The 72,089-nt window shown below is 39.3% G+C and overlaps 1 protein-coding gene across 5 annotated transcripts; it reads left to right on the top strand.

The window, feature by feature from the left end:
* The first annotated feature begins 38,607 nt into the window (after positions 1 to 38,607).
* On the top strand, positions 38,608 to 62,933 carry LOC120103661 (BEL1-like homeodomain protein 7). 5 transcript variants are annotated; one of them, XM_039132029.1, is made up of 6 exons: positions 38,609 to 39,233; positions 40,039 to 40,128; positions 40,572 to 41,694; positions 60,854 to 61,230; positions 61,319 to 61,379; positions 61,910 to 62,933. In XM_039132029.1, exons 3-6 carry the CDS (start codon positions 40,756 to 40,758, stop codon positions 62,546 to 62,548), a joined length of 2,016 nt encoding a protein of 671 aa, XP_038987957.1. In that variant the 5' UTR covers positions 38,609 to 39,233; positions 40,039 to 40,128; positions 40,572 to 40,755; the 3' UTR covers positions 62,549 to 62,933. The 5 variants fall into 5 exon arrangements, with proteins under 5 accessions (XP_038987961.1, XP_038987957.1, XP_038987958.1 ...); XM_039132030.1 differs by lacking the exon at positions 38,609 to 39,233 and adding an exon at positions 39,421 to 39,601; XM_039132032.1 differs by lacking the exon at positions 38,609 to 39,233 and adding an exon at positions 39,621 to 39,839.
* Positions 62,934 to 72,089: the final 9,156 nt, after the last annotated feature.

Here is a 72,089-nt window from a genome sequence, read left to right as displayed (position 1 = left end):
AGCATTTCTTTTAGACAGTCCAAAAGAAATGTTACTACAGATCGCAAGAAGTAAGAAGAGCTTAGCTACAAAATGAAAAAAAAAAATCAATAAACAATAAATTTCTTCAAACCAAGTCTTCAACAAGATGTCCTCAAAATAGAGCACCAAAAGCGACAAACAAAATTGATGGAAGGCAAGTTCAAGATTCTCTCATAATCCCTATTGATGGTATTCTCAAATCATACTCAATAATTCTAAAAATATAAATACCTATTATGATTTCTGAATAATTTAAGTTTTCTTTTCAGTTCTTTTTTAGACAAAAAAGCTTGGAATTGATATATTGATTAATTTTATTTAGGATTTCATAATTGGCTCCTATGTGGTTACATCCGAGCAGTTGTTCGACTAAACTCTATTAAATCTAGGTCAAGATTTGGTCAAAGGATGAAAGTTCGCAATCCTCTTTTATACAACATCTATCCATCATGCTTGCACGTTGGCTGTAAAGAATTCAATATGTTAAAGCCCTATATTAATCAATCTTTGAATCATCATTACCAACTATTCTTCAATACCCAAAAGCCCAAATTGGCCCTCCACAAGATCGAATCGAAACCACCACAGAAGCTATATAAATCACCATAAAACATCCAATAATTCTCTCTCCAAAGGCTTCTAAAGACCAAACTTAAATTCACAAAGGAAACATTCTCAAATTATAAGAAAGCCAAAGAAGGAACAAGATAATCAAGGATAATTCTTGAAAGTAAATAAGAAAGAGGAAAACCTAATCCAAATTAGTATTGTAAAATGAATGTACCTATGTGATACTCCCTGAAGAGAGAGAAAGCATAACAAAGGAAGCATATTAAAGATGCCGGGCTAGCATATGCTGATGATGGGCTTATCATGATTGCAATTACTTTGGATGATTGTGATACTAAAGACACCCTACATCAATATCATTGTCTTACCCAACAAACTACCAATAAACTCAAAATCTTATATTATTTTGCCTAAGTGGTATCCTTCTAGACCAAAGCGTATGATGTGCAAATATTGATTTTCAAGAACCAACTCTTGCTATCCTCCAATAAAAATTTTGGATCTAGAAATCTTAAGAATGACAATGCCCCCACTATGGATTGTATCTCTATTAAGCTTTCTAACTAGAAATGCAAGTACTTTTCTTTAGCTAGTAGAATAGCCTTGGTTATCTCTGTGTAAAATTCTATTTCTCTTTGGTTACCCACTACTAGATTCAAGATGAAATGGCTTAAATTATTCGTAGATTTATTTGGAAAAAATTGGGTGCAACTAGGACAGTCTTGTTAAAATTAAAGAGGTGGGAGGACTCTCCTTTCAGAATCTAGAATGAACTAAAGCAACTATAGTGGGTAAGCAAGTCATAAATCTATTTCAAAATCGTTAATCTTGGGTGTGACACCTGGTCCTTTAGGCCTGACCTAATGGCTGAACCATGCCTGGTCCGTTGATAGATGGGCCAAACCTAATCAAGAGGGCTGAAATGAGCTCCATGCAGGCTCTGTAGAAATGAGCTCCCAATGGGCATCTTCATGCTTAGTGGACTCCGAGGAGGGGATGGAATCCTAGAACAGTGTAGTCCGTTCTTCATGGTTAGTGGACTCCTAGAAGACTATTGCAGCCCGTTCTTGTTCTCAATGGAAATGAGAGCATGTTACCTTGGATTTTATGATTGGCTTGCCTAAAAATCCCTCGGGGTAATGATACTATATGGGTGATTGTTGATCGGTTGATTAAATTAGCGCGCTTCTTACCGTTTAGAGTTTGTTTCTCATTGGAGAAATTGGTAGGCCTGTATATAGAGCAGATCATGAGGTTGTATGGGGTTCTAGTTATCATTTTATTAGATAGAGAAAGTAGGTTTGTATCACAGTTTTGGAAGAGCCTTTATAAAATCTTTGAAACCAAAGTGAACTATAGTATAGACGTCCACCCCAAACTAATGGACAGTTGGAATAGACCATCCAAATTTTAGAAGACATGTTGAGGACCTACATATTGTATTTTGGTGGTGTATAGGATTTGCCTAATAGACTTTGCCTGCGATAATAGGCAAGCATTCAGATGGCACCTTCTAAGATGTTGTATGGCAGAAAGTGTAGGACGCCTATTTGTTGGGATGATGTAGGTTCGAGGAGATTACTTGGTTAAGAGATAAAGCAATAGATTGTGAAAAAAGTGCAAGTAAATAGAGAATGGCTTCACATAACTTCAAGTAGGCAAAAGAGTTATACAGATGATGGGAGAAACAAGCTGGATTTTCATTTTGGGGATCATATTCTTTTTCTTTTTTGAAGGTATCTCCCACTAAAGATGTAATGAGGTTTGACATTCGTGGCAAATTGAGTCATAGGTATGTTGGTCCATTTAAAATCTTAGACAAGGTAGGAGAGGTCACGTATCAACTAGATCAACCATTGGCTTAATCTAGTGTGCACAATGTATCCCATGTGTCGATGTTGTAGAAACATATTCTGAACCTAGTCACATGGTGGAATATGAGCCATTGCATCTTCATAAAGATTTAACTTGTGAGGAGCTTCTGGTATGGATTGTAGATAAGAAAGATCAAGTTTTAAGATGTCGAACCACTCTTTATGTGAAAGTTCAATAAAGCAATCATTCAGAAAGAGAGGATACTTGAGAGCTCGAAGATGAGATGAAAGCCAATTATCCTCAGCTCTTTGAAAATTTAGGCATGTTGATTTCAAGAAAAAAATTATTTAGGTAGGGTAGGGGAGCGGGGGGAATGTGAGAGCCGGCCCTTTGGGCCCAACCTAATGCCTGAACTAGGCCTGATCCATTGACTATCCTAGCTTTGAGATAAGCCAAACCTGATTGAGCAGGCTGGCATGAGCTCCATGCGAGCTCTATAAAAATAGACTCTCGATGGGAGTCTTCATGCTTGGTGGACTCCAAGGAGGAGATGGAGTCCTAGGGCTTGCCACACGGGTGGAACCCTAAGGCTCGCTAGACGGGTGAAACCCTAGGACCACCAAATGACCAAAACCCTAGGGCTCCTCTATATAAAGAGCCCTTCCCCCTTCTAGGCACCCCCCGTCGTTGAATCTTCCCTAACCACCATCAAATTCCATGATGAAATCTCTTGGTCCCCATTCATATTCATTACCGACCAGGCCTTGATTTCTCACTGAAGTTGAGGTAAGGGACCTAACTCCTTTTTCATCTTCTTCTACTCCCTTGGACACCTTCACCAGCCAAATTATCACTAATGAATTATCAGTTGTAACTGTATTGCTCCTGTTTTGAATATTCTCTTTTCTACTTCTATTTTATTCCACCTGCTCCACCATTATTTGAGGCTGAGGTTTTCATCAAAGCTCCATACAAGCTATTCCCCATGATTAGAGATAGACCTCATTGCCTGCTGATGATTCGGGTTGCTCTATTTTTCCCTATTGTAAGCCGACCTAGCATCAATCCTTTTTCTCTCCACCACTAGCCATGTTAATCATTGTCGTTATTGTAGACATCGTTAGAGATCGAACCTCGGAAAGATGCCATCACTGCTACCACCAATTGTCGAGCTGCCTCCATCTAGATCAACCCCAAGCCCTCCCTTGTTTCCCACATTTTTCTCTCTTCCTTCTTGTTTTTCTCTCTACTTTCTCTCTTTCTCTCTCTACATTTTTAGTGGACCCAGTGAAGGGTCTGAAACTCTTACTTTGTAGATTTTAAGTTGACCCCAGTAGAGGGTCCTAGACCGGTATTGCTACGACTGCCTATCGTGCTGACCTCCACCTTAGTTCCCATCAGCCATCCATGGATTTATCATTAACAACCCCTCATATGTCACTCTTGTCTTGATTATATACCCGATTGCTTAATTTGGCTAGTTCATACCAAGATTTCCACAACTTAGGTTGGCAGACACTGTTATATAGCTATCTATCCTTTTTCTCTCTTTCATGAATTGTTCCACCATTAATTATAACTAATAATATTTTTTTGATTATTGATTCGGTTCTATAAGGGTGCAATCAACTAGACAAGAATACGTTGAGCAGGAGGATTTACGCTCTGATCTCTAAATCAAGGTAAAAATTCCTAATTTCTTTATTTAATTAGTCACGTATTGGTAGGATTAAGAAGTTAAGTGTAAAAGTAATTTGAACGTCAAAATTTTGACTTAGGAACTTAGCAATATTTGGTTAAATTATTAGTCAACGACAAGTTGCTTCATATCGATTTTTAAATTGGACATGTTAGCATTGTAGCTAGATTGGTTGTGGTCAAGGTAAGAATCGTTGGATGTAATCACCTATATGTATACTTATTTATGCATTACATGGTTTTGGTTGCATGGCCCGATTTTTATTGATATGTAATTGTTAGTACGATTATTTTTGTTTTCTTTATTGGATGCATGTATCAAATATTAATGGCTTTTTTGGATGATTGGAATATGATTTTGGCTACTTGAAATTCTGAAAGGAATATAATGTTATATTATATTTACTTGGAATGAATAAGAATAAATAAATTGATGGTTAAACAAGAGGTGTTTGGACTAGCCACGTTAAATTATGAATAGCCTTATCATAGCCAGAAATGTGGCGTTGTGAATAGCTTCATCATGGGCAAGAATGTGGCATTGTGGATAGCCTGCAACAGGTAGGAATGTAGTATTGTGGATAGTTCTGCCATGGGTAGGAATGTGGTAATTGAGCTTGCTGGTCACAGCCTAGAGCATGGCCGTGGTAAGCCCAAAACTAAAAGATAATTATTGAAGGATCCATATCTAGTTAATGAGAAATAAATAATAGGATATATGAAATCACTATTGAATAAAAAAAAATTTACTTGATGATATTGGTGATATATCACTTTTAAATCAAATGGATAATTGATCTATGTTCATACATTTATTTATTGGTTTATTTGAGCTATACAAGATGCTCAATATGAGATTTGATGATTTATGTTTTCACTCTAATATTGTTTATTTGCTATTTTTAAATTGTATTATTATATTGGTATGGATGTGTGAATTTATTTACTGAGGTATAAAGTTGACACCACCTCTTTTCTTTTTTTTTCAGAGTTACAGGATGTTTAGTACTTGACTATGATTTGGGATCTTAGAGAGAGGAAGAATAGTTAGAACACTGCTAATACCGGTCTAGTAATGAAAAGTTATAATTGAACAACTCTTGTACTTGTGAGTGATGGATTATTTTACCTTATTATAAATGAGATATTGTTCAGTTATATTAAGGTTGTAACAAATTTATAGGCATGACATATTCTCTAGGGCTTTACCTTAAGAAGTGTGTGTCCGTGTCACATGGTGACCAGGGTGATGGGTTTGATGTGTGACATTGAGGTAATATGAATTAGAGAAGTTCATATTGTTGTTGGAAAGCTATTACACAATGTGTCGACAAGACTCAATCAGGGCTAAACAATACCATAAGAAATGGACAATTAGCTTTGATCCTTGATCATCTATGTCTCTTTGATGTTCCTATTAGGTATAAGCCTACCATTATCGGTCCTAAGATGAATGAAATTTTTGTGGAAGACCTTATTATTATATAATAAATCATAGAAAGGATTATGGACATAGTTATTTATTATAGAAATATGAGCTTAGCTATTTGTTGGCATTGATCTCCTACTTTTCAAGGTAAAGGGCAAGTTGGATTCATCTACAATCATGTGGCTCTCAAGAACATGCTTCTAAATGGTAGAGACAGAACTTGCTTGCTACGAGTCGACTCGAACACACTATTGGTGATTGATATACCTTCACGAGCGAACTCCAGTAGATTACGAGTTGACCCTAGAATAGTCTCAAAAGACAAACAAAAAGTCAAAGAATTTATCGCATTCGCTAGTCAACCCATGGAAATCACGAGCTAACTCTAGTTAAATAAGAGTCGACCCCAAAAAATAATGAGTCAACCTCTAAATGACCACAATAGAAAAATAGAGAGCAACAAAACTTGTTCCGTTGATGAGTCGACCCCTGAAACAACGAGTCCAGCCCTGAAAGCAACAATCAACCCCTGAGTCGACTCCACAATGTACATAAGAAAAACAAAGCATAGTAGAAATAGAAGCAAGCTCGAGTTGACCTCTGAAGATCACAAGATGACTCCTGAAAATCACGAGTCGACCTCTGGAGATATTGAGTTGACCCCACTGCACTTGACAATAGTAATGAGTAGTTTTTCTAAGTCAGAACGGCTATTTTTCATCTCACAACGGCTCTATTATCTGTCTAATGACTAGGAGTGTGTTCCAATCTCTTTCAAAGGATATAAATGTATTGGAACACCAAAGAAAAAAGAGAGCTCAAGCACTACAAAGAAAATCTACAAGAGCCAAAAAGAGAAAGAAAAAGAAGAGAGCATTAAAGAGAATATCTTTCAAGAGCATTCATAATGAGCTGAACGACCATATCTTCTTCAGATGAGAGTTAGTAAAGCGCATTCAAGATCATTCAAAGCCAACCAATAGAGTCAAGCTTCTTTTATTATTTGTATTTATTGTATAGGGGTGTACTTTATCGTGCCTACCCTTAGGGCTCATTTGGTTCGTGAAAAGTATTTTTTCTCATAGGAATATGATTCCTGAAAAGTAAATTTCTAGGAAGAGGATGCCTAGAAAAGTACTTTTGGCATGTTTGGTTGACCATGAAAAAGTGACAGATTTTCAAAGTGCTTATGTTTGGTTGACCATCCACTTTCTGGAAAAGTTATGTATAATTTCTATTATACCCTTAATAAAAATTAGATTTTTAATGCCTCTTTAATACTTATTTAATGTTGAAGGATCTTTTTAGAAAAAAATAAAAATAGAGTTATTTCCGCCTCATGGAAAAGTAACTTTCCCATGTTTCTTATGAAAAAGATTTTTCCATGAAATGTGGGAATCATATTTTCATGGGAATGCAACTTCCCGTCTCTCTCCTTTGAAAACTCCAACCAAACAAGAGGCATCTCATTACTTTTCCGTTGACCACACTTTTCCCCTTTCTTTTCCCGCGAACCAAACGAGCCCTTAATTCCCATTGACCACACTTTCCCCCTTCTTTTCCCGCGAACCAAACGAGCCCTTAATTTTTTCTATACTTTGCTGTAACAAATTTCAAAAAATTAAAACTTGGAAAAAAACAAGTCTAACCCGGCCAAGAAGTTACCCTCGCCAGAGGTTGGGCTAAGGCCAGTCACCAACGTAGCCTCAGAAAGCAATTTGGCTAAGGACAATCCTGCATACCATGAAGGGCATTGACCATCGTCTGATGCTTATCTAACAAAATCAGGAGCAGATTCATCACCTTCTTCCTTAGCATGGTCTAGTGCATCGGGAAGGCCCAACCTTTTGCCAAGGTGGCATGAAATAATTGAATCTTCTAGCTATGAATAGAGGAGACTGAATGGAAGAAAGTGGCAACACTTCCTGCTAGAGAGGTGCCACCAACCCTTATTTTGGGATGCTCCTTTAACTGGAAGAAAGATCAAAACATCCCCATAGGAGTAAAGCTATGCAGGATGACAAAGAAAAAGAATTCGATGATCATCCCCTAGGCATTGGGCATAGGCTGAGTCGGGACGAGTTGGTACCTATACAAGAGCTCGGTGAAAAGAATTAGGATAGGGAGCCTTATCCCACCTTCAATGTTTCCTCGTAAAGGGCGAGCTAATCCTTCCCATGCAATGGCACTTGACCATAAAGGCTGGGCAACTCTAGGAAGAAGCTCTAAGGAATATAGTACTCAAAGTGAATCCTCTTCAAGTCGATCTCTCCCAAAATGCTTTTCTTAGTGGTTGGTGCAAAGTTAGCCGCAAATGAGGATCATTTTGAGGCCTCGAAGACTCGATCAGGAGAACGTCGACCCATAGGCTCATTGTCTGATGACCACTCCGCTATTTGCCTTTGTATTTCTCCTGACCAAACAAAACAAAGGAACGGGAGAGAAGTAAAGGGTGGAACCAGGGGTGAAAACCCTAAATACTTAGGCTAGAGCAAGATGCCAAGAGGACCTACTAGAGACTTAAAATGAGGAAGCTCCCACGGAGGGACAAAGGACAAATACTAGTAGCGAGAATGGGAAAGGACTCTGGCCGAAGACAGAAGGGAGAAAGGACTTCAGAGACAAAGCACTACCTACTCTCAATCTCTCCCAAATGAATGGATGTAGAAGGCTCAAAATGGAGACGATGCATCGGTCGCAAGCATTATATAGAGCCTCGAGCAACCTACATCGACATGACCATTCGAGTAGTCAGTCCAATCTCCGCAATGTCAACTAGGGGTTTAATTATGAACTGTCAGTTAGATTGCTACAAGCAAAGTATCCAATCATTGTCTTAGAAATTCTGCCACTAATGATACTACTTCCAAAAAAATAGATGCCAATGCACAATGATAAATGCCCTCTCTAGAAGATTTCCAAAACTAAAAAGACAATCTTGGCTAATCAGTTTCATGGCTCATCTTAGCTAGTCAACCTGATCGGAGGAAAACTACTTTCTTCTTCCAAGCCGATCAAGTCAATTCGGCCTCGGAAGTGGAGAAAAAGTGATATGCCTCAGAACCAACCATAGCCGACATGATAAACCGACCAATGGGAGTACACGATATAGCCGCACGTTGACCACTCAAAGCTCCCCACGTGACCAACCTAGAAGGCGCAAAGAGTCTTTCACATTTCAAACTCTCTCTCCTACTAGTAATAGTTTGGACACAATCGCGAATGGTTTCTGAACAAGCATGCTACGTGAGCAATCCATCGACCGAGAAGCACGGGTATGATTTACAAGCAAGACACATGGGTTGTTATGATAATGGCCATCGCATGTGCCCAATTCTCTCGATGATAGGCTCTAGTCCTCTACTATATATTGCATTCTTGGAGACTCTCTAGATAAGTTCTCTATTGATTCTCCTATACTATCATTCTACCGCTCTCAGGCATCCCTTTATTATTTGAGAGTCAAGTCTGACTTAGGCATCGGAGGATCTTCCACTAGATATACTCCAATAGGCAGATTTCGTTGTCTTATTATTTTAGGTTGGATCTAGCATCAGAGCAATGGTCAGAGCGAGGCCTCTGCAATCCATCGCCACCTTGGGGACGTGCGACATTGGAGCCATTGTCACCCAAGTACAACAACCATTAGACCACCATCATAGAGGCGTGTAGCGACCCTTACCCATCCTTCCCGATCTAGATGAACAATGATCCGAGTACTCCAACGTCCTAGCCAACTCGGTGCCATGGTCGGGCCGATTCCCAGTGATAGTAGGTGCTATGGAAAAAGGAGCCTCTACAAAGACTAGCATTGTGGCTTCACTCTTAGAGTGCGTTTGATTCGCGACCAGAATCGGAATTGAAATATATTAGAATGGGAATCAAAATGGCCATATCCCCCAACATGTTTAGTTCATGATCGGAATTAGAATCGGAATCAGAATTAGAATTAAATTTGAATACTAGGAAAGAATAGAGATTGAATTTTAGGAAATTAGGGCATTCTTATTCCCCCTTGGAATCAAAATGGGAATGTCACTCTCCCAACCAAATGGCTAGAATAGAGGCACTCATTTCCATTCCTATTTCAGAGTCCAACTCTCACCAACGAAATATGCCCTTAACCTCTGGCTGCAATATAATCACCGCTTTCCCAAAAAATTCTGCTACTTGATCTGCATCAAAGCTGTTCTTAAAGGACCGTGTATCGTAGGACCTTTTCCTTTTACAGTGTTGAATGGTGTACTCATCCCAGGAAGAGAGGTAAGAATGTTTGAAAATGGTATAACCCCATCAGGCCTGAAATGTGCTGCTCTGCTGCTGTTTCGATGGGCAGATGCTGCTGCAAGCAGACCTGGAATGTGTTACTTTATGTAATTTCTCTAAGGTTGTAGGAGGTCAGACTTGGACTTGACAACTTTTCATCTTTTCTTCTCTTTGTTCCCTCTGTTTTCTTTTCCTTTTCTTCTGTGCGTGTGCGCACATGCGCGTGTATGGTAATACTCCCTGTATTCATTCCATTTCAAATCAATGAAATGTGAGGTGGGAATTTCCACCATTTGTTTAGAAAAGAATTATTTGCTGCGTTTGAGATAGCTGGTGGTTTTTAGGATTCAGCCGGGCATGTGACTGACCTAGGCTTGAGGTGTTCTATTCTAAGACTTCTCATTGGATATGAGGACAAATAGATTGTCTGGTTGGATAGGTTGTTCGGTTGTTGGCTGCATTTACTAGATATATTGGGGGATTTAAAAGAAGACAGTATATCGGTGTCTATAGAAGATAGTATCTCAATCGCAAAAGTATAAGTTCCCAAGGATAACTTGGCAAACATTCAAAAGAATTACTTCATAAAAAAACTTTAGAAAAAGATGGAAAAATTAGCGAAGGTAGGATTTAAATCTATTTTTTTTTCATTGAGGATAATTCAATTGATGAATCAAAACTGAGGTATATAGCCTCTATTTATAAAAGTGTAATAAGGTCCATCCTTGCACAATTCTATCGGATTCCTCTCCTAGTTCGAATAGGGCTAGTTTTCAAATAAACTCACAATAAATATTAAAAATAACTAAAATCCTACAAGAGGTAGATCTCAACTCTTGCATCAACTTTGCCTTCTATCGCTCCATTGAATTCTTCCTAGATTGAAAAATATGTCCAGTCAAAATCTTTTCTAAAAAAAATTTCTATTTATTGGCCCATTTCGGGGTCCAAACAATAAAATTTCGACCCGTTTTAACCCTGTGGGGGGTTTGACCTCTGTCGTATATCTCAAAAAACTATTCGATATGAAAAAAAAACAACATCTCAATCGGGCATCATATGATCATATTATGGCCTCTAGAAGTTTGGCATGCAACGTAGTGTTCCGATATGGTGGATTTCGCTCATGAACCCTGTCCAGCCTTACGTGTAGTGGCCAAAGTGGTCGACATTGACCTCAACTTCCTAATATGGTGCATCTCACTCTTGGACCTTATCCATCCCTACTTGTAATGGCCAAAATGGTCTATATCGAGTCTAGTGATTTTTTTGTATCATGATAGCCTTTGGCTATGCTATTTCAATAATTTGAATTCAAATTTTCACATAACAATGTCATAAATCTGATGCCATAGAATAGATATCCAATACACAATGGCTGGTTTTCCGGGTGATGGAACACCAAATTGTGAGGCACCACAAGACCTGGAGGTTGCTGTATCCACTTATCAAGTTGCCTGGGAAGTGGAGCCTACCAGTCGTTTTTGTGTCAAGAGCTTCTACACATAAAGTTCAACACTGGTAACATTCAACTTTCTAAACTCTTAAAGTGTTGTAGCATGAATGGTTTTTAGTTTGTTTGTTCATCTAGGCACTCTTCATGGATCAATTTACCTCCTAGTCCACGTAAAGATTAAAGGGACTTAGGTATTTCAAAATTTTCACTTTCTTGAAGTAATAATCAATATTTTGATAAAATTAAGCCGGGTAGACCTTGATAACAAAATCAGATTTATTACCTGCCTACAAAGCAGGCAACCATCAAGTGCTCATGGGTCTTCTTAATCTTGGTCTTTGTCATTATCATTGAGATTGCTTTTTGTGATGTTTTGAAGATGCATGCACTCTGATTATGAAAATGCATACATGCATCTACTTGTATGGGCCATATATTTATAATTGAGTTGCTACTTTCAAACATATGTCTTCTGCTCGCTCTCTCTCTCTTTCTTTTCTCTCTTCCCCTCTCCTCTCTTAATATTCATCTAGTGGCTTAGTACTTAATATGGTTAAACAACTGTGCAGAAAAAATAAGTGATAAGCTAGTGATGTAATTCTTTATCCTTGTCATGATCAGAACTTGTATCCTACATGGCCATGACCTGTCCTCAAGCAAATCATCAGGAACCCAATCTTTAGATGATTTGACCAGCAGTGACTAAAAGCATTGGCTGATAGCTGGTCACAATGAGTATTGGAAGGTCAAGCATTCTGAATTTTCTAAGATTAAAATGTGCACAGCTCCAGGATACAATTTTGATTTAAGTGACAATAATTATCAATAATGCACAGCTATATCTAAATATTCTTGTTTTATGGAGAGTTTTATCAGGTAGTGCACGGCGATATCTAAACATTGGGGTTTCATGGAGAGTTATCTTTAAAATATAATTTCTCATTCTTATGGTTCCCAAAGGTTATGCTTACATTTCCCACTCGGTTCCTGCTTGCTTCCTACTCTGCTTTTAGCCTACCACTTTATTGCTGCGTCTTTGCTCAGGCCAACACCTCCTTACAACTAAAGACTTGTCACTTGTTGATAACCGTAGATGCCAAAATGGGGTTGCTTTCGCCTGTATAAAAGATAAAAAAAAATTCAACATTGGGCAAGTAGGTTGAACAAATGACTCAAACTATCAATGAATGAACAAAGGGCTGCTTATCTTCTCTTCTTTTTTTAGACCTTAGAAACCATTTTTTGAACAAAAGGAATCTTTTTATCTTCCAATTTATAGTTCTTTGGTGTTAAGCGGGCTGAAATTGAAAGTAGGAGCAGAAAAGGTTCCTTAAAATTGTATGCTAGCACTTGCCAAGCATTGGCATGGCATGACACAGCATGTATCCATGCCGGCACAGCATTTAAATAAAGTATTATAATAAGATTAACTTCATTCCAAATCATGCCAAATTCTGAACAAGAATAGATCAAGAATTAGTTCCATATCAATTTGAAATTAAAATTTATCAATATAAGGCTGTTTAATGACATTATTTGCTTGCTTGCAGAGAATCTCATCGAAGAGGGCAAGGTGACAAAGTCTCATGCTATTGAGGTAAAACTTAACGCCAAAGCCTTTTAATTTGGGTCTAAGTAGTTTGTCTTCCTTTTGGCTTAAACCATTGATTTAATTGAGACCATGGTCATTTAGGAAGGGAACTATTTTAGTTAAATTACATTTATCCATCTAAACTATATGAATTCTTTATTTTGCAGCTGAGCAAATTGACTCTTATTTCATTGTATAAAACTGAGCCAATTGTTATTAGAAGTACTAGGCCAATTCTCTATGACTGATGAATAAGGATTAGGTGAGCCCATATTCATTTAAATTCAATTCTGTTTAAATCCATTCAGAATTTATGTTGTAGGGTTGAACTTCTTATGAATTTATAGTAAATGTAAATTCATATTATCCTTATAATTGCTTTTATTTTTCTTTGTAGTTGGAACTGAGATTGTCTTGAATAGCTTTAGATCTCTACATGGTCTTGTGGCACTTGGAGTTCTTATGAGTAAAGATTCATCCAAGATAGTAGGAAAGGATGTACTGGCTATGACTTTTGGAAACTACAGATTTACAAGGGTACACAAAAACCTTTGGTAAGATTTAATGATGGGGACATCAAAGCCCTTCATTTAAATGATGGAGCCATCAGAACCACTAGGTCACGGCGCACCAGAGATTGACGTCAATTTGAGTTGGACCCTTGAGATTAGGTCCACTCGAGTTTGCATCATTTCTATTTTATTGCATTATTAGTTGCTTTGTTATTAGTCCAGTCAATTTAGTTGGTTGCTTTAGTTAAGTCAGTTGGTTTAGCTGTTAAGTCGTATAATTGGATCTAGTGATTGGATCGATTTTGGTATGTAATCAATCGGTTGACTTAGTCAATTGATTGAAGATCTAAGTTTGGTATGTCGTCAATTAATTGACCTAATATAAGGCCTATATAAAGGTCAGCCCTCTCATGTATTAGGGATTGAATGACTGAAAAAAAAATTCTAGCCTCCTTTCTTCTTCTCCTTCTTCCTCCTCCTCTTCTCTTCTTTTTGTGTTTCTATAACCTCTTCTTCCTCCTCTTTCCCTTCTTCTTCCTCCTTTTCTCTTTTTCTTGCAGTGGTCCGCCATCAGCTTGATATCAAAGCAAACTAGATTTGCCTCTGTTGTCAAAGACCCGATCCAGTTTTTTTCCTTTTTCCTTTCCTCCCCCTCTTTCACATCTCCCGATCTGTTCTTCCCTCATCCAGCCCGCACCACACACCTCCTTCATCAGGCTCGTATGGGAAAAAAAAAACCCTTTCTTCACCCTTCCCTATTCCCCTTTCCCTCCCTTCGACCGAGACCCTCAATGCCGCCAGCAGCGCCGCTGGTTTGTCAATGCCGCCCACCGCCGCTCTGTGACCATCCCAGAGAACCGCCCCGCTCACATCCGACCGCCAGAGAAGAACACGCCCACCAACCGCCAAGCCCCTTGTCGGCAGTTCCTCCTCCAACCGTCAAGCCCGCAGCCGTTTCTCCGCACACCACCACCTCCGCCACGCAGCGCCACATGCCGGATCGTGGCTGACACCGACTTCTCCCAGCAGCCACCACTATCATGAGCATTTCCGCTGAGGGTCCCAACCGCACGGTCCACAATCAGCCAGAGAAGGCCCTCTCTTGTGCCACCGGCCACCATCCGTTGCTGCGGACTACGAAACCGCGACTGAGATCTCTGCCCTGCAGCTGCCGCCGTGAGGATTGGAGTGCCCTCCCGAACCCATCAGGAGGTTGAAGATGGTCGGTTAATGGGTAAGAGCCAAACCCGTTAACCCATAATCAGGTAGCCCAGATCTAGAAAAAAAAGAAAAGAAAAAAAAAAGATGCACGTGACCTGTACGTGACGGACCGTAACGTGTATTGGATCGGGTCAAACCCGATAACTCGAATCCTAAAGGATCCGAGTTATAAAAATAAAAAAAAAAACTACCTCTCCATCTTCCTCCTCTGCGGCCATCTGCAATGCCGCAACGCTGCCCTTGAAGCACCGCCGCCCGTCGCTTCTCCTTCTGCCGCGCTCTGCCTTGATCTCCGCCGCGAACCGCCCCACGACTGCTTTCTCACATCGCAGAACTGCCCCTCTTCCTTATTGAGATGCCGCTTCACCTGTCGCCGGGCGCCGCCTCCTTCGAGCCCCTCTTCTGACCGCCGCTTCCTCCGAGCCCCTCTTCCGACCGCCCCCTCCTCCGACCGCCCCATCGGCAGACGCCACCACCCCGCCATGTTCTGCCCCCTCCTCCTCACCGCCGCCACCGCTTCCCTTCCTGCCGAGCACCACCACTTCGCCCCCTCCTTCCCTCGGTCACCCCCCCAACTTTCACACTCATCCGAGCCACCACAAATCACCCCTCCCCAAACCCCTTTTTTACACCACAACCCTTTCCTCCCCCCACCCCCTTCTCTCTTTTGTCTCACGACCCGTTTCTTTCATCAGGCCCAACCCACCGTGGGCTTCCTCCATGGCTCCTAGCCTGTAGCCCATCAGGCCATCTCCACACCGGCCCAGAAAGCACCCCTCCTCCACGGCTTTCCCCACCAACTGTTGATTCCTCCTCGGCGTCCACTTCAACCGTGAATCAGTCCGGATTCAGCAACCAGTCTCACTGGTTCTTCTTTGTTGTGTCCATCCTCTTCCTCAACGCTTGAGAACCTACGAGCGAAGGGTGCTAATCGTCCGCTTTCTGACAGGTTGCACGAGTAAGTTGTCCTGCACCATACCTGCACTCGATGGGGTCGAGTTTTTTCCACCTGAGAGGAGTTGATGGAGACATCAAAGCCCTTCATTCAGATGATGGAGCCATCAGAACCACTAGCTCATGTCGCACCAGATATTGACATCAGTTTGAGTTGGATCTCCGAGATTGGGTCCACTCGAGTCCACATCATTTCTACTTTATTGCATTATTGGTTGCTTTGTTATTGGTCGAGTCAATTTAGTTTATTGCTTTAGTCAATTGGGTTAGTTGTTAAGTCGTGTAATTATGCCGAGTGATTGGATCGATTTTGGTATGTAATCAATCGGTTGACTTAGTTAATTGATTAAAAATCTAAGTTTGGTATGCCGTCAATTGATTGTCCTAATGTAAGGCCTATATAAAGGCCATCCCTATTATGTATTAGAGATTGAATAAAAAATTCTAGCCTCCTTTCTGCTTCTTCTTCTTCTTCTTCCTCCTCCTCTTCTCTTCTTCCTGCATCTCTATAACTTCCTCTACCTCCTTCCCTTCTTCTTCCTCTACCTCCTTCCCTTCTTCTTCCTCCTTTTCTCTTTCCCCTGTAGTAGTCCGCCATCATCTATAGGTCACTTGAAAAGGATTATAAATGCTATTGGAATATCAATGTGTGGCCTTCAACATATGTACTATTTTAAATATTTACTTTGTATATGTATTTGCTATAGAATCTAATTTCCTTCCGATTGATACTTCTAGTTGTATAACAATTATTCGCTTTAATCATTTTGCAGGTAGCATTTCTTGAAATTTAACTCATGAAGGACTTTTTTCTTCTTGTTACTTAGTAAACAATGGATAGTTTATGCAGTTAGATCTTCTCAAAACTACATAGAATTTGTTATATAGTTGTGTTAGGAAACATATATAACTCTGTGGATATTTGAATATGTTGATATACTTTTTTTAGAGGCTTAAGATAGATATATTATACAACTCTAATATAAGTACATTTATGGAATTCAAAGGACAAAAGGTCCTAAGTTAAGAAGGAACAATAGGAAAGGCTTCCCAAAGAGCTCTCACTACAAGAAAATCTGGCATTGCCGGCGCTTTTTAATGTATATATCGACGCTTATAAGCATCGGTAGTTTTATTCCCGACGCTTTCTAAAGCGTCGTAAAAATGTTGGCTATATTGCAGTCAAAAATCAACTTGACCATGCTTTTTGAAAGCGTCGCTAATTGCCGACGTTTATAACCATTGCTAATTGCTGACGCTTATAACCATCACTAATTACCGACGCTTGTAAGTATCACTAATTGCTGCGTCTCTAATTAACGATGCTAAAAAGCATCGATAATATATTTTTAATGATGCTTTAAAGTATCGTAAGAGTTATTTTTTTTTAAAAAAATATTTTTTAAAAATAAAAACTCTATCTATATTTACCAAATACATACACAATAAAAGTCATATAATAACACATGTCACAATCAAACAAACCATTCGAAATATTTATATTATCAAATATGATTACATTTATATTATCAATTTATATTTACAATGTGCTTCGAAAAACATAAAAAATATACATATAAAAGTTCTGAATAAATATTCTAAGAGTTATCAGGGGTCGATAGCATTATCATCGTCATCATCTCTACAAGCAGAGAAAGTATCAGAAATCTATAAAGAAAAGATAAAATTTTTAGAAGTTAAGAACACGAAAATTATTAAGCTCATACAAAAATACATGATAATTATGTAAAATATTAAAATAAATGTAGTTACTTACCTAAAGAGGGACAAACTTATGCAACATAGATGCAATCTGATCAAGCTGAGCCCTTAAAGATTGTATCTCTATTTGATGCCTCTGCCTCATCTTCTCCATCTCTGTCTGATGGCTCTACCTCATCTCCTCCATCGCTACCTTCAAACTACATACCTCTGTAGTGCTCCTACTTTCTCTTGCATCTTGGGTATATCTGCTCACTATAGACAACTGAGTGGGGGTAACTCTAACGCTATAACCCCTCACTCGGCCAAAATGCTTCGGGCCCATCAATTTAGTGAATACCTGAGCTTTGACACGACTGGTCTCGTTAGATGATGTAACTCTTCAACATGCTCTAAAATAAGGGATATACCTTGTCCTATATTTTAGGAAGCTGACTTCAATGATGCATACATCCTTTTCAATTTAGGTATGAGAGAAAATACCGCAAAACTTTGGCTATTTTTTTTTTCATTCATGTAGCATCCACTTTATTCAACAAATCATGCTCGTCTTCTTTATATTTTTTTCTATTATGAAGATCTACATATTCGGCATGACTCTTAGTTAACATTTTCACCATGGTATAAAATACAGGCATCCGGATAATTATGTATTTTCTTGTATCCAAGATTCAATTTTTTTACTATATTTTGGCTTCATAAGAAGATAATGCAAAGTAACACCTTCCAAAAATGCATCCTTTAATAATTGAAGCAACATAGTGAAAGACTTGCTAGACCATCCATTGAAATATTTCAAATGGAATAAATATACAAGAAATTTTTTTTTGTAAAATTCTTACAATCCGGATATAGCTTTTGATTATAATATTTTACCAAGTTATAATACTGAGCTATGTCATTATTCGATTAATATATAGGTTCCTCAACACCTATAGAATCAGTAGATGTATGCTCATCACCTATTATAGCTGCTTCTTATCCTTCACTAAAATATGTTAAATTTCCAATATCATATCCAAGAGCATATCTGAGTAAGCTCTTTGTATCATTTTCTCCTACAGAATTTCTTTCCATATTACTCGATCCAAAACTAGAGATGTATTCTAAATAGGAGGGTTGGTTATATGGAGACGACAATATGGACTCTCCATGATATACTCATTCAGTATAACTCTTTACAAAATTATTCCACACCAAATGTTCTTCAACAGTATTCGGAGCGAGAGAAGAACAATTTACACATTTTGACATAGACATAAAATCTTTCCGTTCATAATAGATTTCTCAAAAGCAAATTTAATAAAATTTTAAACTCCATTCAAATATTCTTTGTTAAATCTCAACTTATTTATCCAACTTTGTTCATTCTATTAGAATACTAATTGAACTGCAATTTATCTAAAAAAGATAAACAAAATTAGACATTGTTCTATTAAATATACTTCAAATATATTTAAGTATACTATGACTTTAATTTAATATAGCTTCATACATCTCGCATGGTAGATGGCCTGGTCTACATAAAATAACACTTGATTATTCAACTATTAATCTTATTAATAATCATGAATGTAACTTTTCAAGTTTGGATCATCTAATGACAAAGATATTTTCTTGGCACATGATGTCTAAGATCTATACTATCATAAAAATAGGAATCTTTAGCTCTTTTTGTCTATTGCACTTGTTTGATGCTAATAAGTATTCAATGTTTAGACTGTCATGGGATACACTTGGTGTCGCATGGAGCTACCATTTCCATTATCGTGCTATCGTAACTTGTATCCTTGGTCAAGATGCCAAACCGATAACAACAAAATTTCAGAATAACATTGTTCATTTGAAGAATATAACAACAAAAAGAATATGCTTTCTATATGAATAAATATGAGAAAAATATTCACAACAAAATTTAAGAAATCTCTAGGTTTTCTAAAGTTATAGGCCAAAATTCAAATAACAACTCAAAAGAGGAATATTCTGGATATGAAACTTACCAGTGTGGAGGAGGCAGTCGACCGGAGGAGGGTGGTTCGCTGGATCTTCGAAGAACACCATGGATCGGTGGGTACGGGCAGCAAAGAGGAGGAGAAGGAGGAGGAAGTTGGCCAAGAAGGAGGCACCGGAAAGGGGGAGGAGGAGAAGGAGGCCTGCGCGGACAGACGGAGGCGGAGCTCGACGGGTTGGTCAGTCGATTCGGGGGCCAGAAAGGAAAAGGGGCTGAAATTGGGATGCTAGGGATGCTGGGTCGGTGATGGAGTGGATTTAATATTGGCTTCCGATAAGTATCGTCTTATTATTGACTTCCGACGATGCTTATAAATGTCGTCTTAATTTTGGCTTCCGACGACGCTTATAAGCATTGTCTTACTTTAATTCCCAATGATGCTTACCAAAAAGCGTCAGGAAATCCGTTTGGAGAAATTTTATTCCACTTCCAACACTTCTAAGTGTCGTCATATACTGACACTTTTTTCTAGCGTCAGCAGATCATAATTGAAAAAACCTATTTTTCCTGTAGCGTCTCCCAGTGTGATTGGCCACAATGGTGGCTATCCAATGAGCTACACTATTCAATTTCTTATAAATATGGATTGCATAGAGGTTTTTAAGGTGGCCTCCATCCTACAGATGTCTTGGAGTAGGAGATAGGTACCACTAACATAGGCTTTGAGGTTTAACAAACAACTAACTACATTTTTAGAATCATCCACCAATATGACATGGGTTGTGCTTAGTGCATTGATAGCATAGCTGAGCCCTTCCCACACTCTAAGCAGTTCCACCATTGGGATAGTAGTATCAAATATATGAGCATCACCTGCAACCACAAAGGAACAACTATGACTCCAAATGAAGAAGCTAGCTCCTCCAAGAGCTCCACTATCAAGTACAGTGCCATTGAAGTTAATCTTGAGGAAGCAAGAGGTGGTGGCTCCCAGGTAAAATGAGTCACATGAGGAGATGCAAAAGTTGCACTATAAGCCACAGAATTCCCTTGGTATTAAGATTCTCCAGTGGCGATGGGCATAACGAATTCTAAAGTATAAAGATAGATATGTTGGTGGATTTTGTTTTATGAAGTTTAGTTCTTAGTTGTATATAGTTTATCCTATGGATACTTTTGAATGATGTGGTGAGATATATCAACCTAAAAACAATTATGTATTCAATATAATCTATACCACTTTTGTCATAAAAATAAAATTATTTGTTGATAGGTCTAAATGCCATAAGAAACAAGGCTAAAATTCTAACACCGACTATATATTTTAGTGATTCTAAATGCTACCAAAACTTATTTGTTGGCATCCAATTCAATTTTTGTGCCGCTCTTACATGCTGACCAAAAGCCTGAAGTAGTAGCTAAAAATGCTGGTTAAAATATGTTGAATTTGATTAGATGAACATTATAATAGCATTTTGGCCAGTATTTATAAGTGTCATTAGATGCGGCCATGGCACTCTTGTATGCTAAGAAAGCTCAACAAAAATGTGACATCGAACCATATTTTTATGGGTATTTTATGAAAATGCCAGAATACAATTCTCAACAAAAATTTAACAGGTATTTCTACAATATTTGGTAAAAATAGTGGTTTTGGAATATCTGACATATTTGCACTTTATGCTATTTTTTAAAAAAAAAATGTTGGTAAAAACCTTTTTTTCTTGCAGTGCCTTCTTGTATCGTGAGGGTTACACAATAAGAATGTAAATGGAGTTGTTTGGTCTTCTATCAATGAAAAGAAAAGAAATAAAGAACTAAGGAGAAAAGTTGGAAAGAGAAGAGGGATAAAGAAAACAAACAGAAAGATACTAATAGAAGATACAAAGGACACGCAACTACGCAATATCTTTCTTGGACTCTATAAACTCTTAGTAGCTATATGGTGTCGCCTACTTATAATGGAGAGGAAAAAAACTTGGACAGGTTCTTTTCTCTTGCAAAGCTTAGAAGTACTAAAGAAAGTGCCATGAATACAAAACCACTGAAAGAAAGCAAGAGCTACCCTCGACCTATAAACTAAGGCACATGAAGAAGGTCATCTAATTGATGTAGCTGATTGGTGCCCATCTTGGTGCTAAAATTTAAAGGCCAGCTTTGTTTTGTCAACACTTGATTCCTCTAAGTCTCCCTCATGGTATGTGTTTTAACTATATGTCTACTATGATAAATGGAATCCAGTTACTTACAGCTCTGTTTGGATCATATATGGATTTTTTTTAGGATAAGAAAAGTCATACTAAGTGGATTATATTATACCAGGGTAAATGGATATAAACCTTATTAGTTAGTTATTCGAGAAATATGTTGTTATACCAAGTAATATTTGCAGTTAATCACTGTGTGCTTGGAGACTTAGGAGAAACGGTGAATGTTGTTTGGATGTTCCTTGGAGATAAATGGATAAAAAAAAAGATGACTTCGTATGAAATAGGACAAATTTGCCTTTCCAATCTTTATTATTATAATATATTGTATAAGATATTATATTATATTACTGCACTAATGATATTATATCATACATTATACTATAAAATTATAATATATACTATAATATTATATAGTATTATATTGTATGTTAATATTATAACAATATTATAATATGATACAATATAATATCATCATATAATCTTCGAGTATTATAATATAATACTATAATGATATTAATATTTTAGGAGGTCTATTATCTTTAATAATAGAAGGGATAAGAGAAGGCATTTAAAGCAAGTTAAACCAGATCTAAACTTATACCGCGGGACCCTAGGTAGTCGGTATAAGTGTAATCATAATAGAAAATGCATATAAATTATTTCACCTAACAATTCACGATGTTTGGTAGTTAAACCCCATCAGTCCTGGTTTCAGGGCCTAAAGACACAAAAAGGTTGATGGTTATCCTTTAATTTGATTGCTTTTAATTGCATGGGTTGGAGGTTAGCATGATGCTTTAAACATATCTAATTTCTTTAAATTAATAGCAACAGAAAATGACAATCTCATGGTTGATTTTACTAGGAATAGGTGCATAATGGGAATTGTTGATTTGAGCCTAATCTTAGACATTGAGTGCAACATTTGGATTGAGTCAGGTATTTTAGAGCTAGTTGGTTGGTTGGTTGGTTGTGTCAATGTCATGCCCTGATCTGAGATTACGAGCCAGCGATCACGTCAATTGCCATATACTTATGGAAAACCTTTTCCACAAGCATGCAAGACATTTCAACATGATATCAGAAATATGCAATGAAACAATTTAACCAATAATATACAAATTTTATTTCATTAACTAACTTAACATACAATTTCTCACAATTCTAACAATAGTTTAAGGTAAAACATCAATTTAAATAAACTCTAATCAAAGATAACTTATGCCACAGTTCTTCTAGTCGCTCTCCCATATTGAAAATTCCGGTCAACTAGTTCTTTGAATCTATAAAAAATTGAAAATCGTATAATGAGCTAAACAACCCAGTAAGCAATAATCACTTTAGCTAAATAAATCAAGCAATCGGATAGATAATAATTTGTAGAAAGTAAGCATATATGTAATACTAATATACAAATCACATTCTTTGTTAAAATCTTAAAATTCTGTTCATGGATTTAAATTCTTTCAAATAATTATTTTATCTTATCGATCCTGAGTTATGACCACATCATCCTATGGCTGGGTCATAAAACCGATTAATCATTTTGCGATGACTTGCGTATCATTTTGCAGCAAAGTCCTTCAGGACTGCTAGTCTGCTCGTGGTATGTCACTAATCATCTTGGACACAACCTTTAGGACAAATCATATGCCAACGGATTAACTCCCATTGGTGGGGTCCTCAACCTAGCCAGGTCAAAAATTCAAATAGTTCTAGGTTTCATATTTCAGTTCTAAAATCATGAAGTGTCAAAATAAATCAATCATATCCATAATAAAATCATATATCATCAAATATTCCAAAATAATATATTACATAGTAATATACTATCCATCAAATTCATACATCATGAATAATACCACTCAAAATCAAGAATATAATAACTTAATAATTAATGATAAATTTTAAAAATAAAATATTACTTATCTTGCAAATGCAATCCAACTAACGAATCCAGTTAATTCTGACTCAAATTTTGGTATTTAAAAATTATATTTCTAATCAGAATTTATCATGATTATTCTAAGAATAGAACCCTAATTGCAATACCCTCATAGGGCTGATCAAGCGGCAGTGCCCAACACTTCAGTCAGTCCGATCAAAGTAAAATTCATCGAATCATACTCGGACTAGAGCAAAGATAGTTTAACAAAGATTAGGCTGATCAAATCTAATAGTGTTTGACAGGGGGCAGGGTGAGGGCTGACACGCCCGACGACTCTAGATCAGGATCCTTCACCAAGGTCAATTCATAATCACTATGAAGAGTCTCTACTGGATCCAATTATCCTAGAGAGAGTAGAGAGAGTAGAGAGAGAGAAAAAATGGAGAAAAGAGAGAGAAAACAAGCTTCTTTCTCTAACCAAAGAAGAGGAAGGGAAGGGGGTGGCTGCAGGTGGTGCCTAAGGTTACAGACCCACGGCCGCCCACTATGGATGGCAGCCGACGGTAGCCGGCAGTGAGGAAAAATCATCCTAAAACAAGGGTTTGGACCCCCATAATCCATGAAACCGAGATGTTATGGCGATGGGAGCCCCGACCATGGCTGCAAATATTTGTGAGGAATCGGACAAAGACCTCGACAATAGGATCCGACGACGTTACCGACCGGAAAGAAGGAACAAAATCGAAAAAAAAACCAAAAAAAGAGAGGAGAAACCAGGTTACCTTCTTAGCCAAAATCCAAGATCATCGGCCGGCATTGAGCTTCTAAAGGATCCAAAAGAAAGAGAGAGGGTTGCTCTAGGGAGACTGGGTCCTTACCCAGTTTCCGACGGCGATTGGCCGTGGCAAGGGTGCGAACAGCTACCGGCAACCAGAAAGGAATTCGAAGAAATCCGGCGACGGGCTTCTATCGGAGGCCTAGATTCTCTGGTGGAATCGAAGAGAACCTCAGAGGAGCTCTAAATTGAGGCGAAGGAGGCCATAATCCACCTCGACATCGGATTCCTCTGACAATGTTAGAAAGAAGGAGACTCCCATCGGGAGTCTTCTTCCTTCATCGCACGTGCGTTCCCTTTTTTTTTTGGCACGAAGCATGCTTCTGGGCTGGTCAAATGGACCTGGCCTATCTTGGTATCAGGCTTTAGAAGGTCTCGGTATTATAGTTCATGAGGTCTACTTTATTCTTGATTAGATGTTTGACAATTGCTTAAAAATTTTAAAGGCATTTCTGAGACATATATATGCTTGTTTGCTAAATTGCACCAACCATAAGCTCTCTCTCCCTCCCTCCTTTGGAAAAGAAGAAAACTATTGCAATCAAACTTGAGAGTGTATTTTACAGATAACAAAAATTTAAAAGATTGTGAATCTTGATAGACTTATTTATTTATTTGATAGATTTGATAGATCATACAATTTTAGTTTGAATACATCCAATATATCCAGAAAATAAAAGAAGGTTTGGGAGGGGTAGGAATGGTCTCATAGGTCCATCGTATTTTTCATGTGCATCATCTACACTTAAAACTAATATTTCATACCTTTTTAAAGAAGACATAATCAAAATAGAGAAGGTTTATGTTGGTGGTACTGAGGTTTTTATGCAAGTAAATATGCGGTTGTGCACTGATTCAATCAAGCAAACCTTGCTCAAATTTTAATCTAAACTGCTCAAGAATCATGTAAACTTGTCCGGGGCTAAAGTCATGTTTTGTTAGCATAATGATGTGGCCTTAGTCAGTCGGCTGGTCCAAACCAGGATATTAGAACCATTACCCAAACCCATTCTCTTATACTTGCTTAAAGTGAAATATCACAATTAATCTCAATTTAATCATACTCCAATCCAAACCTCTAGCCGTATCTATTTTACTGGCAATGCTGCACCTATTAGAATTATCTATACGAAATAGTTGGCAACGCTGATGAGAGGTGCAACCACCAGGCCATAGCTTGATTTTAGCAAGTGAGGCTAGCTTGATTTGGCGCTTTAAAAGGGCTTCACAAATCCTAGTAGCCACTTTGAATTACATCCAGACCAAATCAATTCCCAAAATTTCTTCATTTCATCCTCATGCAACCTTGTTGTGATTATACCATGCGAATATTCTCACAAGGGCTGTATATGTGGCTTTTGAGAAAGTGGCAAAGGAGAGACCCAGGAGAAGACAAGGCATGCACGGAATTTCTTCTAATTAACTAAGGAATACAAAAAAGACATCAGTTTTTGTAGTTGTATTCAACACCTAGTATTTTGTTCTGCATAATTTAATAGATCTTCCCAGTCCTGTACTGGCAATGTTGGGAAAAGACTTGGAGCATGGAGCATAATATGATATGTGATCGCAATGGAAACGCGGGGACAAGGGGGCTCTGTTTTCCGCACTGAGGGGCCATGTGGAGTTAATGAGCGAGCGCAAAGGAGCGGATGAGAAAGATTTCGGGTACCTTTTTTCCCCTTGCTATCTCTTCCCGAATCTCTCTCTCCCCCACCAATAAAACCAGGACACGGAAAGATACGGGCGATTAAGAAAAGGTGAGAGGAAAAGGCCAACACAAACGGACAAATGCCTTTCGGGACTTGCCAAGATGGTGGGCCCCACTACGCTCACGCAACTCGCGAATTGCGTGTCATCCACATCCACCGGCGGGACCCACCAATATCTCCCACAGGAGTAGGTTCGATTCCCACGCAAGTTGCAGTTGACCCCACACGTGTACCGACCGGCCAGGCCCGTGGAACTGCAAATTCCTGGGAACTTACAAAAATCAAGAAAACGAGTCCGGTAAGCTCCTTTTATATATGTGGGAACACATTATTGTTGAACTAATCTTGAAATTTATTCTTTAATTTGTTATAATATATTTTTATTAAATTAATCAGATTTTTTTTTTTTTTTTGACTAGGCTATCACTGAAAGATTAATAACTAGTTATAATTAAAAGTACTAATTTATGATCGAACCTGCTAACCTAATCTACAACCAATCTAAGTTGTCCCGTCCATTATATAGATGTTGTTAAGATTTGAGAGTCCCGTTTAATTATTTTGATCCATTTAGCACTTACGTCATTTTGACATGGTTATGATTCAACTTGCTTGAGGCTTGCTTTAGACTTATTTAAATTATTTAAAATTTATTTAACTTATTTAATCTGATCTGATATATTTATCAAATCTTAATGGATTGGATCTGCTTAATTATTTAATAAAGCAGTCAGATATGATTTTGAATTTTTGATCTATTTAACAAATAAATTAGGTTCGGATTGGCAAATTTGAAATCCATATTGGCTCATCTGCTGCTCAGAGTAATAATGGAAATTTTTGTATAGTCGTATGGTTCTCTTTTATTGGTAAAAAGATGAAAGAAATAATACGAAAATTTAGTTACAATAATATATATCACCCATTTTCCATTGGTCCAAAGCCTCTCCAACTGTTCTCCAGCTATCTTTGGCTTGGGGATCTGTTTTGCATGCTGGAAAGAGCGCTAACAAGACATTCTCTCCATCATGATCCTCTGCCACGTCTCTATGGAAAAAGAAGGCTCACTGGAGCAGCTAACTCTTACCACACGCTATTAAATCAATTTGGCTACATTTTAGGGAACAAAAAAACCAATTTGGCAATATGAGTGATTTTATGATTGCTGGTTCACGAGCGAAAAGTGGAAAAATGCAGAATTTTCGGTAGATTTGAGGGCGGGAGGAGGAAGAGAGAGGATTTCACTAAAAAAAAAAAAAAAATCAGATAGGGCGACATGAGTGATTTCATGATTGCAGGTTCCCAAACGAGAAGTGAAAAAATGCAGGCGGAGGAGAGCGAGCGAGAGAGAGAGAGAGATTAGAGATGAAAGAAAGTGCACAAGCAGGGCAGATTTTTGGCAACACTTTTTTTTCTTTTTAGGTATGACAAACAGGTTAGGTCCGATCAGATATAAGATATATAAAAATTTATCAATCCGAACTTAAACTGCTTGTTAAATAGGTCAAAAATTCATGCTAATTATTTTATTAAACAGGCAACGCAAATTGGCTTATAATGAGTTGAATCAAGCTAAATAGGTTAAACATTTAAACAGTGCCATCTCTAATTTTTTCCATGGGTGCCTCCTCTAGGTGGTGGAAGGGCCGAGGAGGGTGAGTGGAGTAGAGTGAGCTCTATTTTACGTTCTGCCAATGAATCAAACCTAATGGAATAAAGGCCTCTGTTTGTCTAGTTCGGGCATGGGAAGATGTGGAACTCCTCGAGAATACATGGACTAGTAGACATGTAACATAGATGCTAACAGCGATGGGGTAATAGAGGATCGGCGCTGCTTTAGCTCTCCACGAGACCATATGCTACGGCATTTTCTTATCACCTCACTTGTGAAAAGATGCTTCTCAGATGCATGAGTTAAAATCTATATGAACACTGAGTTATTTTTATTCACCCCCCTTCTTGATAGTACTTAATATTAAATGATTATATCGTTGTGGTTGAAATTTGGCTTGAGGGTGACCACGCCGGAGGAATCCGAGAAGCCGCCGGCTAGGACAGAGAAAGGGAGCCACCTCCTGCGCTTCGGTGTACCTGCACAACATCTTGGCTAGGGATTCCGGCGAGAGCTCTCCGATGGTCAATATAGCAGAGTTTTTGGAAAAGTTTCTGAGTGTTTTGAATTGCTTTTTTAATGGCTTTTTTTGGGCCTTCCCCTATCCCATTTTATAGGGTGAGGGTCTTGGCCGTTATATAAAGTCTTAGGCCGAGCTGTGATCAGCTGGGGGCGGCGTGAATCACAGAGGTCAATCCAACGGGCAGAGGATTCGAGAAATATCTTTCCAGATTTGTTTAAATATGGAATCTGAGGACTTGCGGGATCTTTGACGGGATCAAGGTTGATAAGGGCAAGGTCGGCTCGGCCTCAGGCCGAGGTCGGCTCGGCCTTCGGCGGGGTCCGAGGTCGGCCTGGCTCTTAGCAGAACCAAGGCCTGGCTTGTTCGACTCTGAGATCTGCTCGACAAGAATTGGGTGGTTCCACACTGGAGTAGGACGATCCATTTCGCCTCCCATCATTTGCCCCCCGACTTTCAAGTTCGAGTCGTTCTTTGGCTCGAGCGAAAAAAGTAGCCAAGTTATCGATCGTCCTATGCTACGGTCAAATGTTCGTGAAGGTGTATGAGCCGAGTGGGGTGCACCTCGCGTATTATTGGAGCTAACAGCTTCAAGCTGAGCTTCCCGAGCCGAGCTTGGATGGTTTAAGTTGCCACGTCATTAAAAGCAAAAGTGGTTGAGGGAGCTCTTCAATGCATTGTGTGCACGCTCCCTTTTGAGGTGTTACCTGATGGTAAGATACATAGTCTTGCAAAGTTGATGAAGAGCTCACTGTTTTCGAGATCGTCCGCTGGTGCACTTCAGGCACCGAGATCGGACATCAGGTATGCTTTGGACCTTTACCTGAAACCTGAGGTTGGGACCATGTTTAACTTTAGCACTGTAGTTCGCTAGGGTATCTTTGAGGTAGAAGGTCGTCATGAGTTTTGATGCCTTTTAGTCTTGTAGATCTTTTTAGGCTTTAACTTGGGCGCTCGAACTAAGGTCAAGGCACCCTCAAATTTTTTTTGAGGTCGAGGGAGCCTCTTTGGCTCGCGGTCGGTGCAGCAGGGCGCTCCGAGCTCGGGCCGGAGCCTCGTTGCATGTTCTTGCAGTTAAGGGAGCCTCTTCGGCTCGTGGTCGACACTGCAGGGCACCTCAAGCTCGGGCCGGAGCGGCATTGCATGTTTCTACGGTCGAGAGAGCCTCTTCGGCTCACGGTTGACACTGCAAGGTGCCCCGAGCTCAGGCCAGGGCATCATTGCTTGCGGTGGAGGGAGCCTCTTCGACTCGCTGTCGACATTGCAGGGTGCCTCGAGCTCGGACCAGAGCGCCATGCCTGCAGTCGAGGGAGCCTCTTCGGCTCGTGATCGACACTGCAGGGCGCTCCGAGCTCGAACCGAAGCATCATTGCCTGCAGTCGAGGGAGCCTCTTTAGCTCGCGGTCGACATTGCAGGGCGCCCCAAGCTCGGGTCGGGGCGTCATTGTCTGCGGTCGAGGGAGCCTCTTCGGATCGCGGTCGACACTGCAGGGCACTCCGAGCTCAGGCGGGCGTCATTTCCTGCGGTCGACGGAGCTTCTTCAGCTCACGGTCGACACTGCAGGGCACCCCGTGCTCAGGTCGAGGCGTCATTGCCTGCGGTCGAGGAAGTCTCTTCAGCTCACGGTCGACACTGCAAGGCGCCCCAAGCTCGGGCCGGGATGTCATTTTTCGGGTCGAGAGGGCTTCTTCTGCTGGTGGTCGACACTGCAGGGTGCTCCGAGATCGGGCCTGGGTGTCATTGCCTGCGGTCAAGGAAGTCTCTTCGGCTCATGGTCGACACTGCAGGGCGCCCCAAGCTCAGGCTGAGGCATCCTTGCATCCTTGATGGCTTTTGCAGTTTCCTTCGTGCACTTTCCTTATCGCGTAGTCGGCCTCTGAGGGGCGGAGACATCTGAGGAGTGGCGATGCGAACGACTGGTAGTATAACTTGCCCCCGTACATGAGGTACCGAGTCGCTTGGCGCTCAATTCGTCGAGCTTCAAGCTTATCCGCAGGGAGGGCTCCATTTTGTAGGAAGTTAATAAGAGAGCTTCATCTAGCTCGGTTCGATTTCTTTGCATAGGACTGGTTCAGGATCTTCTATGCTTGGTGCCTTCGGGTACTTAAGGAAAGTGGTCTTCGGGAGCTCGTCCGAACTGTACGTCGCTAGCTTTGACAGCAGGTCGACCCTCACATTCTTTGACCTAGGAATGTGCTGAATATCGAAGTTGTTTAAAGCTGAAGTGATGTCCCATACCTTTTGGAGGTATTTCATCATTGACGACTCCCTCAAGACTTGGCTCATCACCAGCTGGGAGTCGCTGAAGACCTTCAAGCGGCGGACGTTGAGCTCTTTCGCCAACTTTAGCCCTCGATCTCCATGAGGATCTCTGCTCAGGTGGATGTGAGGAAAATATATTTTCCAAACTTCTGGAGGGAGGACCTTGGGCGAGCCGGGCTCTTGGGCCGAGGAGGATTTTTCTCGCGCCGGAGGAATCTACTCTTTGGTCGGCCATGCTCCTCATGACGCTTTTTCTGCATTTAGAAAGGCCGTTCGGCCGCCTCCCGCCGCGAGGCCATAGCTTCCTTAGCCTTGGCATACAAGCTTGGGTCAGCATCTCTGCAAAGATGGTAGGGAAGTTCTTCTCGATGGAGAATAGAAACTTGTAGGACCGAGCACCAGTCTTCAATGCTGACACGGCGAAAGACTAGTCGAAATCGCGAACCTCCCATATAGCCAAGGTGAAACGATCAATATAGTCTTTTAAAGATTCTCCCTTCTTTTGTTTGATGTCAAGGAGGAAATCTGAGGTCCGGCGCTGACGCCGGCTAGCAGCAAAATGAGTTGCAAATTGCTTGCCCAGCTACTCAGAAGACAGAACCGAGCTAGGCTTTAGTCCGATAAACCAAAGGCAAGCTACCTTGCGACGAGTTGCTGGGAAGGCCCTGTAGAGTAGGGCGTCTGTGGCCCCTTGGAGTGTCATAAGGGTTTTGTAGCTTTCCAAATGATCTAAGAGGTCGGACGAGCCATCATACGGCTCAATTTGCGGCATCTTGAACCTCAAGAGGATCGGCTTATCAACAATTCATCGAGCAAATGGAGAATCGGTTGTGAATTCGAGATCGGCGTTGCGCTTCTGGCCTTGGTCTCGGAGCACCTCGATCTGTCGCTCCAACACCTCGACTTTTCTATCGAGCTCGGCGATGGGCGGGGCTCCTGTTGTAACTCAGCTGGGGTCGACCCCGCCTCCGATGGTTGTTTCCGTGCTTGGGACATCAGACTTCAGCGCAGGCTCCAGGGTGATGGCTGTGCGACAAGCCCTCCTGGCTTAAGGATCGAGCTTGGTGGGAGCTTCGGTAGTGGCGACACTCCCTTTCGTCAGCCATTGTGCACTGCTTGGCAGGAGAATGACATCGCAAGCACTGTTCTAAGGACTCGCGCCTGCATGGAGGGGGTGCAGGCTGGGCTCCTACCTACTGCAGGCCTTGAACGACCACGGTGAGTGTTTGGCATTGTTGGACGAGTAGATTAAACTGCTCTGGCTGGACCTGAGGAGTTTGATCCGCCGGTGCCGCAAAAGGTGGGCTTTGAAGCGAGTTGCTGGGAGTTGGTGCTCAACGCCTCGATGTATTAGAAGCTCCTCGACTCCTCAACCTCATGATCACAACTCAGACCCTTTCCCTAGCGCCAGATGTTGTGGTTGAAATTTGGCATGAGGGTGACCACGCCGGAGGAATACGAGAAGCCGCTGATCGGGACGGAGAAAGGGAGCCACCTCCTGCACTCCAGTGTACCTACACAAAGTCTTGGTCGGGGATTCCGGCGAGGACCCTCCGATGGTTAAATTAGCAGAGTTTTTGGAGAGGTTTCTGAGTATTTTGAATTGCTTTGGATTGCTTTTTTAATGGTTTTCTTTGGACCTTTTCCTACCCCCTTTTTATAGGATGAGGGTTTTGGGCATTATCTAAAGTCTCGGGCCGAGCTATGATCAGCTGGCCATTAACTGGAGGCGGCGTGAATCATGGAGGTAAGGGGCGAGGTCGACTCGGCCTCGGGTCGAGGTCAGCTTGTTCTTCGGCGGGGTCCGAGGTTGGCCTAGCCTCTAGCCAAGGTCGGCTCAGCCTTCGGCGGGGTCCGAGGTTGGCCTGGCTCTTAGCAGGACCGAGGCCTGGCCTGCTCGGCTCTGAGGTCTGCTCGGCAGGAATTGGGTGGTTCCACGTTGGAGTAGGATGATCCATTTTGCCTCCCATCAAATGATTATATATTAACTTATCTAATAATTCAACATACTAAGTCTTGACCTCTTAAACTTTGTACAATGAAAACTTCCAATATCTCTTTGCCTTCAAAAGTTGAACCGAGTTAATTTTGACATGCATCACATCTCTTCTCTATGCCTTACCTACATCAATTAAATGAATAATGGCAATATACCATCCTATTTTTAAAAATCCTCTAAAACCTTAAAATATTAGAGAAGAGAAAGTCAATCGAATATTCAAAACAAGTTTGGTTAACTAAATGATAAGGTCTAATTTGGGTAAGTTCAATTAGATTGATTCTTTGCATCATAAATGATAAGTTATCTGCATTATCATTTTGGGTCATGTGAAGTAGGTTTAGGTAGGTCAAATCAAAATAGGCCTTAAAAATTGTCCTTTAAGAAGCTTAATTTTAGCAATCTCCATCTAATGTCATATTTTTGAGGCCAAGAAGCATTTGGTTAACTTGGATTATAATAGCTACACGAGGAAAGGTTATTTTTTTGAGCTTTGTTAACACCACATCTGGACAACTTAGTCGGAAGATATAAGTAAGCACTACATGGATCACGTTTGAAGGAATTAGAGTAAATGACGGCCACATGACTCTTCGTAAACTCGATAAAAGTTCATCCATAAATTTCACCAAGCAAGAAGGTATAAGTTCAAGGAGAAGGGTTCGATCATAATGTTGATAAGCATACCAAAGACTTAGGACCTAGCTGTGATTAACCATAATATATTGGAATAGACGAGCGAACTGAGCGAGCCATGAGCCGCCTATCGGCAAGGCTTGGAAAAGCCTTAACTTAATCTTACTTCACTGAACTGATTCACGCAGGTGAAATGACTGAAACAATTTAAAGATATTTTCAAGTACAAGAATTGCATTATAGGTTAAAATAAAAGAGATAATTATTGTAATTATTATAAGTTATGACTAATAAGATATGATTATCGGTCTGATAGTTGGTGTAGAGCAACTGAGTTGATGAACATGCATAGTAGATGATAACTGTCATTAGTTATCAAAACCATCAGAAGTAAAGGCCATACATGCTAGCAACTATCAGAATGTGTAGTTATTATCTACTAGTATAAGATACTATAGCAACTATCAGAATATGAAATGATTATCTATTCGTATAAATAAGTAGAAATGGTGCTTTATAAAGAACCCTTGATGCATTTTATCTTATCATAGTTTACCGAAGTTTCTACCTTTAGAAGTAACTATAACTTAACTTATTTTTCTATTACTATGACTCAGTGCTACACCTTTATCTCTATCCACATCCATTTTTTTTGAATGGTAGCATGATAGTGGTAAAAGTTCTTAAAGGTTAATGCACCTGAATCCATGCTGTCTCTATCTAATGCCGGTGGCACACCCACACATATCTACTTATGCTATTTGGCTAGTCACCACTCTCTTCTAGAAACCTAATTGAGACTCCACCAATGGATCCTGAGGCACATCAGGTAGGATGGAAAGACTGCCAACAAACATTATAGCATGCTCGATGGGACCTTATGTAGCCATTGTCACATCGAATCTAGTAAGACACAGCGTAGCTGCCATTATATCGTTGCAAAAGGAACTATTGTAAACAGCTGTAGAAAAAATGGCTACTATGTTAATGCCACTTTTGGAGAGGTATGCAATATCGGCATTGATAGTGGAATGAGTTGAAAACTTATTTCCGTAGTTGAAAGCGAATACATTCAACCCTAGTGCATTCCGGCATATGTTGTGGAAGAGGAAACCAATTCCATCTTCTTGAAGGGTGAATCGATTTTATGTGGAAGTATTACACTTCATGAAGAACTTGAATTAGGAACATTGGCTTATCAGGAGATAATGGCTAAAGATTATTCAATAGAGCCCTCAGTATCCACCAACTAAAGTGTTGTAGAAACTACACCAACAGGATTACAACATATTGAATTAGTAGTAGTTACTTTGATCAGTACTTGACCAGTACTTAGGATTGTCGGTCATGGTGAATTGCAAAGGATCGCTGGTAAAGTCCGCAAATCAATACCGGTAGTGACTCCAAATCATTTGCCTAAGAGAGAAGAAAAAAATTATAATGGGTTTATAGCATCAATCGTTTCCATTATAAAGGTTGGGGGACAACCTTACTAAGGGGTGCTTATGAAGTTTGTTTATGTGATACACGCTCTATATGTCGGACGACAGCACGGCAATGTAAAGGTAGATTTAGCCTGGTACCCAACACTATGTATAATTAAACACCCTCATATGGATTATGGATAGTATGAATCTCAATACTAAAACAAACAACTGGAAAGATCAAACAAGTGATTTTGGTCTAAAAACAAAATAAATAAATCGTAGTAGTATATGTATAAATAATTAACCACCTACATCAGTTTCTACCTTTAGGAGTCCATACCTCTTGATGCCCCATCTTCATGTTCATCACACCCAACAACATGAAACTAATATATATTAGTACATGTGATTCCTCCAACTTAAAAGGAGGGGGTTCTTTCCTTTTACCTAAGAACTTTCAAATTCCATTCATAGCAACCTTTAATTTTACCTTTTAAAGGTCACCACTAACCTAGTTTACCATCTTCTTATACTACATTATTATTAATTCCACATGCATGATATTGCATTGAAAGGCTACATCACACTTAATATTCTTTCTCCAAGCTTTCTGTATTAACTTATCTTTGAAACATCTCAGCAAGGGATATGGTTCCACAATATGTAATCTCCATTGCCACCTAGTAGGCAGTGAGGCATGGACCAATATCTTTAGTTTATTTATTTATTTATTTATTTTTAAGTTATCTTAAGTTCTTAAAGCTTCATCTCTTGAACTCATACTTCCATAGAACAAAAATCCACAAGTTTTTACCCCAAAGTAGGACCAAACTCCTCCTACTAATAGAGTTTGCCTATCCTGTGACTTTAAAAAAAAGAAAATATATAAAGCACCATCTGTGAGGCCATTTGCCTCCATTCGTCTCATAACTTGAAAAAAGAAAATAGTGAAGCAACATTTATGAGGCCATTCACCTATATCCCTCTCTTCTTTCTCGTCAAGTCATCCTTTCCTCTCCATCCATTTGTGAGGCCTTCCTCCTCTTTCCTGAATCCCTTTCTCCATCTTTGATATATGGAGTCCCTTCCTCCTCGTGGCCATAGATCGTGTTTAGCAATACATAGTACATGATGAGGTGATACACATCTAGCAACTTAGTTATCCGATGACCTATATACATCTCTAGATAAATTAATATATGATTTCTAGAACATTATGTTTACCAGTACATAATGCATATCTAGATGATATATACTTGACATATTTTTGATACATACTTTAAGCTTTTTTGATACATATTCAGCAATGATCCAATATATATCCCAAGCAAATCAATAAACATCCAAGCAAATTGATACATAATTTTCAAAGCATCGTGTTCATCAGTACACAGTATATATCTAAGTAATATACACTTGATAGATTTTTAATACATACTTTAAGCTTCTTTGATACAGACTTAGCAGTGACTCAATACACACCTCCAGACAAATCGATATGCATCTAGGTAAATTAATACATCATTTTTAAAATTTTGTGTTCACCAATACACTACACATGTTTAGGTGATACACACTCAATAGGTTTATGATATATACTTTGAATTTCTATTGTATACATCCAGCAACGGCCCAATACATACTTCCAAGCAAATTGATATATAGATTGTGGCAATGCTTAACTATTTAACCGTTTAACTTGATCAACCTATTATATATCAGGTTAGGCAACATTTTTAATAAAATAGTCAAGTTCGAATTTGGATTTTTAACCTGGTTAGGTTGGCAGATTTTTTTGTTATATCTTGTATCCAACACAACTCGTATCTGATCCAACTCAACCTAATTGCCACCTATGTATATATAGTTTCCAAAATATGGTATTCATTAGTATATAATTTGTGGCCACGTGATACATATTTAGGACGGACGCGTTCTCAAGGAAGAAGATTCAAAGGAAGAGAAAGGGACTTCGAGAGGAGGAGGAAGACCTCACCAACAGATGAAATGGGAAGGATGGTTAGACGAGGAAGTAGAGAGCAATACAGAAGGGTGGCCTCACAAATGATGCTTCATGTAGTTTTTTTTTTTTTTTGTGTGTGGAAGTCATGAGATGGACGAAGTTCATTAGTAGGAGGAGTTCTGTTCCATTTTAACTCTTCAATTTCTACTTTAAGATAGATATGATAGGGTATATGGCAAAAAAAGTAGGCCGCTCCATATAATCTTCTCTGGTGCATGTACTAAAAGATTTTTGTTCACTTGCATATGGTGGTTTAATTGAAGTACTCTCAATTATGGTACCAACCAATTTGGTTCCTTCACGTATATTCATTTCCCTTCATTTTCAGCATTCATTATTTTCGGCCAATGGATCTTTAACAATTATGGATTCATACTGTTCGACTATAACATAGTGATAAACCGAGCCATGGACGATTTGGTGCATAGATATGACATGGATGTGAACGTCGAGGAGGGCATATCAACATTATGGAAGGAATCCCAGCAACTCTAAACAAGACCGTAAGAGAATCACTTGCAATAGAAGAGGTGATATGTGTACCAGGGGAAAAAGTTAGAGACTCCTTACAAATGACATTGAGAAGTTTAACGTAAAGGCACTTTCATTTTCACTCGAGAGACAGTAGATCCAGAAAAAGTACTATGCAATAGTAATGTAGACCAACCTCCCCTCTCACTTTTGTGAGAGTTGTACAGGGATATGAATGTATGGTCCCTCTTCAAGCTAAGTCTAAAAGTTATTATTTAGACAGATTCAAAGTTCTCGCAGCAGATTGTACCCTAAAGGCAACGGACATTGGTGCATGCAATTATTGGTAGCTCAACTAAAGATATAGTGCCAAATAAACTTTGGCAAGAACTCGTATATGAAGTTTTCTAATTGGCTTCCAAGCAATCAGGGTACGGTTTCATGTTATATGAACCAACACTCCATTCAGAAAAATAAATAACGTATGAAGTATTTTCAGCTCCAATGGGCCAAGTAGAGAGTGGTCTTGTCACCAACTTTCTAGATGATTTTTCCTGAAGATTTTTAAGTACTCATTTTCTCAGTGTGCAAAACCACCTACAAGACATTACAACCTTGATTTTGAGATTGAAATTGGACTAATTCCATAATGCAAATGTAGTGGAACTCCTATTTCATCATAATGGGTGATTGTTCCTATTCAACCCACCGATAGTTCTTGTCAAAAATTTATATCTAATTTTTCCTTCAAAAAAATTTATATCTAATTTTGCATTTAGGCATTAAATTAATTAACTAGTCTACTTTAGTATATTCTAGTATCTTTTTATTTATTTAATAAATTACAAATTCTGATTGATGAATAGATGAGGTAGTAGTTTGGTTAGGCAATTCATGGGTTTGCAACAATTAGTCTATGGTTCCCACGGTCAACTTGCTAATTGACTACGACCCACTTGCTGTGCTTTCATCTTGATCATTGATTCCATGCTCGACTGCAACTAGTACCGACCAATATTGGCCACCATAGCCAAGCTAGTATAATCAGTTGCAGTGAAATTTTTTAAAGACTCTAGAAAAATCTTCTGTTTAAGCTCCCACGAGACATTGAAATTTAGCGACTCAACCTAATCATCGGTTGACATGACGGCCCATCTCAATCACCTAACTCTGATGAGGATTTGCCATAATTGCACTCATCAAGAACAAGAAAGGACCATGCAGGCATGAAAGCAGATTTTGTATACAACCAAGCGCAGACTTGATGCAAAGCATTAAGGAAGAATACAAGGGAGTGATTTTTAATCCACACATTTCACAACCCACATCAGCAAAGACAAGGCATGCTTACATAAGTGGGGAACCCACACACCTATCAATCAACATAATAATGCCCTTGTTTTATAATAATGCCCTTGTTCTAAAGCAAGGCCACCCCACCAGCCCCCAACCCCACAACACCTTAATATGGGATGGTTAGGCAAAGGGAGCCCTTTTTATAAGGGATGGTTAGAGCGAGGACCCCCAATATATGTTATATGGTTTGGATTGTGAGAGCATCTTTTTAAGAAATTATATTCTATAAAGCATGCAACACATGGTTGTGCACCCTGTCAATCACAAGCGCTTGTTTCTATAGTTTCATTCATCAAGTGGGTGCACCGCTTCAAGAGCGAGCGGCTGTGGTTGATGGCATGCTCGGTCGCATGGTGCATTGCCGTAGAGCATATGGTCTCTTCGCATCTTCCACGTGCTTAAAATTCTAGGATGGCGAGAGGGAGGGAGAGAGAGAGAGAGAGAGAGAGAGAGAGGAGGGCTGAGGAACCAAGGGAGGGGGATCAAATTGGTTTGAGAGAAGGTTTAGGTCCACCAACTGGTGGTTAGAAGAATGAACACCTTAACAATCCCAGCACCAACTCCAAAGGAGTGAAGGAGATAGGAAGGAACTCTCAGACTTGGCTAAAAAGAGAGGTAAAAAGGAGAGAGACAAATAAGGGAGAGAAGAGAGAGAGCAAGAGGCCATTCTCATGCCTTTTTGAAGGTGAGGAGGGATCGAGTACTGTTCTCACGTGCAAGTTAGAATGTTGGTTCTGCTGATGATAATCTAATGAGATGACAGAGAGAGAAGGGAAAGCAAGTTAAAGAGAATCATTAGTGGGCTTATTATATTATTCTAGGTGCTGGCATGGGAAGTGGAAGGAGGATTATTATATAGGAGAGGAGGAGAAGCAGAGGAGAGAAAAGAAAAAGAATTAGGAGGTGGCTGGCGATTTGAATCCTTGGGATCGGTTTTGTCTCCGTATTGGGAGGATTTCTCACAGAGGATCGGCTGCGAATTCATGCTTTCCTGCTCCCCACAACGCGCACAGCAGCCCTCCTCCCGCGGTTTATCTCTCAACAAAGTTTCCACCCCTCTTGCTACTTCTCTCAGGTATTATTATTTTTATTGCTTCGTTTCTATCCCCTTCTTTTTATCTATCCAAGTACCTATCAACAGGTACATATAATCTTATATCTGCACTTCTTTTTTAATTAATCGCCGTCTCATTTATTTCCTCTTCTTCTCCTGTTCTTTTTGTCTCTTTCTCTCTATAATTTTTTTCGAGCCTTATTATTCTTTTTATGTCTGGTGGGTGCAACAAACTTTCTCCCTTGACTTGTTTTTTATTTTGAAAATTTTGTTTCTTCTTGGCAAGGAGGGATTATCTTGTGGAATAATTGACCGGAAGCTGATTCTGTTGTTTTTCTTCTTGGGTGCTCTCCTCTTTCTTTGGTTGAATGAGCTCTTCTGATAAAGTGGTTTGTGTTCTGTTTTCCTACCTTGCTTAATCTTGGTTTTTCCCTGCTCTGCTTTTGGGATGGGGGAAGCTTTTCTTTCTTTCTTTCTTTCTTTCTTCTTTTTGCGTCTGGGTGTGTTGACTAGCTGGAAGGAATGGAGTCTTTGAGATGAGTTTTGGGTTTTATAGGTGAAAGCCCTTTCCCTAACAGATGCTAAAAGGAAAGGGCGATAAAGTAGAGTTATTTGGCTCTTTTGGTGGTAATTTTTACTGCTTTTTATTGCTGCTTTTCTGTTAGTTGGCATAAATTGTTGTGTGCTTTGAGCTGAAATTGGTGGGGATTGAGATTCTGAAATCTTTCACTAGAAGTATGTTACTTGCCTTACTTTTCGATATCGTGCAAGCATGTAGCCTTAAAAGGAAAGGAACTTGGTTTTATTTGTTTGATTGTTCATCCAGATTGATCCTGAGCTTGTTCTTTCATGACCGAAGAGGTGGAACAACTCTGAGCATTTTTCTGCTGATTACTCTTCCGATCGTTGTAGCAAGGTAAAGACTTTAGGCTATGGTGTTCGATCGTTCTATGTCTTTGTTTTTGTATGTCTGTATTGATCCTCCTATGTTCTTAATTTGTTTTAATAAGTCCTTGTCTAGCCCTTTCTTCCGGTTATGCTAACTCGGTGGTTCAGAAACTGTCATGGCCAGAGCAGTTGGTTTTTATACTTTGCTTAGAAGTATAAGGAAAAGAAATGCCAAATTATGATATAATTTCACCCCCTTTTTTTTTCTTGATGGTGTTATCAAGACATTCTTGGTTAAAAACGAAAACCAAATCAATAAACCATGTTATATTTACAAATAAATTTCCACTACTTTCTCTTTTGAATTCTATGCTAATTTTTCCCTATATTTAATTATTTATTAGTTAGCGTTTGTATATGCCCTTTATCGCATACCTGCTGACCTTTTTTTCTGCGCACAACTTCTTGCAGACAACTCATTTCTTCACGGAGAACTCAAGCTTTCTGTGTTATGGAAGGTGTTACAGTTGGGAACCTTCCTGACTCCTCGCGACAAGCAGCTAGCCTACTGCTGTACCCAATGTTGTCATGATTTATTGTTCAACTCCTCCTATTTATAAAGATCTTGAACTTTTTGAAATCAAGGGACAGAAAAATGGCTACTTTCTACACCAGCTCTACTAATCAAAGAGATGCCATGCCAAATCTGTGCCTAAGGGATCCTGGACATACTCCATATCCTGAGTCATCGGTTACTGGCAACATGCTGTATGTTAACTACCCATCTTCTAGTCTGTATTCAGATGCTTTGGCAGGCAATGCTCAATCCCAGCAGAATTCTGTCAAGGTCCCTGTTCCCATTGCTATGATTTCACAAGGCTCATCTGTGGAAGGCCCTAACATGGTGACTTCTCATCTTGGCGAAAATGCTTATAATGCTTGGAGGGATGGGAGAAATGAGATGTTGTTCATGCAAACAATTGGTGGGTCAATGAATGGTGCAGGAGATCTTATTCGCAGTTCTGTTAGTAATAATCTCCAGATGGGTCTGCAGACACAGTTGGGCATCTTAAATGGCCAGGAGTTGTCTTTGCAGCACTCAAATGTTTCCACCATGCAAAACCAAGGACTGTCACTTAGCCTCAGCACGCAAATTCCAGTTCCTTCATTCCAGTACCGGCCTGCGACCTCAGACTTATCTTTCTTTGGGCCACATCAGTCAACTACAGGAAACAGTGGGTCATGTAGAGATGATGAATCTAGAAACAAAAATATGCATGCTAACCTCTCTGCTTATGGAGTTTCAAGTCTTACAAATCCCATTTCAAATTCTAAGTATCTCAAGGCAGCACAAGAGTTACTTGATGAAGTTGTTAACGTCCGGAAGGCTTTGAAGGACAAAGCAGATAAAAGTCAAAGTGTCCATACTTCTGCTGGTACCGCTGGTTGTAAGGATACTGATGGGGCAACAAAGAGTGAAGGGATGCCTTCAAACGCTCAAGAGTCCACTGCCAATTCGCCTGGTGAGCTCTCACCTTCTGGAAGGCAGGACCTTCAGAACAAGGTCACAAAACTGTTGGCTATGTTGGATGAGGTGGGTATATATTGATTTTCCAATTCAAGTTTCTTTATTTGAAGTTTCCTTCATATGTAGTAAAAGAAAAAATTGTAGGTTTGAGCAGCACCATTTCTAGTAAAGGTTAGTCATTTCTTCTTTCTATTCATAGTTCAATGTTTTCTTTTTTATTTTCAAATTCATACAATACTTGTAATTCCTCAGTCCAATGCATATTTTAGGTTTTATTGCACCATAGTTCCATGTTGTTAGATAATGCTGGAACATAATGTGTATATAAATATCTATTTTTTTAGCGCTTGCTCTATCTGTTTCTTTTTTATATTAGACTGTTCAGCTTATTATTATGCTCTGTTTTATGTGTTATGATTTTTTTGAAGGAGTAACTTGTGTAGAGGTTTCTTGTTGGATGTGATTTTTAATTGTGTAGTGGGCTTTCTGTTAATTGTCTTCACACATGTATTTGAAATAACTTACATGAAATCTCTCTCTCTCTCTCTCTCTCTCTCTCTCTCTCTACACACACATAGAGAGATGTGTGATTGTGTATGTTGACGGATAGATAGGAAAATTGCCATTCTCGTTGCGCTGATTACTCAGAATTGCTTCAGGTATCTTATTGGTGATACATACTCCATTGTAATCAACTCCTCTACTTGTTTTAAGTTTTACAAGTATAGAGGTATAAAGTGAAAATTAATTAGCTATTACAGGTTTAATGGTTTTTGTTGACTCTTATATTGATCTCTTTGAAGGAATGTGGAAATTTATTTGATAGGTATAATGCATCCCTCCATGCCCACATCAGGTGAAGCCACCTACTACTCCTAAGCTGACTGGGTTATGTGATTAATTAATCAGAATTCTCACACTTAATGAGACTGTCCTTGCTTTAGAGATATCAATGTAACTTTGACAGTTTACTACCTTAAGAAGCTTATCAATTGAGTTTCCATAGTTTTGCCGTGTACCGCCACTTCCAGATTGGCAGGTAGGTCTAAGTCTTCAAAATTGATAATTCAACCTCTTTGAGTATTGAAACCCCAAGTTCCCTGCCTTTGCTTTATTATTTCTATGGAGAGAATGATGGATGAACCCTCTCCATTGTGCTAAATAACAGCCATAGGTAGTAGCTTCTTACCCAAATATGATGAACCACCCATCCATAAACATATTGCACGACGTTATGCTTTTGTTATACAAAAGTGGTATTGAGGAGACTTGAAGTCAAGGCATGCCATACCATACCGAACCGGATGGTACGAGATATACCGTAACATACTGGTTTAGTACCGGTGCATGGCACAGGGGGCATACCAATACTCGGTATACCGAACTGGCTCCCATACCGGATGTTCCGACACAGTAATAAGGTGGCACCACTATGGGGCCCGGTACCAAGGCGGAGTACCTTGCTTGAAGTTATTTATTGAGAAATGAAAAACATGGAACATCTTCATGAATCTTTACATTTCAGAAGCGAAGTTCTGTACGACTGCCTTTCATAAGGTGAAGTGTTACAAAAATGGAAATTGAGATAGATGTCGGGTGAAACAAGGTAGAGCAAAGTGAGAAATGATTATAGTAGAGTAGTTTAAGGAGTTGGCAAATTAAGGACAAAGTTTTTGAGAGATTGAGATTGTATGAGTATGGACAAAGGGCATGAAGATTCAAGATGTCTTTCATAAGGTGGTGCTATAATTTGGGTTGAAGGATGTGAAAATAGGAGCAGAAGACCTCAGCTTACAATTACTGGATGCTGTGAGCAAGACTACGAAAAATCTTGAATAGCATCAGAGGCATCCTTAAATAGGATCCTTGGCATGTGAGGATGCATAAATCCGACCCCAAGTAGTTAGGTCAAGGATCATAAATTATGGCTATGGTTTCTTGATTTGTTGGAAACATTATAGAGCAAAATGTTCACTTTATTATGATAATCATAGTTATTTATTTAAGACCAGGCCCTGCTCCTGACAAGAATATCACATATCTTATGTTAATAGTCATTCTTGTGATTCCTAGATCTGTCTAATGTGCAAAGGATGGTGTCCAACATTTGAAAACCCTCTGTGAAACAGTCTATACACAATTTTTGGAAACTGGTTGAGGTATTGAAAAATAGTAAACATGGAGTGTTTCTTCACTGGTCTTCTGAAGTGGGTTACAGAAAATGGTATGATAAAAATTTGATATCTCTTAGAAGTTGTTTGAGAACTTATGTTGAGTATAGAAATATGTAAAAAGTTTTAAGTAAAGAACACCTTACTGGACCATTTCATAATGTTTCAATGTCCTCATTTGCCCACAAGTTTCAGCCATATAGCAATTCTTTATTCCATATCATGCTTTTCTCACTATTTCCGGAAAGTTTTTTAAGTTTTGTTTGTTATGTTCATGCCTTATGTTTGAACATGTCAAGTACCTAGGATTGTGTAATGCTTCTTTCATAGATATCTCTCATCACAATGGTATACTAGTGTTTTTATTAAAAGTAAGGTACTCTATCTCGATACTGGGCTCTATGCCGGTGCCACCCTGTCATCGTGTTGATATGCCTGGTATAGGGGCCAGTTTGGCATACAGAGTGTCGGTACGCCTTCTGTACTGTGTATTGGTACCAAACTGATACGGTACAGTATGCTCCGTATTGTGCAGTTCGCTATGCTCCATACCGTGCGGTTCGATACGGTATGGCATACCACGATCAAATCAAAAGGAAGCTGTGATTCTATTGTGGTTTCTACAAGCTAATTCACTTTTTCTACATTTGTGTTTCATTGGATTGAAATGGGTGAAATAAGTTGCCTTTTTAGTTTGAGAAAGGTAGAGTATCCACTATTTTGTTATTAAGTACTCTTTGGTATGGAGGCAGAATTGAAGATATAATCAAGATAAAGGAAGAGGGCAATGGTCATCAACTGATTGACAACATCTTTCAACTTCTTTGGTTACATCATAGAGTTCTCTTTGATTAATCCTTCTCTTCCCCTTGTTGGCTTTCAGTTTGATCTGTCTGTTTCCTTACATAGGGTAAATCAGCTGTTTCTTATCATGATATTGGTTTTGTTGAGTTTAGATTGGATCTGGAAAGCACTAGTCTTTAGGATTGAAGTAGAGTAAAATTGAGGATTAATACATGGCTTTCCGTGGACCTTTATTGTTTTTCTTAATGCGCTGATGGCATGTTTTATGGATACATGATAACTGGTGTTCCTGTTCTTTTCCAGAGCTTTCCCTTTTCTCCCTCTTTGTTTGTCCACCATTGTGTTTTCCCTTTTCTTTCTCTTCTTCTTTTATTCCTTATCTTTCCTTTCCTTTGCTGTATCATTTTTTTTATATAATGGTGGAATGATGATATATTCTTTAATGTAGCATATAATTAACATTAACATTAACCAACAATCCTGATCCCATCTTTATCAGAACAGCCGTATGGACCAAAGTATTGTCGATGAAAGCTCAATAATGTCTTACCACTGGCTCTCTACCTCGTGTTAATGCTCAAATAAGTTTGTGCCACATTCCTATCTACGAAACTCTGTGGAAGTGAGGGACCTACTGCTAAACCTAAAAGGGCCAGCTAATGATTGGGAGATCTACTAATTTAGTAAATTGTCCTGATCTTGCTGTTATAGGATTTAAGGTTTTTTGACCATCTAAAAGCATCAAACTGTGCAGTTTGTTTTCATCTCTTAAGTGGTATTTATATCTCATTACTTTTCTCTATTGATGCCATAATTTAAATGATGCATTAAACAATTTGCCAGCCTAGAGATTTCAAGTATAGATATTTCAACTATACATAAGTGGGAGACCTTTTTTCTCAATTACTAACACATTATAATTCTTGGGCAACCTTCACAGCAATGCTTGTTTGGGATCTGTCAGCGAATACTTTTGGGCTTGTTACTGTTGTTTTAACACTTCCAAACTTTTATGAACTTGCTGACCATCACTACTATACTCATATAAGTCCAAAAAGGAAAAAGAAAAGAGAGCACATTTCTTTCATTGAAGAAATTTTTTTTTTCTATGCTGCAATTCGAGCTCATGCATCTATTCTTTTTGCTCTAACTAATCTTAGCAGCTAAAGCATATGTCCGTATGATTCATTTTCTAACATCATATATTGTTAATCTATCATTCATATAACTAAAGTATGTCAAGTTCTTAGTTCTTATAACATTTTGGCAATGGTATTGAACAATGTATTCCTATTACTCTAGCTAGAAGTCTTTTCGCATACTGTTAAAAGGAAATTGACCAGCTCTTCAAGAATTATCCACTTTGAGCTCTATATTAGGGCTTCAGATTCTTCATGACTTAAATGAGAGGATGTTTGATGTAGTTTACATGCCTTTACACCAACTGTATTACATCAGAAAATTTGAATGTTTAGGTTACTAGCATGTTGAATTGCACCTACTTTGTTCCATGGTCCCAGTCATCATGCATTGGGATGATTAAATTTATTGAACTCTTGTATGGTGATTTGACAAGTTAATGGTACATAGTGATGTGGGTTCAACTCTAAAACATGAATAGAAGCATCAAATCTTATCTCAACTATCTTTGACTGACTTCATGAATCATTTTTATTTAATAATTCCTATTAAGGTTTTAAAACCCGTAGGACGGGTGTCCCAGTTTTCCTACGGAATGCGATGCCCCACATCCTGCCCCATCCTAGTGACCATTCTAGTTGAGCATTTCGGTACTTGCTTGGGACACCCTTTTATATATATATATATATATATTTCATTTTTTATTTAAAAAATTATCTTGAAGTTTTCTTGCTTTATTTGTTTGTTTAAACATATTTAAACTTCAAAAGTAATACATTTATGATAAATTGGCCCTATTTTTACTAGCTCGGGGAGAATATCAAAGCCCCCAACTTTGTTCCTTCCTTCTGCCCATCATTTCAGGCATGAATTGGGTGGTGCACATGTCAACTACAGTCATAATAATGATGAGATAAGTGGGGAGACTCAAAATAGAGGTCTTACCCCCACCTCGATTTAATTCATTTGATGCATGTATACTAGACTACAAGGTAGACCGAATTGGACCGAACCGTCTGGTTCGGCCTGTGCCGAGCCGACCCAGTGGAAAATCGGGTCGATTCGCCTATTGAAATTCGTTTCAGCCCCGAACTGGCCGGAATGAGTTCCGAACCGACTGGAACTGGCCATAAAAGGCCCAAACTAGACCGAGCCGGCTGGAAGCGGCCTGAAACCGGCTGGCTCCATCCAAACTCAGTGCGAACCGGATGGTTTGCACTGAGTCAACCCGATTCGGAACCGGACCCCCTCCTCCTCTGATTTTTTTTTGTTAAAAACAAGTATTGGGAAGGCCGAAGGCCTTTTTTTGGAAGTTCCACCGACTCTTCTTTTCTCCTAATTTGCGAACACGACTGGTGGAGCTCGTGACAATTGCATATAGGAGACGAGCTCCTCGGGGTCATTTAGGAGGATACGATGCAGTTGCAAATGATTTCGCACGTGGAGTAGGATCTATAGACGTATCAGATTCTGAGTCATATACTGGATCCTATTACTCATAGCCACAGACAGCCGATGACCCATATGGATACGAATATGGATATGGTGCGTCTGAGGAATCTTTTGTCGCTACTATCCTACATAGTCTGAAACATTTTATGGGTCGGATTTTGCTGCTGATTTATTTGGATGGGTCTCCTCACATCCGTTTTATCAACCAGTTTATTTGCCAAAAGATACCTCTCAGAGCTAGAACTTCAACAAGAGATACGAAAGTACTTATAATATGGAGCAGTTCCTTATGGAATGAATATACAAGACTAAAACACCGTTTGGTTAGAGGGATGGGCTAATGTGCCTCCTGACTATGCTAACGATTCGTATCTACGAGAAACATTGTTACTCGACGAGATTGTGAGGATCCGTGCGGGTGTGTGTTTAGTCCCACATCGGTTATTTGCTGGGTAGATCTTGGATATTTATACAGGATCAAGGAACCTAAATAGTAACTTCCGGCTAGCCATTTTGGGTGAGGTCCTGGGGTGTTACAAATGGTATCAGAGCGGACCTGGCCCATAACCTATGTGGACTAGGGGACACTGCAGCACGGATCCATTGGGGCTAACCATGAGCCGATCGTGGTGTTTGTGATTAGATTTGAATAGATTTGAACCCTTAGCCTGACGAGGACGTCAGGGCTTGAATGGGGGGAGTATGTGAGGATCCGTGCGGGCGTGTGTTTAGTCCCACATCGGTTATTCGCTGGGTAGATCTTGGGTATTTATACAGGATCAAGGAACCTAAATAGTAACTTCCGGCTAGCCATTTTGGGTGAGGACCTGGGGTGTTACAGAGATATTAGATATCGGTATGTATGTTGTACTTTAAATATATGTAATTGATTATATTATTTTATATTTTTCACCTTACTACTTGATTTAAGGATATTTTATGTTGCTTTTTGTAGGACGCAGCATTTTTCTAATTATTTTATATTTTGTATCATTTTAAAACAATAAGATGCATCATTTAGGTTAAATTGGATTTATAGAAACATCAAAAAATATCAAAAAAACAAAAAAAAATTAGACTTAAAATTATTAAAAAATTCAAAAATATTGATTACCAATTAAATCAACTTGAAAAACTTCAAAAAAAAGGTTGTGTTAGTACGAAACCGGCATGCCTAAGTGTACCTTGTGTCGGTACGGTACCAAACCGGTACAGTATCGACCTGCCTGCCGACTAGTGTACCAGTTTGGCGAACCTTGCTATGCTATATGCTTATATTTAAGCAGAGTCATTTAATATGGCACATGCTTTCAAATAGGGGCCATTTATTGGAGAAAGTAAAAAAATATTTTGATATTTCTTTTTTTTTTTTGGAATATTTTTTTTGGAACCTTATCCAATTACTAAAAAAGTCCAGTACTTTCTGCTTGATCAATGCTAGGTTCATATATTGGACCCCTCTAAAAATTTGATAATCTTACTAAAATAGAATATATATTAAAAAATAAAATTTATAGTAGTTTGATCCTAACCTTATAACATATCATAATTTCATGCGAAAAACATTATCATAATTATCTCATTTTACTTTATGTGGCTCAATTAATGATAAAAGAAGCTCTCACCTTAATTAAGCAAGAAGTTCCTGATGTGGAAGATGGCTCAACTCTTCTTCCTTTCCTCTCCCATCCTCTCTTTTCCTCTTCCTCTCGTATTTCAGCTGCAACGGCGAAGGGCCGATGCTTATAACATCTCAATGTCTTGACATGTGGGACTAAGCTCCATCACGCATCCCTGACTTAGTTGTTTTATTCCTAGACGCTAAGAATTTCACCGCAGAGCAATGCGACCAAACAATGCTGGTGCTTCAAATCTCAATCACATCTATTGAAATAAAATCAACTCTCAAAAGAAGTGGGTTGCAGGTGAGCACCACATTAATTGAAGAGACAGAGAGGAGAGGGAGGTGAAAAAGAGAGAGTGGAAAGGAAATTAATTAAAAAAATTAAAAAGAGGAGTGGACAGGTGAGTTCTATATTGATTAAAGATAGATCGAGTGGGGGAGGGGAGCGGAAAAGCACACAAGAGAGAGAGTGAGAGGGGAGGGAAAATTAACTCTCTCTCTCTCTCTCTCTGTGAACTCTCTCAGTCAGCGTCCACTAGGATAGGGGTGCTACGTTCCACCATTGGATCACCAGTTGTTCGCTTTGATATCTATGCGGATGGATGAATGATGAGTTTTGAGTGCTTTAGGATATGTGTGGTTGGTGATCTGGTGATACTTTCATATGAAGGAAGGAGAATCCTTCTTTTGCATGAAAGATACAACCCTGTTCCATGTCTACTCCCTGCTGACCGTGTGTATGCTCATCGGAAAGGAAAAAAAATGTGAGCACGTGACTGGCTGAGCCCCATGCTCATCGGGGAAAAAATGGAAGAAGAAGAAAAGGAGGATCCTCACGAACCTGAGCCTTTGTGCCTCCTCCCTCCCAGCAACAGTGGGCTAAGCCAAAGCCAATACATTATCGAAAAAAAAGTAGACCTAAACTGATCTTTCCTTCCTTCTCCCTCCCAGCAATGATTCGAAGCATTGTCAAAAAAAAAAAAAAGGTGCAGCTGAGGGCATATTCCGATCGGGATGGCGGTATTGGTGCGTGACGCTGCCAGGCTGAAGGCGAGCTGCCAAGATGGGGGACGGAAGTGTGTTTTAGGTCCCGCACCTATCCCATGTGCCATAATCTCATTGGCATAGGATGGGACCAGTTGGGACTGCCCTCGTCCTGCTGGGGCTTCAATCCTTAATTCCTATTAACTTGATAACTGTTTTCTAGCATTTCAAAAGTATAAAGAGGTCTAGGCCTTGTCACATGGTAGCTCCTTTCAAAGTTGATGTTTAGAGCCAATTGTAATGGACGTTGTCGTTTCCTCCTTTTGTCATGCCAAAACTCTTTCATTACCAACTAAGCATTTATCTACAATTTATGTATAATTGACATATCCAAATATCCGGTTTGGAAATATGCTTTGAGGTTCAATATAGACAATATGATGGCAATCTCATTTTATCTTTAGGTATCAATTATTGTGCATGCCTGATCAAATTGATACTTTAGTTGGCTTTTGCATCGAAGGTTTTTATAGGAGCAGCTATGCCTATGAATTTAACAGGACAAATTGAACGACTCGGTAAGTTTTTAAGGTTTGAGTTTTCCCCTATATACTTTGGAAGTACACCACTGATTAGATTTAGATTTATACTTTGGATAAAGGTGATCAAATGATGTTTGTTGAATTTATGGATTCACAACTAGATCTATGGTCTGCATTTATTTTCTTTTTTAGTCCAATACCAATAAATATTGATTTAAGTTTAACAAAATCATCAATTCCAATGTTCAAAAGCCTATAGGTGGCCCATGGGCAGCTAGGAGGCGAGGTAGGTGTTAGATGGGTGGCAAAGGTCAAGGCAACCCAAAAATAATAATTTAATAAGTTGACAAATATAATGATGAAAACTAGCTATATCCATAAAACTTGGAACATAACATATTCAATAAGATGTAGTAAGTTTATTGAAATTACCAACTTGGGAATAATCAAACTCATAAATCAATTCCATCCATCATACTCAAATTTAATGCAAAATATTATGGCAGGCGCCGGGTGACCATTTGGGGGCTTTTTTGAGACTGGTCTAGATGGCCAAGGTGACAAACTTCTAGAATAATATTCTTTTTTTATTATTTTTCAATGAAATGATAATTACCATTGCTTTATCTTAAAAATTTCCTGATCTCTTGTTTTCACCTCCAAATTAAATTTTAACCTACAACTTATAAGAGACAACCCCATCATTGAAAAATTATAGATATGCTATTAAAAATTAAATTTATGAAATGAAGGTAAGTGCTTTTTTTAATTTGACTTTTTGTTTTTCCTGAAATCACATAAATGATGTAATAGTCTATGGATTTAACATCGAGTCAAAATATTGATTTTTCCTTGTAGAAATTTTGTGTCTCTCAGTTGAATTGAAAAATATTCAACAATTGTCATAACAAAATAGTATATTATTGATATGTGGATTTTATACTAGATTCATATGTCTATTTTAAACGTTATTAGAAAACTTTGCAAATGTATTAAAATAGGGAAAATTATATTTAACTTATTGAGTAATGATAGTTTATGTGTAACTAGTGTTGGCATTGTGCTATATCTCCTAGAGGAAACAAGGATGCCTGTGACCTGTGAAACTTCATACAATTAAAAAATATTTTATTGTTCATGTAAGCTTCCAAAGTACACTCCAATATTTGGTTGGTGCACTTGTTTCACTCCCTTAGAAAGAGCAAGAGTTGAACATGAATAATGTATTTAATAAAGACAAGAATTTATGTCAAGTGTGCATTTACTAGATGTGGACTCAGTCATCCAAGCCACAGCATTCGTAGGCATTTCTATCCCATATACTTGTACCGGTATGCTGTACTGGTTGGTACCGGGCGTACCGTACCCGTATCGATGGGTACTGGTATTGGTATGCCAATATCGGTACGCCTGGCGTACCGCGTACCGTACCATACCGACACTCGGTACGCCTATACTAGTGCGGCACCGGTACGGGGTTCGGTACCGGTACGGCGAACCTAGCAATGTACCTATATAAATCATGGGTGGATGCATTTGTGTAAATAGTTTGTGGGTCCATACTAGATTTTTTTTTTCTTCAGAAAAATATATTACTCTGTTGTTTTGCTTTATGATTAGTAGAAAGAGATGAAAACTAAGGACAAGGATTTAATCGTTGATTCATTTTAATTGGTAGAAAAAGAGCTGATCAAACTTGGAAATTGTATGAAATCTTAGACTTGTTCTTCACCCACCCTTAACTAAAATGTCAAAGTTGGTACATGATCTGACTAAAATAAATATGATAGTTTCAAAAAAAATATTATTACTATCTTAATATTATTTAAGATCAAAATCATATTGGATGAAGTTGTAAAGATAGAGGTAGACTGATAATCATGTGGGATGAAGTAGTAATGAAGGATTTGATATCACTACATCTTTTAGAAAGTGTAGCCCTAAAAAGAGCAGAATGGAGAAAAGGTTTCATATAGGTAACCCAACTAGTGAAGGATTGAGGCTTAGTTGACTTGAGTTGAGTTGAGTTGTATATTTTTTCTTTGTGCTTAAAATTACATGATATGGTATGATATGCTACCTTATGGCTTATACCTTTGGTGCTGGTGTTTTCTCAATAGCTAATTGCCTCCACAAACTATATGAAATAACTTTTATTCAGTCAACACTTCTATCAATTATTTTACCATTATCCAAATCCATGAATTACAAATTTTCTCTAAAATTTAGGTTTTGAATATTGGTATCAAATATCTAACCATTTTTTTATTGGAATGGTATGGTCGTATTGGTACGATAGTAGTACAGATGGTGAAAACATCAAAAATAATGAAAAACTATCGCTACTGACTGGTACAGTTTGTATAATACCATCTATATGCATCGGTGTAGAACACTACAGACTGCAATGGCTGGTATGTATCGATAATTGCTAATACATATTGGTATAGGTTTCAGCTTCCCAGCACCCGTATCAGTGCTAGTTTGGCATCGGTAGGATACGGTATCAATGGTACCATCCCGTTCTAGTGATTTTTGAATTCATGAAGAAAATCAATTTCTTATGCTTTTTTATGAATACAAACACTAACTTTACTTGCAAGGGGAAAATTTTAACTAATAAATAGTTAAATATATTTTTTTCTATATAATGCTTCTTGGATTATCCCTAAACTTACAATTCAATATAATTCTTTTGAAAAGGACACACAGTGTTGTATCTATGTATATATACTTTACAATACTTGGTCCCTACCATTCCCTTCTTGTCATAGCAGCAACGGAGTCATCGTCTATCTCATCAACTGTCTTCCTGGTATGATGGAATTGAACAAAGAAGATTTGTTTAGGAAGTGATGCTTACATTCCATAGTTTAGAAATCTAGGTGGATTTAGGTGAATCCAGGTAGATATAGCCAAAATACTGTACATTATGCCCTTTGCATATTCGCTATCTAGGATTAGCTTTCAATTCTGTAAATTTATGAGGATCATTATTGTTAGGACATCAACTGAAGTGTGTGAAACTCAAAATTTTGAATTACCATAAAAGCTTAGCTTCAAAGCTATGATGATTGATGATGATCATTTAAAGAAAATGTCTTTTAGATAGGAGATTATTTAATAATGCATTGTGATTCAGATTTTTAAAGGGTATGCTGGTGATTTGATGGCTAATAGGACTAGAGCTTTGGTGAATGCTAGACAAGAATTACAGGGACATGAAGTTGCCTTTCTTGGTTTTGTGCGTGAGTTCCATGCGCATGAGTTTGAAAAGTGTATTAAGCAACTGCAAGAGTGGACAAATTGCAAATGCATGGATTTTATTTGAAGAGCTGTGGCTTTTGAGATGGATGAATAGTACTGTGGCTTTGTATGCTTAACAAGAAACAAAATATCAAACCAACACTATCAAAGATGTTATGCTAACTAGAGTGTTAACAATCTTCTATACCATGCATACCCATTACTGATTGATGGAGTGACATATGACTTGTTTAATTTCCATGTTAAATGTAGCCTAAAACAACCACGAATCCTTATAATGGACAAGAATATGCCAAGGTAAAAGTGGGAAACAAAAAATATCTCAATTGTAATTTATAATGTTGGATGGCTATGGATGGATCCTTGTGGTCTTTGTTAATTGATGACTTTAATTAATTAACTTACAAATCAGTTTAAATCTAATTAAAAATATCATGTTTTAAATTATGTAATTTTGAATATTATAAGAAACTATATAATTTGGTTGTTATCTCAGAAAAACATCAATCAAAAGTATATTTGGATAATATAATAAAAAATTACTCTAAAAGAAAACCCAACTATACATTAAAAAAATAAAAACTCTTCTCTATGGGTTATGCTATATTCTCTAAATTCTCTTGGATTGATCACCAATCTGTGTCAAAATTCAGATTCATTTCTGAATGGGATATAATATTTTAAGTTGAATGTCTGGCTTAAAGGCAAGCTGGTTCAAAGATATATCAATCTAGCAGGGAAATAAAAAGGAAAATTTTAGATCTTGTTATAGGAAAATATGGAGACTTGCATAATCAAAGAAGCGAAGAGACTTACAGAAACACAGGAGGAGGATGTGGGGATTTCCTATGAAAAAGAGAGAGACTAAATACGTGGCATCTTTACATGGTAATGGCTTTGGATTCCTTGATTGCTTAACTACTGAGCTAAGTTGGATTTCTTACTTGAGATTTAAATTGAATGAAGACATTAATGGAAGCCATGTTCCTTCCAAACAGGTGCAGTTAGGGTTGGGAATAGGGAATAGCATTTTCTTTTTTTCTTGTGTGTGTGTGTGTTTGGGGGGTGGGGGGTTAAGATGGCCCTCCCTACCCCATGGCTTGGCCCTCCCTACCCCATGGCTTTGCTCTACGCCTCTACCACCAGAGGAGAAGAATGAAGGAAACTAATTGCCAAGGTTGCTTATATGCAGTGAGGCCAGCTGTGGTCCTAACTAGGAGCTTGGATCTGTGTTGAAGGTCCTCGTAAGTGGAGATAATAAAAAAGGGGATGAGCTATGGGTGTCTATGATGCCATATGAAGACTTAGCACAGTTTGCCAAGTATGACTATCCTCATAGAGTTAAATAAGGTCTACGGTTGGTTAATAGTATTTCAATATAAATATACTTTAAATATAATAGGAGCAGATTTTGAAATTTGCCTTTCTTTTTCCTTGATGTAAATTAGGAAATAGTGAGATTTACCACATGACACTCAAATTTATTGTAAGGAAACACTTATTCGAATGTTTAGTCTTACAATCAAGGTACGCCGAACTGGTGCTGGTCGGCATACCAGTGGCGATCCGGACCGAGTCGGTATCGGTTCGGGCCGTGCCTAACCGGTACCGACCTGGTCCACCGTAGGAGAGTGCACCCGCGTGGTTCCTAGCGCGCGGGCGCAGGCGTACTTTCCTCTGCACGGGACGCGTGCGCAGGACACTATTCTTCCCTGTGCTTCCACGGGCGAGGCTGCGAGCAAGGGCCGCTTCGCCGCGCGTTTTCCCATGCGCGTGCTGTCCAAAGCGCGGAGCACGCTGCCCAGGGTGCGAGGGTGCTTCCCCGTGCATTTCTCCGCGCATGGGCGCATTTTTCCGCTCGTTTTTCCATGCGAGGGTGCGTTTCCCCGCGATTCCCTGTGCGTTGGCACCTTCCTTTTTCTTTTTCTCTTCTTTCCTTTTTCTTTTTCTTCTCTTCTCTCTTCTCCTCTCTCCTCTCTTCTCCTCTCTTTCCCCCTTCTTCCGCGAGCAAGGAAGGGCGAATAGAGCTCTTGGAAGGGGGGTGATCCTCGTTGGGGTGCTTGAGAGGGGGTCGGCCCGAGGCCCGGCCTTCTTTCTCCTTCTCTTCTTCTCCTTTCTCTTCTTCTTCCTCTTCTTTCTTCCTCTTCTTTTCTCTTCTTCCTCTTCTTCTTCCCCGTGCATGCAGGCACGCTGCCCTGCGCGTACCTGTGGGAACCGCTCCGGTTCGCACCGGTACAATGCGGTATCCGTCCGGTTTGCACTGATACGCTGCGTGAATTGGTCGGTTTCGGCCCTAAGGGGCCAAAACCTTTTTCCATACCGGAACCAAACCGGTCAGGGACTGGACTGGTCCGGTACGTGCTGAACCGGCCAGTATGGGCTGGTTCAGCATACCATGGTTACAATGCTCCTTTCTGAGGCAAAGCTGTTGGGCAAATTAGATATCAATTACACAGTTTTTTTCATGTATAGCTTCATTTTCGATGTTTATTTGTAATATTTGAATCTCATTCATGAGAAGCATTAGATTTATTAGGTTATTTTTGCTAATAATGAATTTACTTCTATGAGCTTATTTATCCAATATTATAAAAATGGGCTGTCGACCTGATGCCCATCCACCATGCTCGTCCAAGCTTGGGATTGGCAACAGCTGCTTTTCTCATACATTGTCTTGTTAAATCATTAGTTCATTTTTGAAAACTCACCAACTCTGTACACTTTTACTGCAGCATAAAAAGCAGTAAGACTTTCAAGTGCGATTTTTAAATTCCTCCCATTGGACGATGTTCATTGCTAGGTTTTCATAGTATTCTTCCTCACAAGCTTAGTATAATACTTACAGAAAAGAAGCCTTTTGTATTTTGGTATGAAGTAATAAGGCTTTCCTAGTTTGGTAAGTATTACATGACTTCTGCTGTTTTTTTTTTTTAACCACAACCATCATTTGGAAGACTTATCATTTAGTTTGATCCTCAGCTGCCAAAACCTAGAGTTGTTAGGAGTGCGCAGAGGAAGTAGATAACTTGAAAACACTTCAAGTAAGAAAACCTTTAAGAAGTGGTTCTGGTTTTGAGTTTCCATGGAGTTTCCCAAGTGGGCACATTACTTTAGGTAGAATTTTCCTGGTACTAAGGTTTGTTCCTAGTGTCTTAGGAAATCCTGTGATGTGGAGTTATGGACTACTGTATTCACTTTTGATTTTATTGTTTTGGGTGCTAAAAGCTAATTTCCTGTTATACATCACCTTAAACGCTAGTTTACCCTGTCATATATCTTGCCACTAGAATAAACATGCTGGTTATGTTTAAGTTTCTACAACAAGGATTTTTTTGTTGTTTGTCCAAAACATTGCCATAACATAAATCCCTCATTTGGCATTGGAAATTTATCATCACTATATATTAACTATAATTATTTTGGGGACCAAGTAAAGATTTTTCAAGTGGGATTTAGTTCTGTTTGTCTTTTTTTCTCGTAGAGAGTTCTCCTTTTCTGATACTTATTATCTATTCTATATCTGTTTTCTCCTAAGCGTAAATGAGTTTAGACATGCAAAGGGTAGATGCAGTACGGGTGGTACTTGAAGGTAGGGATCAGATATCACAGTATAATAAAAGAGTTAGCTAGGATGGGTCTTAGGAGTCGAAAAGTTTCTAATATGATCTTATTAGTATGACAAGATCCAATAGGCAATCAATCTGGAAAGGTCCTAGAAGGAATGCAAATGAAAAATAATGTCAAACTAGTAAAGACAATGGTGAGGACAAGGGACAAACTAAATTTAAATGAAGGGAATAGGAGTAAAATGTTGGTTCATTTTTTTCTAGTGATCAATGAGAACTCGGAACATAAAAAGTATACGGTTATTATAGCTTTTTTTTTATATATAAGTATTTTAAAAGGTACATGAGCAATTTGCCAAACCACTTATGTGATCCTGTTGTGCAGCCTCTTGACCTATCAGCAGCAAGCAATTTGCATGCCAAACCCCACCCTTCCTCCTCCCCAGTCTCATCCATTAGTGCCCTAACATTGTATCTTTGTTACAACATGCAAGTTTCTCTTACTTCTGCATCTTACTTTGAATTGATTGTTTATCATTTAGAGTAGTCATTTGTAGGGAACGTCATTTTACTAATAGAACCATGTAATTCTTCACCAAAACAAGTCCTTAAGTTACATGTGAGAGTACTCATCAATAGATGTTTTTTAAAGATTTACCAAGTTATTTCTGTTTTCCTAGTTATTTTTACTTCTTTATGAATCAACAGTTTCTTTACATAATCTGCATAATGTCTAACTAAAACCTGCACTATGTGGTTCTTTGGGCATCAAAATACCACTAATTCCCTTTAGAACACTTATTTGCAAAAACAAAATGAACTGAAAAACTACACCGATAATAAGGAAAAACCGATGGGCTAAACCATGATTTTGTATGGTTTTATTTTGACAAAATAAAGCATGTAAATTAATTAGTGATTGGGTGATAGGAAAGAGCATTGGACAAAGCGAAAAAGAAAAAAGATTTGGCATTATGTGACACCATGAAATTGTTGGAGAGGGTGTTGAGAAAAGGAGTCAACGATTTGGAAAAAAAAAAGGTAGAAGGCTTTACACTTATCAAGCATAACATTTTATGGAAAGATCAAAAGAGAAAAAATGACCAGGCACAGTTCTTGTCAACATGGGGAGATCATAAGAGAACCAGGAGAGGTATTTTTTTCAAAATATGTTAGGGACATAAATAAGAATATGCTTAACAAATGGTCATATGGACAATTTTTGTGGTGGTTGTAAGGCGAGTCTATAGCATGTGATAAGCATACATCTAGAATAGGCTTTATACTTTACCTTATAAAAAAATTTGATACTTCTCATAGTTTTCATTTGATATTCACAAAGAAAACTAGAGGTCTATTTCATTTGTGAATGATAACCATAACCATAACTATCATGCCTTGTCCCAACTATTGGGGGTCTGCTTAATAAATCCTTGTTCACCAAGAATTTCTATGGACAACGATCTTTGATGTTAAAACAAGGGAAGATATTGAACTTGGATTTGTTTCATAGCTTAACATGTTCTTTATAAGTGTGAACCTACCATCTAAGATTTCAAGTCTCAGGATGGGGGGCATCCTAGATATCTCATCTCGTTCCTATGCGAAAAGAGGATCGAAAGGTGACTGGACTCCGAAACCCATCCATGCAGGGAAAGAAGAAAGAGGAAAAAGAAACAAAAGAAGATGAAAAGGAAAAAAAAGAAAGTAAGAAAAGAAGAAGAAAAAGCAAAGCAAGGAAGGAAAGGAGAAGAAAAAAAAAAGGAAAAAAGGAAAGAAGGGAGAAGAAAGAATAAAAAGCAAGAAAAGGAGAAAAGGAAGAAAGGAAAGAAAGAAGCAACCAAGGAAAGAAAAAAGCGAGGAAAAAGAAAAAGGAAGAATAAAAGGAAGGAAAGAAAGAAGAGAAGAAATAAAGAACAAAAGAAATAAAAAAAGAAAGAAAGAAACCAAGGAAAGAAGAAGGGAGAGGGAACCCGGCGAGACACTCAGGGTGTCCTGTTCCATGGAGAAGCCAGGAGTTCCTTATCCCACGGATTTAAAACCTTGCTAACATCAACTGTTCCCTGTTTCCGTTTGGGATTTGAAACCATCTGTGATGGTTATTTCTTGAATGCTGGAATTAATGAGTGTAACATGGGCGTTCTACATTGAAATTGTACTTGGAAAGTTTGAGGTTAAGGGTTTGAGAACCAATCTATTTAAAAAATATATATGGGCTGCAGTATCAGTGGGAAAATTATTGTGAGCCTTCAATCAAGGTTCAAGATTGATTTCCTTGAAATACCTATAAACAATAATTTTACATCCAATCTAGTGTAGAGAAGTGGACAGTGGACAAAAATATTTCTAGTACAGTTAGTCATCTGTAGATGTTATTGACTGACAAATGCCCATCTAATTTAGGGAAAAGTCTAGGATACATTAGCAAGGATGGCAATGTCATATTGCTGGACTGTTTGAAAAAGAGGGTGTCAATAAATAAATGAGTTGGTAGAAATAAGAATCCTTGTGCTAGAAAAGATGGGGGACAAAAATTGTAATAGTAAATAGAGGAAGCTTAAAATGTTGCATCAGGCAAGTGATGAAGCATTGGTTGAAAAGAATATTCATGCATGAAATTTCTGAAGCAAGCATTGACTACTTCATGTGAAAAGATTTGATCAAGATGGCTGAGAAAAGCTCTATCCTGTCTAGATTTATGCCTAGTATCTAGTGATCAAACTTTGTTACTTTTTGCGTAGAAGATTTGTTCCAAGTATATACTGTATACTTCTGCAAGTATATTCTGAATACTTCTGCACGTATATACTCAAGATTTCTGCGTACCTTTATCTCAGCTGTTATATCATCAAAAGCTTCAAACATTTTCTGATTGTGTTTAATACTAGTGACTTAGTATGCAGTCATTGATATTGAGATTTGAGAAGACGTTTGTTCTAGTCTCTGAGGGAAGACTACTTCGCTTTGTACCTTTATCTCAATGATTTTGATCACCTTTCAAGTATTTATTGATTACTTATGCATATACCTTCATCTGAGCTATTGTACCATCAAAATCTTCAAACTCATTTTTGATTATTTTTAATCCCAACGACATGAATATGCAGTCCTTGATGTTGAGAAGATGTTCCTAGTCTCTGAGGGAAGATTGTGCTTGTGTTTAGTGACACTCTTAGGTCATCTACCACATTGTATAACCATCCATGCTGAAGAATCAGTGCATATCTGCTTTCACTGAGAATTTCGTAAAAGTCTTATTTTAATTATTACCCCAAAATTGTGTGCTGGTCCAGATGAGAGGACAGCAATAAGTTATCTCCAAAAACAAGAGAAGAAACCTACATGCAATCATTAAGCATAACTATTTAACTAGAACAATGTACATATGGTGTTGTTTTTTGAATCTAATTTAAGACAGTATTTATGATTTATAAGTGAAGGAAAGCTGCATTAATCAATTTTCAGTGAGATCCACATCAGCAATGTCATAAACCTGAGAGAATTTTGGGTTTAAGGCTCCAAAACATCCTGTGTTCTGCCAAGAAGACTACTACCAATGTTATACCGTCAATCATATCAATGAGAAATTGCATGCTTTGCTAATTTCATTGCATGATTGATTTTACTGCTCTTTATCTGTGGATTAAATTGCACTTCGTTTCCCTCCTATTGCAGGTTGATAGAAGATATAAACAATATTACCATCAAATGCAGATTGTAGTGTCATCTTTTGATGTATTTGCTGGTTCTGGGGCTGCTAAACCTTACACCGCACTTGCCCTTCAGACAATCTCTCGGCACTTCCGCTGCCTCAGAGATGCCATCAGTGGTCAGATTCGAGCTACTCGGAAAAGCCTTGGAGAGCAAGACAGTTCAATTAGCAAGGGAGGTGGAATCTCTCGCCTCCGATATATAGACCATCAGCTAAGGCAACAGAGGGCCATGCAGCAGTTTGGTATGATGCAACAGCATGCTTGGAGGCCACAGAGGGGGTTACCTGAGTCATCTGTCTCAGTCCTTCGTGCTTGGCTGTTTGAGCACTTTCTTCATCCGTAAACTTCAACTACCTCCTCCTGGAAATTTGATAATATTAGTGTATATTTGTTCTTATTCATTGTTTTTTATGTAATCTTTTGCCAGTTACCCAAAGGATTCTGAGAAGCTGATGCTTGCAAGACAGACAGGCTTGACAAGGAGTCAGGTATGCTCCTCACTATTTATATGAGAACTTTAAAGGTTTATATCTGGACATGTTTAGGATTTTTTCCCCCTTTAATGATTAATGCAATGTCTGATGGTGTCGGTCACATAGAGAGCAAGTCTATCATTCTTCTCTCAATACTCTCTACTGTAATTTCCTTTATTCTATCTAACCTTCTATCTTTATCATTTGTTATTTGTCTGCCTTCCAACTTCTACTTCATGATCCTTCAGCAACTATGCATGCTGTATCAGCTCCTCTATGCACCAATGCAGCTTAGTTCTCTTTGCACCTGATACTTAATATTTATCTTGTATTGGGTCCTGTTCCCCTTTTAGGTATCTGCTTACCACCCACTGTCAAACATATATTTGACTTAGATCTCTAGGTTACATATCCTATTAATGGATTACCACATATTATGTTACAAGGACAACATTTAGAGCTACATCCTATTCAATCCATGCCAGTCAGGTAGCATTTAATTCTGTTATTTTTAGTTGTTCATCATTTGCTCTCCCTTTGTCTAGGTTTCAAACTGGTTCATTAATGCTCGAGTTCGGCTTTGGAAGCCTATGATCGAGGAAATGTACAGAGAAGAGATTGGTGATGCGGAGATTGACTCAAACTCTTCATCAGAGAATCCGCCCATACATAAGGATGAGATCCGATCCTCTGAGAATGAGGAGGACTTACAAAGCCCTCCAGGGGAAAGATGCCAGATAAACCAACTTAATGACTCAAAGTCGAAAGCCATCCACAACATGGATACGGGTGGGGCGTCTGCCAGCTTTCGGGACAAAACAAGTTCGGATGATGCTTATATGAATCTTAAGTTGAACGAGCAAAGACCGAATGGCAATGACTGTAGCCTTCTACAAGATGCCTTCACCCACTCGGAGGGGAGTGGAAGGTATATGGCTTATCAGACGGCTGAGTTTGGTCAGTATGGGAATAGCGATGTCTCTCTCACGTTGGGGCTGCAACACTGTGATGGAAGCCTTCCTGTATCAAATGGTCCACAGAACTTTCTTGCGATGAGGGGGGAAGACATTTATGGTGCAGCTGCTCCAATTGGAGCTGATACAACTGATTATGATTACATGAGTATGGATGATCGGCGGCACAGGTTTGGGTCATCGCATCTACTTCATGATTTTGTTGCTTAAAACACCAAGTTTTACTGTGGTGGCTGTTCAAATAAGTGATGCTGGAATAGCATGCCCAAAGCTGCCTTTGGATACGGTTTGCAGACACCATAGAAGCAAGTTCATTAGCATGATATATGGTGTAATATAAGACAGATAAAGTGAGTGGGTGGAATACACAGGGTAGCATGTTGTAAAGATAGATGCATAGTTGTGTAATTGTTGAAGAAGAGAACATGTACTATCATTTGAGTATCATCCTTCTGTATACTATTGGAATGGCTTCAGTCCTAGTGTGATAACTGTATGAGATTGTAAGAACTGGTGTGATGGTTTTTCCTTCGGGCGGAACCAAACACCTCTCTTTTGTCATGGAAGGAGGATCTTAATCCTATTCTTTGCCATGGCTAATTTGTTTGATGGAATGTTTCATTTACTGCAAACAACGGTTACATTTGTAGCTCTATACTGGGGCAGAGAAGTAAATTAATCTTGGGGATGATCCAACCCTCTCCATCCTCCATGTCTCTACTTTTCAACCTTAGGATCCAACCTTCCTTTCTTCTGTTGCGTTGTGTCCAGAAACATCTTTGTTAGTCATGGTACTGCCCCGTCTATCTTTATTTCATCATCAGGGGTTCTTTGCCATGACTCTCCCCGTCCTTCACACCCTTCTTTACACCATTGACCTCTTCACTATGTCCATTTATAATCATATTTGGATCATCTATCAGATGCCTTCTTCAATGCTTGAACTCCCCAGCTTTGCCCATTCTTAACTCCCAAATTTTCCTCCAATGAGCTCTCCACCACCTCCCACTTTGTCTTTTGCTTTGTTCATGGACATCATCCTTGGCTTGCTTTAATCCCACCCTCTGGAGTCTGGAATACCATCAAGGTGCTTGACATGCCCTTCTTGAGAGCTTGGGCCCCAAACTATTGGCTAGCTTGTCTGGACAGTGGGCTCCTTACTTGCCACCATCAGTTGTGGATATCCTTTGGGTCACAAAGCAAGTAAACTACCCAGGAATAGAGATATTAACTCCAATGGCAATATTAGACAATCTTAAGCATTCTTGTGGGTGGTGCTTGCAATTAAGCAGACATGGAAGAGATTGGGGAGATGTTGAATACGAGTGATTGTCTCATCAAAAATATTTATGTTGATTATTTTGGATTTTGCTCCAAATCCCTATTTTGAAAGGGACCTTTTACCAAGACTAACACTTATATATATATAAGGCAGCCAAACTCTTTATTTTTTAAGGGTTGTTTTGAGAGAGAGGGATCCCGATCGCCGCTCTGGTCCTCTCTCGTTCTCTTTTGTGATCTCAGTCTCCCGGCAACAACAGGCGTCCGCTTTCGTTTTCCACTCGCTAGAGACTTCCTTTCTTCTGCCGAGACTTTTCTCTTTGGCTTCTCATTTCCGTGTGTCCCTGCTCTTGTTGTTCACAGTGAAAGAAGGAAAGCTAAGATATGCTTGATATTTTCTTGATCTGCCATTGAAGCCGTAGAAAGGTTGGTTCGTATACTACTCTTTTGATCTACCATTGTGGCTGCAGAAAGGTTGGTCCGATTGGCATTTTTGCCTTATATTTGGTATATTGTTGCCTCCTTTTGTGATCATTCGGCAACCCATATTTTGGGCACTTGTGTAGCCTTGTTTGTACCCTACTAGGACGGTTGATATAGTGGATTGCTCCTCCTCTCCGTAGATGTAGGCACTAGTTGCCGAACCACGTTCTTGTCTCTTTGTGCTTGTTTATTTATGCCTGTGATGTGTTCGATGAAATGCCTGAATGAGAATATATATTAATTTATAAGCCGAAAAGATTCATTCTTGTGCCCTCGTGAAGCCAACAATTGGTATCACAGCTATGGCTACTGACGGATAACAAAGTTCCTCTAGGGCTAAAGATTCGGCTTCTGTTTCTCATTCCACTACCATAAGCATGAAGTGGCTGTATTTGATGGCACAGGGAATTTCTCACTATGTAAGGTAAGGATGAAATACTTGTTGGTCAAAGAGGGTGTAGCAAAAGCCCTCAAGGGTATGGATGTAATCCCAGGAGATAATGAGACTGTCAAAGAAGAGATTAATGAGAGAGCACTAGGGACTCTATTTTCGGGCTTGAGTGATAAAGTCCTATGTAATATTGTGGATCTTGATACAGCTAAAGGAGTATGGAAAAAATTGGAAAGTCTATATATGGCAAAATCCCTTACTAATACACTGTATTTGAGGGAAAAGCTGCATACATTTCGTATGGCAGAAGGGACTTCACTCAAAGATCACTTGGATGAGTATAATAAGTTCATGCTTGATTTAGCAAATATTGGTGTTAAAGTAGATGAAAAAGACAAGACTTTGATCCTGATCTACTTCCTGCCTAAGTCCTTTGAGCATATTACTACTACTATGCTCTATGGAAAAGAGACAATAAGTCTTGAAGAGGTAGAAGCTACTTTATTATCCAATGAGCTTAGATTGAAAGTACAGTTACAACATCAGGTTCAGACTCCAGCTCAAGGACTTATAGTTAGAGGTAGAGATGAACAGAAGAAAGGTGGACAAGGTAGAAGCAAATCCAAAACCAGATCAAAAGTCTAGGCCTAAAAGATCAGGTGTTTGTCACTATTGCAAGAAGCCAGGCCACTAGAAATCAGAATGTAGACATCTATAGTTTAAGAAAGAGAGGGAACAAAAGGAGAAAGAAACCGTCTCAGATTCGGCAATTCATCAGAAGGTCACAACAGTAATGAAAATGATACAGTATTTACATTGCAGTGTTAGTCATCCTGATACTTGGATTGTGGACTCTGGAGCATCTTTCCACATGACACCCCATAGGGAATGGTTCTCTTCTTTTAGATCATGTGAGGGGGGCACCGTTCTTCTTGGAGATGATGGCATTTGCAAAGTGGAAGGTGTTGGTACAGTTTAGATTAAATCCAATGAAAATACTGTGGTGATTTTGGACGATGTCAGATATATTCTTCAACTAAAGAAAAATCTTCTCTGAGTACATGCTTTCGATAGTGCAGGTTTCGAGGGCAGATGGGGTAGATGATCAATAACTATCAATAAAGGAGTATTGACTTTATTGAAAGGAAAACTATATAGCACCCTTTACTATTTGGATGGTAGTACAGTAGTTGGACAGGTTTCAGCAGTACAGTCTTCTATTGAGCATTTGACACACCTGTGGCACCAGAGATTGGGTCACATCTCAGACAAAGGTTTACAGGAGCTGAGCAAACATGGTTTGCTAAGTAATCAGAAGGTTGATGCACTTGAATTCTGTGAGCATTGTGTGTTCGAAAAACAACACAGGGTCTGCTTCTCTACAAGCATGCACAGGACAGCTGGTATATTAGATTATATTCATTCTGATCTATGGGGGCCTACCCTAATTACATCTAAGGGTGGATCAGGTATTTACTTACTTTTATTGATGACTACTCCCGCAAAGTCTGGATATACACTATCAGAAATAAGAGTGATGTGTTTGACACATTCAAAAGTGGAAGGCTATGGTCGAGAGGCATAATGATAGGAAGGTGAAAACCTTCCGAACTGACAATAGATTGGAATTTTGTTCTACTGAGTTTGATGACTTCTGCAAATCAGAGGGCAATGTTAGACATAAAACCATAGTGGGTACACCTTAATAAAATGGTGTTGCAGAACGCATGAACCACACACTAATAGAGAGAATCAGGTCTATGCTATCCAGTTCTGGATTAAGTAGAGATTTTTGGGTAGAGGCTACACACACAGCCTGTTACATTATAAACCGATCTCCAACATCAGCATTGGGCATGAAAACTCCAGAAGACATGAGGACAGGAAGACCTGCAGACTATTTAGTACTTAGAGTCTTTGGGTGTCCAATTTATGCACATGTAAGAGATGGAAAGTTGGACCCCAAGCCTAAGAAGTGCGTATTTCTTGGATACGCATATAGGGTGAAGGCCTACAGACTATGGTGCACAGAGCTTGGATCCCAAGGATTTCTAGTCAGTAGGGATGTGACATTTCATGAGATAGCCACTCCTTTAAGGCAGCTACAGCCTAGTTCTTCTCAGAGAGATCAGGGTCGGGATCAAATGGATAGGATAGTTATGAATATTGATCAGACTATTTGATCACAGCAGCAGCAGGCAAATGAAGATACTTATATTCTGAATGAGCAGCAACAGTAGATAGATGCAGAGATATAGACTCGAGAGGAGGTTACCATGCAAGGTCAGGATCAGATTGATAGCATTGCCACTCGTAGACCCAAGCGTCAGATCAGAACACCTCAAAGGTATGGCTTTGAGGATTCGGCTTGTGCTGGGTTAGTTTATTATGCTTTGAGCATTGCAGACACTATTGGTGTTGAGCTGACCACATATCAGGAGGCTATTAGTAGTTCACAGGCTAAACAGTGGACCATGGCTATAGTTAAAGAACTACAATCTTTAGAGAAGAATCAGACTTGAAAATTAATCAGATTACCAGAGGGCAAGAAGGCAATTGGCTGCAAATGGATCTTCAAGAAGAAAGAGGGAGCCAATCCTCAAGATTTTAGATATAAGGCCATGTTGGTAGCTAAGAGCTACAGTCAACAAGAGAGAATTAGCTACAAGGAGATATTTTCTCCTATAGTCAAACACTCTTCTATCCGTGTATTGCTTGCTTTAGTTGTTTCTCAGAATTTAGAGCTGGAACAGCTAGATGTTAAAATAGCTTTTCTTTATGGTGATTTAGAGAAGCAGATTTATATGCAACATCCACCTGGTTTTGAGGTTCCAGACAAAGAAGATCAGGTATGTTTGCTCAAGAGATCATTATATGGTCTCAAGCAGTTTTCAAGACAGTGGTATCACAAATTTGATAGGTTTATGGTTGACCATGGATTCAACAGATCTCCATATGACAGTTGCGTATATCACCAACAGTTTTCAGATGGATCCTTTTGTTATTTATTGCTGTATGTGGATGATATAATGATAGCAGCCAAGGATATATTAGTCATCCAAAATCTGAAAGCTGAGCTCAGTACTGCATTTGAGATGAAGGATCTTGGACCGGCAAAGAAGATACTTGGGATGGAGATCAGTCGTGACAGGCAGTTGGGTAGACTTTTTCTTACCGAGCATGGATATATTAAGAAAGTCTTGGATAGATTTGGTATGTCTATAGTCAAGCCAGTCACTACTCCCTTTGCTAGTCATTTCAAATTATCTGCCAGACTCTATCCCCAGACTGAGGATGAGGAGAGATATATGTCCGGAGTGCCATATGCAAGTGTAGTAGGCAGCATCATGTATGCGATGGTCTGCACTCGACTTGATATTTCACAGGCAGTAAGCGTAGTAACTAGATACATGGATAAGCCTGGGAAGGCTCATTGGTTAGCTATGAAATGGATACTTAGATATCTAAAAGACACTTCTAATTTGGGATTGGTATTCTCCGCACAGAGTAGTTGCACTGTTACATGATTTTCTGATTCAGATTATACTAATGACTTGGACAGAAGAAGGTCATTGACCGGATATGTATTTACTCTCTCTGATTGTGCAGTCAGTTGGAAGGCTACTTTGCAGCTTACAGTTGCTTTATCTACTGCAGAAGCAGAGTATATGGCGTTGACAGAGGTAGCAAAAGGAAGCTATTTGGCTAAGATGGTTGGTACAGGATTTGGGTCTCGAGCAAGACCGTTTGGATATTCATTGCGACAATTAGAGTGCTTTGCATCTTGCTAGAGATCAGATGTATCATGAATGCATAAAGCATGTGGATGTCGGGTATTACTTCATCAAATACTTGGTGGACAATGGTGATGTCTGGCTTCAGAAAATTTACACTGCTCATAATCCGACTGATATGCTCACTAAACCAACCACAATAGTTAAGTTCAGAACTTTTCTGAACTTGATTGGTGTGAGCACTTGTTAATGCCCTTCCGAGCTTGTGGTGAGGAGGAGGTTTTTTTTTCTTATCAATCCATATCCGATATTAGGTACATGATTTGTCGCAAGGAGGAGGATTGTTGATTATTTTGGACTTTACTCCAAATCCCTATTTTGAAAGGGACCTTTTACCAAGACTAACACTTATATATATAAGGCAGCCAAACTCTTATTTTTTAAGGGTTGTTTTGAGAGAGAGGGATCCCGATCGCCGCTCTGGTCCTCTCTCGTTCTCTTTTGTGATCTTAATCTCCCGGCAATAACAGGCGTCCGCTTTCGTTTTTCCCTCGCTAGAGATTTCCTTTCTTCTGCCGAGACTTCTCTATTTGGCTTCTCATTTCCGTGTGTCCCTGCTCTTATTGTTCACAGTGAAAGAAGGAAAGCTAAGATATTCTTGATATTCTCTTGATCTGCCATTGAAGCCGTAGAAAGGTTGGTTCGTAGACTACTCTCTTGATCTACCATTGTGGCTGCAGAAATGTTGGTCCGATCGGCGTTTTTGTCTTATATTCGGTATATTGTTGCCTCTTCTTGTGATCATTCGGCAGCCCATATTTTGGGCACTTGTGTAGCCTTGTTTGTACCCTATTAGGATGGTTGATATAGTGGATTGCTCCTCCTCCCCGTGGATATAGGCACTTGCTGTCGAGCCATGTAAATCCTTGTCTCTCTGTGCTTGTTTATTTATGACTGTGATGTGTTCAATGAAATGCTTGAATGAGAATATATATTAATTTGTAAGCCGAAAAGATTCATTCTTGTGCCCCCGTGAAGCCAACAATTTAGAGTACCATGTAGCAGGAGATATTAGAACAGAAGGGTGAGGGTGTTTTGAGCCTTGTGTTGCATAAATCACAGGATACAAACAGCAAAGAACAATACGAAGAATTGAGAGAGAAAGAGAAAGAGAAAATCAACATAGAAATTTTACGTGGTTCGACAATATGCCTACATCCACGGAGCGAAATAGCTGTAACTTCACTATCTCGCAAAATAACAAAAGTTACAAGATATTTATACTTAAATCTTAGCCCCGAGTCTTAACCCCTATCAGCATCCCTGGTAGAATAAAACACTACATAATTTCTCCAAAGATAAGCATAAGTCATCCCTTCGCTTCGTTTCATTAGAATACTAGTATACCACTCAATATGAGCCACTTATTCTAATAATCTCCATCTTGGCAAATATTCATTCCTTAGGAGAAAAATTAGCTTGGGACATCACCTGATACCGATGGGTTGGAACATCTCCTCTATAGCACCTAGAGATGTTAACCAAGTCCAAACGATGCTTGAACTTGTCTACAGTAACGAATTTTGTCAACATGTCCACTACATTTTGAGAAGTGTGCACTTTTTCAAGCAATATGACACCGGAAGATACCAACTTCCTGATCTCGTAATATCTCACATCTATGTGCTTGGTTCTCACATGATACACCTAGTCTTCGCTAAATAGATCGCACTCTGACTGTCACAATGCATCTGAACTCCACCTTGTTGAATATCCAGCTGCTTAACTAATCTCGTCAGCCATAATGCTTCCTTGGTAGCCTCAACTATTGCTATATACTTTGTGTTGCCCAGATAGACAACCCAAGAGGGGGGGTGAATTGGGTTTTAAAATAATTTGGCTATTAAAACTTTTGTGGATAACTAATTAATTCTTTTGCGAGATGATTAATTAGTTTCTATGTGCGGTGAATGAAATGCGAGAGATAGAGAGAGACAAACAATCACAAACACAATGTTTTATAGTGGTTCGGAGCTAACCCTTGCTCCTACGTCCACTCCCCAAGTCTCACTTGGAAATTCACTATAACCCTTTGGATTACAGCCGGTTGTTTTCCAAGCTCACAACCAAACTTGTTGTTTTACGAGCTCACAACGAACTCGGTCGGTTTTCCCAGGCTCACCGACTAGAACCAACCCGATTGTTTTCTCGGGATCACAATCGAACCCTTACACGTTGGTTTTACACTCGGCTCACCAACCAACCTCAATACCCTTGATTCAATCCCCCGATTGAACCAAGCAAAGACAAGATGGAAGTAAAAAGGAGTAACAGAAAAACAGAGCTTATCAAAAGCAGATAAATAACAATATAAACAAAAGAGAAGTTAGAAGCCCTCAAACACGTTAGAGTTGGAGTAGAGTAGGGCTTCTTGAACTTCGGGTCTCCTCTTGAATGTCTGATCGACTTGAATGCAGGAGGAGATCTCTTTCAATGTTGGGAAGAAGTAGGTGGATGCAGTTAATGTTGCTCTTCCCTCTTTTTCGTTGAAAACCAGGTTGCAGAGATTGAAAGCTTGATTACTTTGAGTGGAATAGTTGTTCTCTGCCTTGCTACAGTCCTCTATGGCTATTTAAGCCATCCCCCACGGAAACTAGCCGTTAGAGACCTTTTTCTGCCCGTTCTGCACACTCTGCACAGCCTGACAATATGTCCGTTGGTGGGTTGGAGTCGACTCGTGCGATCAGGAGTCGACTCGGCTGTAGCGGGAGTCGACTCATGCTTTTCTGGAGTCGACTCGGCAACTGTTCCGGATTTGAATTAAAGTTGCCTCTTCGACTGGGAGTCGACTCGACTTGACTCGGAGTCGACTCGCCAACTTCTGGAGCTGACTTGGCATTTTCGGAGTCGGCTCATCCCATGGAGTCCGTGGATCTATTTTTGAACTTGGTCCACTCGAGTCGACTCGACAATCCTGGGAGTCGACTCGGCGCTCAGAGCCCGAACTCTCGATCTACTGTCTTTTGGCTCGTCCAGTCTTGGAGTCGACTCGAACTTTCCCGGAGTCGACTCGGCTCTCAGTTTCCGAAACTAAGTCTTCTGCCCTTTTGGTGTACCGCTGCCTTGGAGTCGACTCGAGCTTTCTAGGAGTCGACTCGGCTCTCAGACACAGCAGATTGGTCTTCTGTCTTCTTTGGGGTCGCGGTGTCTAGGAGTCGACTCGCGTATTGCGGAAGTCGACTCGAATCTCAGAGTCCGAAAAACGTTCTCTGACTTTTTTCTTGTGTTCCTCTGAGAGTCGACTCTCACTTTCTTTGGAGTCGACTTGCCAACCATCGGAGTCGACTCGCGTTCCACTGGAGTCGACTCGAATCTCAGACCCGAAAACTGCTCTCTGACTTTTCTGCCTGTGACTCCTAGGAGTCGACTCATACTACCCTGGAGTCGACTCGGTGAACATCGGAGTCGACTCGCGGAGTTCAGGAGTCGACTCGCTGACAGGTTTTGAGTTGATGCTTTCTGTTCGTCTGTCTGTTCTCAGTCGGAGTCGACTCGTACTAATCCGGAGTCGACTCGAGCTCGTGCCAGTGAACTTGATACGCTTGGAGTCGACTCGTGATACTCTGGAGTCGACTCGAGTCTCAGACTTTGGTTCAAGCTGACTTCTTAACTTATCCAAAATATTATGAACCAAGTCTAGAGACACTTAGACAAGATTTTCACTGAAACACTTAATTGAATTCATTAGTAAACAAGAGATATACTCAAATGCTTTGAGCTCATCAAAATCAAATAGGATTTTAATCAATCACTCCACAATCTCCCCCTTTTTGATGATGACAAAACATTGAGTATATGTAAA

The sequence above is a fragment of the Phoenix dactylifera genome, chromosome 11 (genome assembly GCF_009389715.1).
Source record: "Phoenix dactylifera cultivar Barhee BC4 chromosome 11, palm_55x_up_171113_PBpolish2nd_filt_p, whole genome shotgun sequence".
Taxonomy (NCBI): Eukaryota; Viridiplantae; Streptophyta; class Magnoliopsida; order Arecales; family Arecaceae; genus Phoenix; species Phoenix dactylifera.
This window is presented reverse-complemented; position numbering and strand designations above follow the sequence as displayed.

What these genes read in the sequence shown, in the direction of transcription:
- LOC120103661 (XM_039132033.1), top strand. Translation starts at nt 40,756, where the DNA reads ATGGCTACTTTCTACACCAGCTCTACTAATCAAAGAGATGCCATGCCA. An exon ending in TTTGAGCACTTTCTTCATCC is followed by an intron (nt 61,231 to 61,318) that starts GTAAACTTCAAC and finishes ATCTTTTGCCAG; the next exon opens with TTACCCAAAGGATTCTGAGA. An exon ending in CAGGCTTGACAAGGAGTCAG is followed by an intron (nt 61,380 to 61,909) that starts GTATGCTCCTCA and finishes CCCTTTGTCTAG; the next exon opens with GTTTCAAACTGGTTCATTAA.